Below are 72,089 nucleotides of genomic sequence, written 5' to 3'. Positions count from 1 at the left end.
TAGGAGGGGACTGTATCACCAATCAATGAGTGTAGTAGAGATATCAAACAATGTTACTTAATAATATTTAACAGTCAGTCTTAGTTGTCAAGTTACATATAAGCACAATATCAAATGCTCATATTTGACTGTTGTTACCTTATATGGGTCCCAAAAGAGGGAAGGGAAGTGGATATTTCCAGTGGTTCAACCAGCTGTCACTCAAAAACTCCTCAACCAATCAGGTTGATCCTCACTGGTTAAGCATACCCACCCTCAATAACCACTTGGTGTAATCTTGTGGTGAAAAATCTATTGTCTGGTCATTATAATGACCCATGTTTGTAGTCCTGGACCTCCTGAACATGTTGATGTATATTTGGGAGTAAACAGAGGGTCCAAATCAGCAGAAAGGTGAAAGGAAGGAGGAGTTCTGGAAACTCCCTGAATTATCTTGGGGCTGTTACATATGATATTTAATATATGTTAACAGCTAGTCTTTGTTCTCCACTTCCCCTCTATGATCTATATCTTCCTGTATGATAGTGTCCTGTCCATCATCACAAATAGCAAGTCCCATTCCCTGGGCAGGAGGAATGTTTTGAGATATACTCTGGACAAGATGACCATGTAGAGACATGGAATGATTTATATTGTTCTGCAGAAAATGGTTTAACAATAACCACTGGAACAATCTCTCACAAGCACAAACACAGTGTGCAAACTTGTTATATTTTTGCATTAGCATAGCCACAACTACCGGTGTCATTTTGTTGATACTTCCCTAGAGTTAACACCTATAGGAGTCACACAGACAGAGACACACAGAGGATTCAGAGATATCACAAGAAGCAGAGAATTAACGTATAGAGGGCTTGCAGTTGATGTACGACGCCTCCTGGCAGCCAAGTTGGAAGACCACCACATTAATTCTAGAATCAGAGACTTAATGTATAGTAGACCTACATAGAAAGAAAGACTTAGGTACTGTTAAAGATGTCAAAGGTCATCTATGCTGAGCCAGATATGAACAAGAATGTAAAATTTGACAGAGGTGAGATGGAGGAGAGGATTGTAGATATCTACATCAGTGCAGACACCCTGAGAGACGGTGAGACCAACACCAAGAGAGAAGAGACAGCAGACACTGCTCCTAATAATGGACCAGGAGCCCAGCACTCAGGTAACCCACACACACACACACACAAACACACACACACACACACACACACACACACACACACACACACACCCACACACACACACACACACACACACACACACACACACACACACACACACACACACACACACACACACACACACACACACACACAAACACACACACAAACACACACACACACAAACACACACACACACACACACACACACACACACACACACACACACACACACACACACACACACACACACACACACACACACACACACACACACACACACACACACACACACACACACACACACACACACACACAAATAACAACGTAAAAGTAGGTGTTTCTGGGGCTGCTGTGTGTTCTACTGGCTGGGATCATAGGCCTGTCTGTCTACTGTGAGTTTGTCTCCAAGTTCATTGCTTATCACCTAATTGTAAGAAGTGCTGGTTACTAAGCCTATTTACCAGGTGTTTTACTTAGTAACTATGTGTTTATACTTTATAGATAACAGAGTCATCAAAGATTTTGAGGATAAAAGGAATAACCTGTTCCAGAGTTTCTCCCTTTTTAAAATCAACGCAACTGAAGAGAGAGACCAGCTACAGACCAGATACAACAACCTGACTAGAGAGAGAGACCAGCTACAGACCAGATACAACAACCTGGCTGAAGAGAGAGGCCAGATACAGACCAGATACAACATCCTGACTAAAGAGGGAGACCAGCTACAGACCAGATACAACAACCTGACTAAAGAGAGAGACCAGATACAGACCAGATACAACATCCTGACTAAAGAGAGACCAGTGGAACAAGGAAGATTGACTAGAGGTCAAGGGTCAGGCTATTGTGGATAATAGAGTGTTTCGTAACAGTTAAACAGTTCATTTGGGAGGTATTTTATCTGTTACATGTGTCAAGTTTTGAAATCAGAGATAAACAAATACACATGGCATATAATTAGGCATGCCTCTCCATTCTTTTGAATTAAATTGAGTAAACTCTAAACATATTGCAGTGCTTGTTGGGATGACACTTCACTCTGAAGCCTGCAGCCTTGCTTGCTTGGCCAAAATGGCTGTTGGAGGGTCTAATTATCCCCTACCCCAGGGTTCCACAAATGGCAGCCCGCGGGACAAATTTGGTCCAAGGGTGATTTTATTTGGCCCCTATGTTTTCTGACAAAATAAAACGTAATTGTTAAAAGACTGTAAAAACACCAGCAAATCAGCTCCAAGTGATTTTTATTTTGGAAATCTGTTTCAAAGTGTTCCCACGCACAATAAAGAGATATATGTGGTTGTACACAAATGTAAGCAAGGTTTGAAATGAGTCAAATATTATATCTGTTTGGCCTTCCTACGGTATATTTGCAGTCTACAAATTTTAGTAATTTTGTTCCACACCCCTTCCCATCTGGCTAAGAAAAAAAATGGACCCGAATCTAGTGGCCCTCACCCTCGATAATTTTCACTCCCTCAGCTTTGGGATGCTTGTGTATACGGCAGAGGCACACGTGAACATGCAAATTGAGATCCAAGGAGAAGGGAGTGATTTGGAATTCAGCTGATGTCATATGTATTGTGCATCTGCATGTGTGTGTTTGATGGTATTTACTTACCGGAGTTTGCGGAGCCTCCCAAATGAGAGACTACGCCAGTCAGCTGGTAGTAACCATTCACTGACTGTACTGGCTTCTGCTTCTGTAAGAAAACACATGTGATCATAGAATTCTCATTTCCTCTACAGTCCACCACACTGTCTACAGTCTACTATAGTACTAGTCTACTACAGGTCTACTACATCGTGTACTCTTCATAACTATCTCAGTGTCCTGTCATAACTTATTTTTCACTGGTTTCACTCTCTCTATCTCTCTCTCTCTTCTCACCACTGAGCCTGTCAGCAACACTTTCCCTGGTTCCTGCTCATTTGAATCTGAGGGGTCAAATTTACATATCAAGAACTGTGAAAACGTGGTCACTTGTCTGAATTGCTCTGGTCTAAAACAGCTCCCATACATCACTAAAGATATCTGAGAAACATTTTAAATTGCAGCTTCCAGCTTCTCTGTCAGCAGGACCGTTTTGGGAGTGGGTGGTTTGTGTGGTGTTGGAGCAAGAATAGTGTTATGGTGCCATGACCTACCTGAACAGCAGAGGGCGCTGTCTTTGGCCGCTCCAGGTGGGCTGGAGACTTGGCTGGCGAGGGTCTGGGGGATGGACCCCTGGATGCTGGGGGCCTGGTTGGTGAGGGCCTGTGGGCTGGCACTGTGCAGGTGTGGCACCATGTCCCCACAGAGGGTGGAGAGCCTCAGCTCCGAAGGAAACAAAAGAGGAGCCTCCACAGGAAGACTGTGTTGAGATATACTCTGGACAAGATGACCATGTAGAGACATGGAATGATTTATATTGTTCTGCAGAAAATGGTTTAACAATAACCACTGTAACAATCTCTCACACTCACACACACACACACACACACACACACACGCGCGCACATGCACACACACAGTATGCAAACTTGTTCTATTTTGTTGTATTAGCATAGCCACAACTACCCGTGTCATTTTGTTGATACTTCCCTAGAGTTAACACCTACAGTAGTCACACAGACAGAGACACACAGATGACTCAGAGACAGAGATGTCACAAGAAGCAGAGACTTAACGTATTGAGGTCTTTCAGTTGACGTACGACACCTCCAGGTGACCATGTTGGAAGACCACCACATTAATTCTAGAAGCAGATACTTAATGTATAGTAGACCTACATAGAAAGAAAGACCCAGATATTGTTAAAGATGTCAAAGGTCATCTATGCTGAACCAGATATGAACAAGAAGTTCAAGTTTGACAGAGGTGAGATGGAGGAGAGGATTGTGGATATCTATGTCAGTGCAGACACCCTGAGAGACGGTGAGACCAGCACCAAGAGAGAAGAGACAGCAGACACTGCTCCTAATAATGGACCAGGACACCAGCACTCAAGTAACACACACACACACACACACACACACACACTCTCACCAAATAACAACGTAAACGTCTCTTGTTTGTTTCCACAGAGCCTGATAGATCAGGGAAGAGACCCTTCCTAGTTGCTGCAGTGTGTCTGGGGCTGCTGTGTGTTCAACTGGCTGGGATCATAGACCTGTCTGTCTACTGTGAGTTTGTGTCTAAATTCATTGATTATCACCTAGTTGTAAGACGTGCAGGTTATTAGGCCTATTTACCTGGTGTTTTACCTAGTAACTCTGTGTTTATACTGTGTAGATAACAGAGAAATCACAGATTCTGAGGATAAAAGGAACAACTTGTTCCAGAGTTTTTCCCTTTATAAAATCAACACAACTGAAGGAAGAGACCAGCTACAGACCAGATACAACAACCTGGCTGAAGAGAGAAAGACCAGCTACAGATCAGATACAACAACCTGACTAAAGAGAGAGACCAGTTATAGACAGTTACAACAATCTGACTAAAGAGAGAGACCAGTTATAGACAGTTACAACAACCTGACTAAAGAGAGAGACCAGTTATAGACAGTTACAACAATCTGACTAAAGAGAGAGACCAGTTATAGACAGTTACAACAACCTGACTAAAGAGAGAGACCAGTTATAGACAGTTACAACAACCTGACTGAAGAGAGAGACCAGTTACAGACCAGATACAACAACCTGACTAAAGAGAAAGACCAGCTACAGATCAGATACAACAACCTGACTAAAGAGAGAAAGACCAGCTACAGATCAGATACAACAACCTGACTAAAGAGAGAGACCAGTTATAGACAGTTACAACAATCTGACTAAAGAGAGAGACCAGTTATAGACAGTTACAACAACCTGACTAAAGAGAGAGACCAGTTATAGACAGTTACAACAACCTGACTGAAGAGAGAGACCAGTTACAGACCAGATACAACAACCTGATTAAAGAGAAAGACCAGCTACAGATCAGATACAACAACCTGACTAAAGAGAGAAAGACCAGCTACAGATCAGATACAACAACCTGACTAAAGAGAGAGACCAGTTATAGACAGTTACAACAATCTGACTAAAGAGAGAGACCAGTTATAGACAGTTACAACAACCTGACTAAAGAGAGAGACCAGTTATAGACAGTTACAACAATCTGACTAAAGAGAGAGACCAGTTATAGACAGTTACAACAACCTGACTAAAGAGAGAGACCAGTTATAGACAGTTACAACAACCTGACTGAAGAGAGAGACCAGTTACAGACCAGATACAACAACCTGACTAAAGAGAAAGACCAGCTACAGATCAGATACAACAACCTGACTAAAGAGAGAAAGACCAGCTACAGATCAGATACAACAACCTGACTAAAGAGAGAGACCAGTTATAGACAGTTACAACAATCTGACTAAAGAGAGAGACCAGTTATAGACAGTTACAACAACCTGACTAAAGAGAGAGACCAGTTATAGACAGTTACAACAACCTGACTGAAGAGAGAGACCAGTTACAGACCAGATACAACAACCTGATTAAAGAGAAAGACCAGCTACAGATCAGATACAACAACCTGACTAAAGAGAGAAAGACCAGCTACAGATCAGATACAACAACCTGACTAAAGAGAGAGACCAGTTATAGACAGTTACAACAATCTGACTAAAGAGAGAGACCAGTTATAGACAGTTACAACAACCTGACTAAAGAGAGAGACCAGTTATAGACAGTTACAACAACCTGACTGAAGAGAGAGACCAGTTACAGACCAGATACAACAACCTGACTGAAGAGAGAGACCAGTTACAGACCAGATAAAACAAAAAAGTCATTCTCTTCTGACTGAAGAGAGAGACCAGTTACAGACCAGATAGGTGAGATATAAACTGTGATACATTAGAAGTAAAATCAAAAGTCATTCTATGTATATCAATGGGTTTATGAGTATGAAGATACTGGGTATGTTTCTCAATGTGTAAACCTTTGCTCTACAACAGAGCAGCATTTTCAAAAGGTGGAGAAACTTGGAGAAAGGAGTCAGTCAAAAATACAGTAGATATTACCATTAGGAGTCAGTTAGAAAGGTAATCATACAGGAGATATTACCATTAGGAGACAGTTAGAAAGGTAATCATACAGTAGATATTTCCATTAGGTGTCAGTTAGAAAGGTAATCATACAGTAGATATTACCATTAGGTGTCAGTTAGAAAGGTAATCATACAGTAGATATTACCATTAGGAGTCAATTAAAAATACAGTAGATATTACCATTAGAAGTCAGTTAGAAAGGTAATCATACAGTAGATATTACCATTAGGAGTCAGTTAGAAAGGTAATCATACAGTAGATATTACCATTAGGAGTCAATTAAAAATACAGTAGATATTACCATTAGGGGTCAGTTAGAAAGGTAATCATACAGTAGATATTACCATTAGGAGTCAGTTAGAAAGGTAATCATACAGTAGATATTACCATTAGGAGTCAATTAAAAATACAGTAGATATTACCATTAGGGGTCAGTTAGAAAGGTAATCATACTGTAACGGTTTTCTTCGTCCTCCTCTGACGAGGAGCATGAAATGGCGGACCAATGCGCAGCGTTGTATTTGTTCAGGATGTTTATTTTACTGAACACTGAAAATACAAAATAACAACCTGAAATAAACGAAAACCGAAACAGTCCTGAAAGGTGCAGAAAATACTAAACAGAACATAGTCACCCACAAAACACAGGTGGGAAAAGGCTACCTAAGTACCATTCTCAATCAGAGACAATGAACGACACCTTTCCCTGATTGAGAACCATACCAGGCCAATCACATAAACACAACATAGAAAAAAGAACATAGACTACCCACCCCAACTCACGCCCTGACCAAACTAAAACAAAGACATAACAAAGGAACTAAGGTCAAAACGTGACAGCTCCTGACTGACGGGCGGCTCTGGCAGCTCAGGATAGCCGGGAGGACCTGGAGGGAGGAGACGGAGAGACAGCCTGGTGCGTGGGGCTGCCACAGGACCCACCAGGCTGGGGAGACCTACAGGAGGCCTGGTGCTTGGAGGATGATATGTTACTGTATAACCAGCCAGGACATGTTGCTGTATAACCAGACAGGACATGTTACTGTATAACCAGCCAGGACATGTTACTGTATAACCAGCCAGGACATGTAGTGTAGGGCAAAACACATTAAGTTCACCAATAAGGGTTTGGAAAACCCTGCTTTAAGGCACTGTATCCATAGTCAGAAAACATAGTTTAAAATGTGTGAGTCCATCTATACCAAGACAGATATGACCAATAAGGTTTGACAGAGTTGAGAAATCTGTCGGCATCTTAATCTGAAGATTTAAAGGGGAACTTTAAGGGGAACGTCCATAGTAAATCTCAACACCGTCCTCCTGCACTCTATCATCAGGCTGTCCTTTCCCCCAGTAACTAAACAACACAGAGAACCAGACAGTCGGACAATGTGGTAAAAACATCCTCCTCAATTATATACAGTCCTATGTTTTCTCAGCTTAAAAGACACACTCTGTAAGATGATCAGACGATTATCAAGACCATCAATACATTTTTTATTTTACTCTTTCAATTACATGTTCATGTGTCAATATTACCTGCTATCTATAATACATCTCTAGTTCTCATTGAATTACATTCATTATTTTTAAACATACATTTTGATGAATATGATTGGAAGCAATACATCATTGTTGTTTTGTATCTCCATATCACAAGGTAAAATGGTAAAATATCTCACCCTCAGTAAAAGAGTCAGTCAGACCAATCCAGACTCTCAGGTGGAGGTTGAAGACAAACTGTCACTTTGAATATATTTTAAAATACTTCCCAAATATAAGTGTACTGATGAAAATACTTGTTCAAACACTGTCAACCTCTCTCTCTCTCTCACCTCTCCCCTCCCTCTCTCCCCTCTCTCCTTCTCTCTCTCTTCTCTCTCACCTCTCTCCCCCTCCCCCTTACCTCTCTCCCCTCCCTCTCTCCTCTCTCCCCCTCCCTTCCTCTGTCCTCTCTCACTCTCCCCCCTCTCTCTCTCAACTGTTCCTCTATGCTGTTTATGATCACCAGGTCTGCCCCCCTCTCTCTCTCTCACTCTTTCTCTTCTCTCTCACCTCTCTCCCTCCTCCCTCTCTTTTCTCTCTCACCTCTCCCCTCGCTCCCTCTCTCTTCTCTCCCCTCCCTCCCTCTCTTCTTTCTCCCCTCCCTCGCTCTGTTCTCCCTCACTCCCTCTCTATATCTCTCTCTCTCTACCCCTCCCTCCCTCCTCCCTCCCTCCCTCCCTCCCTCCCTCCCTCCCTCCCTCCCTCTGTCTCTCTATTCTCTCACCTCTCCCCTCCTTCTCTCTCTCTATTCACTCTCTCTCTTCAGTCAGGTTGTTGTATCTGGTCTGTAGCTGGTCTCTCTCTTCAGTCAGGTTGTTGTATCTGGTCTGTAGCTGGTCTCTCTATTTATTCAGGTTGTTGTATCTGGTTTGTAACTGCTCTCTTTCGTTATTCAGGTTGTTGTATCTGGTCTGTAACTGGTCTCTCTATTTATTCAGGTTGTTGTATCTGGTCTGTAACTGGTCTCTCTCTTCAGTCAGGTTGTTGTAACTGGTCTGAAGCTGGTCTCTCTATTCAGTCAGGTTGTTGTAACTGGTCTGAAGCTGGTCTCTTACTTTAGTCAGGTTGTTGTATCTGGTCTCTAACTGGTCTCTCTCTTCAGTCAGGTTGTTGTAACTGGTCTGAAGCTTGTCTCTCTATTCAGTCAGGTTGCTGTAACTGGTCTGAAGCTGGTCTCTCTATTCAGTCAGGTTGTTGTAACTGGTCTGTAGCTGGTCTATCTATTCGGTCAGGTTGTTGTAACTGGTCTGAAGCTGGTCTCTCTATTCAGTCAGGTTGTTGTAACTGGTCTGTAGCTGGTCTGTCTATTCGGTCAGGTTGTTGTAACTGGTCTGAAGCTGGTCTCTCTATTCAGTCAGGTTCTTGTATCTGGTCTGTAGCTGGTCTCTCGCTTTAGTCAGGTTGCTGTAACTGGTCTGTAGCTGGTCTGTCTATTCAGTCAGGTTGTTGTAACTGGTCTGAAGCTGGTCTCTCTATTCAGTCAGGTTATTGTAACTGGTCTGTAGCTGGTCTGTCTATTCGGTCAGGTTGTTGTAACTGGTCTGTAGCTGGTCTCTCTATTCAGTCAAGTTGTTGTAACTGGTCTGAAGCTGGTCTCTCTATTCAGTCAGGTTGTTGTAACTGGTCTGAAGCTGGCCTCTCTATTCAGTCAGGATGTTGTAACTGGTCTGTAGCTGGCCTCTCTCTTTAGTCAGGATGTTGTAACTGGTCTGTAGCTGGTCTCTCTCTTTAGTCAGGTTGTTGTAACTGGTCTGTAGCTGGTTTCTCTCTTTAGTCAGGTTGTTGTAACTGGTCTGTAGCTGGTTTCTCTCTTTAGTCAGGATGTTGTAACTGGACTGTAGCTGGCCTCTCTCTTTAGTCAGGTTGTTGTAACTGGTCTGTAGCTGGTCTCTCTCTGTTGAGTCATGATCAACAGTGACTCCATCTGTATAAAGGAAAAGTTAATCAAACATGTAACTAAAACACCATTAATGAGTAATTATAATTAAGTAGGCAACTTAAGTCTCAGTGACAACATACTAAACTCACAGTAGACAGACAGGCCTATGATCCCAGCCAGTAGGAGAACACACAGCAGTGCAGCAACTCCAGAGGGTCTCTCCCACCACTGAACATGTACTGAATAACAAATGATTAAAGATCTTTGGTAATGTGTTTTACTGTAACATCCAGGATTGGGACAAATAAAGATATAGTACTACAGGGTAATCTCACCAGTTGTGTGTGTGTGTGTGTGTGTGTGTGTGTGTGTGTGTGTGTTGTGTGTGTGTGTGTGTGTGTGTGTGTGTGTGCGTGTGCGTGTGCGAGTGCGTTGTATCTGGTCTGTAGCTGGTCTCTCTCTGTATTCAGGTTGTTGTATCTGGTCTGTAGCTGGTCTCTCTCTTCAGTCAGGTTGTTGTATCTGGTCTGTAGCTGGTCTCTATTTATTCAGGTTGTTGTATCTGGTTTGTAACTGCTCTCTTTCTTTATTCAGGTTGTTGTATCTGGTCTGTAACTGGTCTCTCTATTTATTCAGGTTGTTGTATCTGGTCTGTAACTGGTCTCTCTCTTCAGTCAGGTTGTTGTAACTGGTCTGAAGCTTGTCTCTCTATTCAGTCAGGTTGCTGTAACTGGTCTGAAGCTGGTCTCTCTATTCAGTCAGGTTGTTGTAACTGGTCTGTAGCTGGTCTGTCTATTCGGTCAGGTTGTTGTAACTGGTCTGAAGCTGGTCTCTCTATTCAGTCAATTTGTTGTAACTGGTCTGTAGCTGGTCTGTCTATTCGGTCAGGTTGTTGTAACTGGTCTGAAGCTGGTCTGTCTATTCAGTCAAGTTGTTGTAACTGGTCTGAAGCTGGTCTCTCTATTCAGTCAGGTTGTTGTAACTGGTCTGAAGCTGGTCTCTCTATTCAGTCAGGATGTTGTAACTGGTTTGTAACTGCTCTCTTTCTTTATTTTGGTTGTTGTATCTGGTCTGTAACTGGTCTCTCTATTTATTCAGGTTGTTGTATCTGGTCTGTAACTGGTCTCTCTCTTCAGTCAGGTTGTTGTAACTGGTCTGAAGCTGGTCTCTCTATTCAGTCAGGTTGTTGTAACTGGTCTGAAGCTTGTCTCTCTCTTTAGTCAGGTTGCTGTAACTGGTCTGTAGCTGGTCTCTCTATTCAGTCAGGTTGTTGTAACTGGTCTGAAGCTGGTCTCTCACTTTAGTCAGGTTGTTGTATCTGGTCTCTAACTGGTCTCTCTCTTCAGTCAGGTTGTTGTAACTGGTCTGAAGCTTGTCTCTCTATTCAGTCAGGTTGCTGTAACTGGTCTGAAGCTGGTCTCTCTATTCAGTCAGGTTGTTGTAACTGGTCTGTAGCTGGTCTGTCTATTCGGTCAGGTTGTTGTAACTGGTCTGAAGCTGGTCTCTCTATTCAGTCAGGTTGTTGTAACTGGTCTGTAGCTGGTCTGTCTATTCAGTCAGGTTGTTGTATCTGGTCTCTAGCTGGTCTCTCGCTTTAGTCAGGTTGCTGTAACTGGTCTGAAGCTGGTCTCTCTATTCAGTCAGATTATTGTAACTGGTCTGTAGCTGGTCTGTCTATTCGGTCAGGTTGTTGTAACTGGTCTGAAGCTGGTCTCTTTATTCAGTCAGGTTGTTGTAACTGGTCTAAAGCTGGTCTCTCTATTCAGTCAGGATGTTGTAACTGGACTGTAGCTGGCCTCTCTCTTTAGTCAGGTTGTTGTAACTGGTCTGTAGCTGGTTTCTCTCTTTAGTCAGGATGTTGTAACTGGACTGTAGCTGGCCTCTCTCTTTAGTCAGGTTGTTGTAACTGGTCTGTAGCTGGTCTCTCTCTGTTGAGTCATGATCAACATTGACTCCATCTGTATAAAGGAAAAGTTAATCAAATATGTAACTAAAACACCATTAATGAGTAATTATAATTAAGTAGGCAACTGAAGTCTCAGTTACAACATACTAAACTCACAGTAGACAGACAGGCCTATGATCCCAGCCAGTAGGAGAACACACAGCAGTGCAGCAACTCCAGAGGGTCTCTCCCACCACTGAACATGTACTGAATAACAAATGATTAAAGATCTTTGGTAATGTGTTTTACTGTATCATCCAGGATTGGGACAAATAAAGATATAGTACTACAGGGTAATCTCACCTGTTGTGTGTGTGTGTGTGTGTGTGTGTGTGTGTGTGTGTGTGTGTGTGTGTGTGTGTGTGTGTGTGTGCGTGTGTGCGTGTGCGTGTGCGAGTGCGAGGGTGCTCAAATACAGTAACTTCTACTTCTAACCTATACGTCTGTACCTGTGTCTTCTCCCTGCACTGATTATTCTTTTGGGTCCCAACCCCTAATGTGTCTCTACCTTAATTAATGCTGTCATTGAATGGGCGGTATAAACCAAATATAAACTCATAATTGTGCATTCAAAATTGTATTTCAATGACCTGAATGATGAGGATGAAGATGTCACACCCTGATCTTTTTCACCTGTTCTTGTGATTGTCTCCACTCCCTCCAGGTGTCGCATATTTTCCCATGTGGATTAATCCCTGTGTTTCCTGTTTCTCTGTGCCAGTGTATTTATCCCTGTGTTTCCTGTCTCTCTGTGCCAGTGTATTTATCCCTGTGTTTCCTGTTTCTCTGTGCCAGTGTATTTACCCCTGTGTTTCCTGTTTCTCTGTGCCAGTGTATTTATCCCTGTGTTTCCTGTTTCTCTGTGCCAGTGTATTTATCCCTGTGTTTCCTGTCTCTCTGTGCCAGTGTATTTATCCCTGTGTTTCCTGTTTCTCTGTGCCAGTGTATTTATCCCTGTGTTTCCTGTCTCTCTGTGCCAGTGTATTTATCCCTGTGTTTCCTGTTTCTCTGTGCCAGTGTATTTACCCCTGTGTTTCCTGTTTCTCTGTGCCAGTGTATTTATCCCTGTGTTTCCTGTTTCTCTGTGCCAGTGTATTTATCCCTGTGTTTCCTGTCTCTCTGTGCCAGTGTATTTATCCCTGTGTTTCCTGTTTCTCTGTCCCAGCGTATTTATCCCTGTGTTTCCTGTCTCTCCGTGCCAGTGTATTTATCCCTGTGTTTCCTGTCTCTCTGTCCCAGTGTATTTATCCCTGTGTTTCCTGTCTCTCTGTCCCAGTGTATTTATCCCTGTGTTTCCTGTCTCTCTGTCCCAGTGTATTTATCCCTGTGTTTCCTGTCTCTCTGTCCCAGTGTATTTATCCCTGTGTTTCCTGTCTCTCTGTGCCAGTGTATTTATCCCTGTGTTTCCTGTCTCTCTGTCCCAGTGTATTTATCCCTGTGTTTTCTGTCTCTCTGTGCCAGTGTATTTATCCCTGTGTTTCCTGTCTCTCTGTGCCAGTGTATTTATCCCTGTGTTTCCTGTCTCTCTGTGCCAGTGTATTTATCCCTGTGTTTCCTGTTTCTCTGTCCCAGCGTATTTATCCCTGTGTTTCCTGTCTCTCTGTCCCAGTGTATTTATCCCTGTGTTTCCTGTCTCTCTGTGCCAGTGTATTTATCCCTGTGTTTCCTGTCTCTCTGTGCCAGTGTATTTATCCCTGTGTTTCCTGTTTCTCTGTGCCAGTGTATTTACACCTGTGTTTCCTGTTTCTCTGTGCCAGTGTATTTATCCCTGTGTTTCCTGTTTCTCTGTGCCAGTGTATTTATCCCTGTGTTTCCTGTTTCTCTGTGCCAGTGTATTTATCCCTGTGTTTCCTGTCTCTCTGTGCCAGTGTATGTATCACTGTGTTTCCTGTTTCTCTGTGCCAGTGTATTTATCCCTGTGTTTCCTGTCTCTCTGTCACAGTACGTCTTGTATGTTCAAGTCAACCAGCGTGTTTTTCCCCTGCCCTACTTTTCTATTCTCTTCTACTAGTCCTCCCAGTTTTGACCTTTGCCTGTTTTCTGGACTCCATTCCCACCTGCCTGACCATTCTGTCTGCCCTGACCTCGAGCCTGCCTGCCAGTCTGTACCTCTGGATCTCTGAACTGTTTTTGACCTTTTGCTTGTCCATGACTATTATCTTGCCTTCCCCCTTTGGATTGTTAATAAATATCTTGGGCTCGAACCATCTGCCTCCTGTGTCTGCATCTGGTTCTCCTTGTGCCCCTATTGAAGAAGGTGATTGAATTTAGAACAATAGTGTAGGAATTGCTATTTCTCTGTCCTGCACGCACACCCCAAAAATACACAGAATTCTCACAGATCAGATATGCCCCAACAAAAAAATGTTGATTAGATATTAATTTAAAATCTTCCAGTCCTCTAAATGTACAGTGCCTTGCGAAAGTATTCGCCCCCCTTGAACTTTGCGACCTTTTGCCACATTTCAGGCTTCAAACATAAAGATATAAAACTGTATTTTTTTGTGAAGAATCAACAAGTGGGACACAATCATGAAGTGGAATGACATTTATTGGATATTTCAAACTTTTTTAACAATTTAAAAAACTGAAAAATTGGGCGTGCAAAATTATTCAGCCCCCTTAAGTTAATACTTTGTAGCGCCACCTTTTGCTGCGATTACAGCTGTAAGTCGCTTGGGGTATGTCTCTATCAGTTTTGCACATCGAGAGACTGAAATGTTTTCCCATTCCTCCTTCTTGCAAAACAGCACGAGCTCAGTGAGGTTGGATGGAGAGCATTTGTGAACAGCAGTTTTCAGTTCTTTCCGCAGATTCTCGATTGGATTCAGGTCTGGACTTTGACTCGGCCATTCTAACACCTGGATATGTTTATTTTTGAACCATTCCATTGTAGATTTTGCTTTATGTTTTGGATCATTGTCTTGTTGGAAGACAAATCTCCGTCCCAGTCTCAGGTCTTTTGCAGACTCCATCAGCTTTTCTTCCAGAATGGTCCTGTATTTGGCTCCATCCATCTTCCCATCAATTTTAACCATCTTCCCTGTCCCTGCTGAAGAAAAGCAGGCCCAAACCATGATGCTGCCACCACCATGTTTGACAGTGGGGATGGTGTGATCAGGGTGATGAGCTGTGTTGCTTTTACGCCAAACATAACAATTTGCATTGTTGCCAAAAAGTTCAATTTTGGTTTCATCTGACCAGAGCACCTTCTTCCACATGTTTGGTGTGTCTACCAGGTGGCTTGTGGCAAACTTTAAACAACACTTTGTATGGATATCTTTAAGAAATGGCTTTCTTCTTGCCACTCTTCCATAAAGGCCAGATTTGTGCAATATACGACTGATTGTTGTCCTATGGACAGAGTCTCCCACCTCAGCTGTAGATCTCTGCAGTTCATCCAGAGTGATCATGGGCCTCTTGGCTGCATCTCTGATCAGTCTTCTCCTTGTATGAGCTGAAAGTTTAGAGGGACGGCCAGGTCTTGGTAGATTTGCAGTGGTCTGATACTCCTTCCATTTCAATATTATCGCTTGTACAGTGCTCCTTGGGATGTTTAAAGCTTGGGAAATGTTTTTGTATCCAAATCCTACTTTAAACTTCTTCACAACAGTATCTCGGACCTGCCTGGTGTGTTCCTTGTTCTTCATGATGCTCTCTGCGCTTTTAACGGACCTCTGAGACTATCACAGTGCAGGTGCATTTATTCGGAGACTTGATTACACACAGGTGGATTGTATTTATCATCATTAGTCATTTAGATCAACATTGGATCATTCAGAGATCCTCACTGAACTTCTGGAGAGAGTTTGCTGCACTGAAAGTAAAGGGGCTGAATAATTTTGCACGTCCAATTTTTCCGTTTTTGATTTGTTAAAAAAGTTTGAAATATCCAATACATGTCGTTCCACTTCATGATTGTGTCCCACTTGTTGTTGATTCTTCACTTTATGTTTGAAGCCTGAAATGTGGCAAAAGGTCGCAAAGTTCAAGGGGGCCGAATACTTTCGCAAGGCACTGTAATTATTGGCGGAGAGTCACGTCATTAGCGGAGAGTCAGGCGGCATTGGTTGGTCGGAGAGTCATGCGGAGAGTCATGGGGTGGCAGGTATCCTAGAGGTTAAAGCGTAGTAACCGAAAGGTTGCAAGATCAAATCGCTGAGCTGACAAGGTAAAATTATGTTGATCTGCCCCTGAACAAGGCAGTTAACCCACTGTTCCTATAGGCTGTCATTGAAAATAAGAATTTGTTCTTAACTGACTTGCCAAGTTCAATATAATAAAAATGATGCATTGAAGAGGAATAAGATTGAGTCACAATCCATGCCAGGCACACCTGTGAGGAACTCCATCTCCTGTACTTGATGAAAATACCTGTCTATTTGTGGAAGAATCACCCTGATTAACTCTTTAGTCATATCACAGTTTACCTACTTTATGGTTTTGCCCACACCTAGCGACCTGTAAATTATATGAGAAAAAATATACAATTTGATTTGGAATGGCAAGCCAGACAAAATTAAAAGGGCCTATTGTCTAAGCCCATGTTCATGAATGGCCTTTTCCCCTTTAATCAAATTAAAACCGCACATTTTCAGTTATTTGAAAACAAAATCATCTCCAAAATATCAATATCTTTTAAACATGAACATGAAAATGAGATTGTGAACTCACCTTTGAGAATGAGAATGATAAATTACAGCAGTTAATACATTCATTCAATACATTGGAATAGAAAAGAAGCCATCCACACATGATGAAATATTAGCAGGAGAATAGACTCTTCATAGCCCGGCTAATGTAGGCTGAAAATTCACCCAACTTGCACGACTTTACAATTGATCCCTAGTTTTGGTCTCAAGTAAGCATGGTGTGTGAAGAGCGTTTAAATAAAATAAGCATTGTTTGTGAAAAAAAACACCAGGAATATATAGACCGAGACCTATGAACACTTAAAAAACGAGAGTCAGGGTTAGTACTTTGTATATATAATTGGTTATCCTGACCTGGATGTCATCATAGGACACCACAATCGTTGGGGACGCAGAGCAGTACCATTCTGCTCATCTGATGAAGGTGCACGTGAATCAGTATCACCCATTATTTGCAGAGACAGATACTTGTATATTTTATTTAACTAGGCAAGTCATTTAAGAACAAATTCTTATTTGCAATGACGTCCTAGGAACAGTGGGTTAACTGCCTTGTTCAGGGACAGAACAACAGATTTTTACCTTGTCAGCTCAAGGATTTGATTCAACAACCTTCCGGTTACTGGCCCAACGCTCTAACCACTAGACTACATGCCGCCCCAACTGGGATGGATCCCGAGGCAAATGTGGCTGACTAGTGAACCTCCAGGTGTTCATCATTAATACTGTGTCCAAGACTGATGCATCCCGAAAAAACATTCAAGACAGAGTTAATGAGTACTTGAGGTCACTGAGAAAGTCTTGACATGGCCTGCTCTCCCTTATGTAAGGAATTAAGCATCTTTGCCATGATTACTATGTACTGTGGGCTATGTACTGTGGGCTACTATGTACTGTGGGCTATGTTTACTATGTACTGTGGGCCATGTTTACTATGCACTGTGGACTATGTTTACTATGTACTGTGGGCTATGTTTACTATGTACTGTGGGCTATGTTTACTATGTACTGTGGGCTATGTTTACTATGTACTGTGGGCTATGTTTACTATGTACTGTGGGCTATGTTTACTATGTACTGTGGGCCATGTTTACTATGTACTGTGGGCCATGTTTACTATGTACTGTGGGCTATGTTTACTATGTACTGTGGGCTATGTTTACTTGTCAGACTACACAGTAGATTATTAAACGTTTGCATTTTGAAATAGTAAAAAATAAAATAATAATCAATAACATGTTTCTACCACGGTGTGTTTCTGGTTGATGGCCAATATTAAGTACAGTCAAATGCATTTGTGAATTAAATCACTTTATTGTTTAATTAATTAAGGCTCCTTTCTCTTTTATGTGCTGGAGTTATTTTAAGAATAAAGTAGGCTAATGAAGGCAACAAATTGTTGCTTACTGAAACTCCCAATGTCATCCAAATGTTACAATAGGATTTGAAGCAAAAGTCTACCTGTGTATGGTCAACTATTTCAGCACCGTTTTGTGCTGCTCTGAGAAAAGCAAGACAACTTAATAAACATATACATTTTAAAAGTAATTCAAAAATATATTTATATTGTACCACTGTAGATGTTGCAGGCAGTCAGAGAAACTTCAATGTATTCAATGCTTAAGTACTATAAAACCAGATTTGCCCAACCCCTACAAATATATGAATTTATTATTATCCCTGCATTATCATTGTATAAAAGCCCATTAGATATTAATTTAGAATCCTCTAAATGTAATTAGATCTACTATTGTAATTTGTTGATCTGAATTAATCTGCAAGTATTTTCATTTTGAGTTTCCGGTAAACTCTTTGTTTCCTTTCATGTGTCCAACCAATTATTATTGGGTTATTCACCATGGCAACCAGTGAAATGTATTTCTGAGTTAGGTTGGCTTGTTTTCAGAATTCACAACGAAATGCCTCCAGCTGTCCATCACCACTGTAAATATAAAGAGTGGTTATAGAGGGTGAGCGTGTATGTGTGTGTTTGTGCGAGAGAGAATCGAAACACACACAGTAACGTGTGTAAATGAGTTCCGAGAGCAGATCTGTTATCCAACGATTAGTTTCATATTAAAAACGGTTAAATGTTTCTCAAAGATGCTCTCTGGTGGTCAAACTAGCTCTAACGAGCGTTAATGGCAACAATGTCTGACACTTAAATAATAAATAATGTGCCATAGAATTCTGCGGCAGCCCGCAAGTTTTTAAGAAAGAACCACTGGAGGAGTTGGCAAGACAGCTCTAAACAGACCTGGGACTCTAGCTAGTAGGAGTTGGCAAGACAGCACTAAACAGACCTGGGACTCTAGCTAGTAGGAGTTGACAAGACAGCACTAAACAGACCTGGGACTCTAGCTAGTAGGAGTTGGCAAGACAGCACTAAACAGACCTGGGACTCTAGCTAGTAGGACTTGACAAGACAGCACTAAACAGACCTGGGACTCTAGCTAGTAGGAGTTGGCAAGACAGCACTAAACAGACCTGGGACTCTAGCTAGTAGGAGTTGACAAGACAGCACTAAACAGACCTGGGACTCTAGCTAGTAGGAGTTGGCAAGACAGCACTAAACAGACCTGGGACTCTAGCTAGTAGGAGTTGACAAGACATCACTAAACAGACCTGGGACTCTAGCTAGTAGGATTTGACAAGACAGCACTAAACAGACCTGGGACTCTAGCTAGTAGGAGTTGGCAAGACAGCACTAAACAGACCTGGGACTCTAGCTAGTAGGAGTTGACAAGACAGCACTAAACAGACCTGGGACTCTAGCTAGTAGGAGTTGGCAAGACAGCACTAAACAGACCTGGGACTCTAGCTAGTAGGAGTTGACAAGACAGCACTAAACAGACCTGGGACTCTAGCTAGTAGGAGTTGGCAAGACAGCACTAAACAGACCTGGGACTCTAGCTAGTAGGAGTTGGCAAGACAGCACTAAACAGACCTGGGACTCTAGCTAGTAGGAGTTGGCAAGACAGCTCTAAACAGACCTGGGACTCTAGCTAGTAGGAGTTGGCAAGACAGCACTAAACAGACCTGGGACTCTAGCTAGTAGGAGTTGGCAAGACAGCACTAAACAGACCTGGGACTCTAGCTAGTAGGACTTGACAAGACAGCACTAAACAGACCTGGGACTCTAGCTAGTAGGAGTTGGCAAGACAGCACTAAACAGACCTGGGACTCTAGCTAGTAGGAGTTGACAAGACAGCACTAAACAGACCTGGGACTCTAGCTAGTAGGAGTTGGCAAGACAGCACTAAACAGACCTGGGACTCTAGCTAGTAGGAGTTGACAAGACATCACTAAACAGACCTGGGACTCTAGCTAGTAGGAGTTGACAAGACAGCACTAAACAGACCTGGGACTCTAGCTAGTAGGAGTTGACAAGACATCACTAAACAGACCTGGGACTCTAGCTAGTAGGAGTTGACAAGACAGCACTAAACAGACCTGGGACTCTAGCTAGTAGGAGTTGGCAAGACAGCACTAAACAGACCTGGGACTCTAGCTAGTAGGAGTTGACAAGACAGCACTAAACAGACCTGGGACTCTAGCTAGTAGGAGTTGACAAGACAGCACTAAACAGACCTGGGACTCTAGCTAGGGTTGGGTTAAGTTTAGGTAAGAATAATTGTTTAAGGGTTGGAGTGAGGTTAGAAAACAAAATTTATGCCAGCAACCTTTTGTTATGCCTTCCATTCAACACCAATTTATCACCTAGCAAGTGTGTTTAACACGCACTGGGCACTGTAAGCTCTGCCCACTGACCATTGAGCTATAATTGAACCAATCACATTCAGTATGTCCTTGAGACAGAGCTGCCCTCAGGGCAAGATTGAATACGGAAAACTGTCCCTAACCAATCTGGATTGTTGTTTGAGGTTTAAGCTAAATCTCTACCACCTGTTCACATTCTTTTAAACCAACACTTTGTCCATCTGCTGGTGAATAAGAGAAACAGCATTTAGCATTTAAATAAACCGATAACCAAACCAAAAACAACATGGAAGCTATCAAAAAACTATGAAGATGAAGGCACTTAAAATGACTTTATTGTGGTCGTACATATAATGAAACAACATACAAAAAATGAATGTAAAAAGAAACAAGAATACAATGGAGCATATTATCTACAATATTGTATGTATACTGCATAACTTTGCTCTTCAATAAAACATATTTGTTCATTGAACAATATATTTTAAAATGTTATAGATTGGGTTGCCAGGTGGTGGTGTCATACATGACCGATGACATCACAATGGTCTTAAAGCCAATTTGAACAATGGGTTAATGTGGAAATGTATCAGTCTTCATTGGTTATCGACATGGCTTGTTTCTGCTGGTGCAAAAAGGTATGAAATCAGGTCATTTAATCAATGAACAACTACTATAATTCTGGAGTAGTACGTTTCTCTTAAACCTAGTGGGAAGAATAAAAGTAGAATTACATTCTGATTGACGAATACGTAAAAAGTGTACATGAAATGTACATGAAGTTCTGCTATTGCAAATGTCACTCAATGTAACCTGTCTATACTGTGTTATTTGAGCTTTAGGATAGATACCTATGATTCTCCATTTAGGCCAACCTCTTCCTACTCTTATGACCCCCCTCTTCCATTGGCTGGGGATCTGGGAAAAAAGTATTTTTCCTTGTCAACAGAAAAAACGTCAGAAAGCAAATTCAGTTGATGTGGAGCAGAAGACAAGAAAGAAGAAGGAGAGGGGCACTTCATCCCCCTCTCCAATTCCATCTGACCGTTCTGAACGGAATGGCTCCGCTACCTCTGACCCCTCACCCTCTGACCAACTCTCCTCCCTCCATCCACCTCCCTCTCCTGTTAAATGTTCCTCTCAGCCTTGCTCTCCTGCTAAACAACCCTCTGTACCCCGGTCACCTGCCAAAAACCCTTCCCCAGTGAAATCCTCTCCAGTGGTGTCCCAGCCTAGTTCTTCCTCTCCTACCAACCCTCTGGACCGTCATGGAGACACCAGTCAGCAGGGCACAACAGTCAGGTAATCCAAACATAAAGTACAGTGCCATCCTAGAGTCTCTTTGGAGAGTTGGGTTTAGTGCTACCAGACCAGGGCCAGTGTTAATCAACAGTATGAGTGCTAATCTAGGATCAGGTCCTCTCTGTCCATAATAATCTGATTCATTGATCTATGATCTAAAATGCAAAACTGGTCCTAGATCAGACTCCTACTCTGAGACACTTGATAAACACAGTCCCAGAAAGTTATTTTCCTCAAACTGTAGTTTTAGCCTCTTCTGTCTACATCTAGTGGATAAAGAGAGTACTAACCTATTGACCTGGTCTACTTGGTACACTGCATGTATATGGACAGCAGTACTCAGCTGTGTTTATAGTACAATACAGTATTTAATAGAGAGACTGTGTAGAGTGATAATATCTGTGTTGGAGGCGTTAGACCTGTTTCTCTCCTTCCTCCAGACCTCTGTCCCTTCAGGAACACTCTAGTCCAATGCCCCAGAGACCAGTCTCAGCCACCAGAAGCATGACTCTTCCCAGGGCCAGCTCAGCCACCAGAAGCATGACTCTTCCCAGGGCCAGCTCAGCCACAAGAAGCATGACTCTTCCCAGGGCCAGCTCAGCCACAAGAAGCATGACTCTTCCCAGGGCCAGCTCAGCCACCAGAAGCATGACTTTTCCCAGGGCCAGCTCAGCCACCAGAAGCATGACTCTTCCCAGGGCCAGCTCAGCCACCAGAAGCATGACTCTTCCCAGGGCCAACTCAGCCACCAGAGGGTCAGAAGAGACCCAGGGGGCCAGAGGAGAATGGGGGGAACTGGTCAACATGGAACTCCTTGGGTAAACCACAACACACTGCAAATGCATTGAATATAAGTTCTTTATTGTTTAGAGATCAGTGTCTGATATACTATGGGGATAAGGCTTACTATCTAGCATGTCCGTTTTATTAGATATTTATAAACCCATGAATTATGTCAATCTTGGTCTAAAGGACATCCCCTGCCATTATCATCACTTTATAGAGATGTGAAGGTTATGATTAATCTCTATGTGTGTACTGATGACTGTTTCTTCTTCACAGGTTGCCTAACATTGGCAACACTTGCTTCCTTAACGCCACCCTGCAGTGCCTCCTGGTCCTGCCTTCCTTCTCAAAGGAAATCCTGCACCAGGAACAACTCTGGAGCTCCTCCCCCTTCTCCAACCTGCTCAGGTAAGGGAAGGCTCAAAAGCAGACACTCACCCCACACAGCCATTAATTGTGGTCATAAATTAAAGAAGGGACACTCTTTTCACGCCACTTCTACAGAAAGGGATTGTCGTAGCAGGTTAAGATAGCACTTTCACTAATCCTAACCCTTTTCCTAACCTTAACCACTTCATATTTTGCTGTGTATTGTATTTATGGTTTATTTTCCAGTTTCTTTTTGTTTTTGGAATCTTCATAACCAAGAGGAACAACAATGACACACTGATTATGATGTAGGCATTTTGTAGGCCAATTTGGAAAGTGTAGAATGACTACATGACCCATAATGCTCATTGACTGAACATTCCACCTTACCGTGGGAAATTTGGTCGTTTTTTTTAAATGCTCTGGAATTGAGAGCAGTATCCAAACCAAATATCTTAGGAGAATAAACAATACATTTTTGTTGTTTGGCTTCATTGTCCGTCCTCAAAGGTGAAATTGCATCAAATCGAATGAAACATTTCTAATGATGGGGTGCCACTAGATAAAACATATTTGTATATACTCATCTGCCTCTTCAGGCGTAAGCCAGTAGGTTGACAACATCCAGTCGGCTGCTAACTTACTCTCTGTCTCCCCTACAGGTGTCTGTCTGATGTGCACCGTTCGGGTCTACCTGACAGTGTGGCATACCAGGCCTCAAAAGCAGACCTCATGTGGAAGGTCAAGTACTCCTTGTCGGGATACGATTTGAAGTATCTGGGGGACACGCAACAGGTAAGTGAGGCACTACTCTCTTGTGTACGAGTGCTCTTCTTGCAATGGTTCATTTTCTCTTTTTAATTTGCTTTCATCTTGGTGTGTTTCTTTCTCTTCCTCATCATAGGACGCACACGAGTTACTTGTCAATATGCTGTGCCAGCTGAAGGAGGAGGGCATGATTCTGAAGACACTCGGGATGAACTACACCTGCCCTGTCTCCCAGCTGGAGTTCCAGCTTGTGTCGGTGCGCAAATGTACCAGGTAAGAGATCCCATTGGTTGTAATGTATCTACTGAGAACATGATCTTTCTATATATATATATATATATATACAGTATATATTAGTATTACAAAACACATGGCATAACAGAAACATTGTAGAGACCTGAAACAGAAACAGACTTGATGCATTCTTCTTCTCTTTGTCCTGCTTCTGAAGCTGTGGGCGCGAGTCGTCCACCAGAGAGGACTACAACCACCTCTCATTGGACATCAGCCCTGAGCGCACCTTGCTGAACAGCCTAGCACTCACTTTCAAAGTCAGCACTTAGGGCTCAGCCCTGCATGTAGAGACTAACACCCAGGGCAAGCTGCCCACTGCCTCAGAATACACTATCTTATTATTGTAGTGGTATCATTTATTATGTAATGCTTTTGTTTCTAACCAGAGTGAACAGGTTGAATTCACATGTGAGGGCTGTAAAGGCCTCCACGCCTCAAAGGTGGAGCAGTTCCACACACTGCCTCTGTGAGTTGTCCCTTTATAACCTCTCATAGTACTAGCAGTGTTTAATGTCCTGAGCCTTTAGGAGTAGTTACCTTCCTGAGCAGGTTGTAGGACTTAGAGGTGAGCACCACCAAACAAATTTCACTCATCTGTTATTTTGTTGACTGGTTTCATTGTCTGTCTGTTCATCTCTCTTCCTTTCTGTTTCTGGGCAGTGTGCTGGTTCTGCATCTGAAGAGGTTTGGAGGACCTGGGGGGTTGGAGAAGCTGGAGGCTCCTCTTTTGTTTCCTTCGGAGCTGAGGCTCTCCACCCTCTGTGGGGACATGGTGCCACACCTGCACAGTGCCAGCCCACAGGCCCTCACCAACCAGGCCCCCAGCATCCAGGGGTCCATCCCCCAGACCCTCGCCAGCCAAGTCTCCAGCCCACCTGGAGCGGCCAAAGACAGCGCCCTCTGCTGTTCAGGTAGGTCATGGCACCATAACACTATTCTTGCTCCAACACCACACAAACCACCCACTCCCAAAACGGTCCTGCTGACAGAGAAGCTGGAAGCTGCAATTTAAAATGTTTCTCAGATATCTTTAGTGATGTATGGGAGCTGTTTTAGACCAGAGCAATTCAGACAAGTGACCACGTTTTCACAGCTCTTGATATGTATATTTGACCCCTCAGATTCAAAGGAGCAGGAAAGAGGGAAAGTGTTGCTGACTGCCTCAGTGGTGAGAAGAGAGAGAGAGTGAAACCAGTGAAAAATAAGTTATGACAGGACACTGAGATAGTTATGAAGAGTACACGATGTAGTAGACCTGTAGTAGACTAGTACTATAGTAGACTGTAGACAGTGTGGTGGACTGTAGAGGAAATGAGAATTCTATGATCACATGTGTTTTCTTACAGAAGCAGAAGCCAGTACAGTCAGTGAATGGTTACTACCAGCTGACTGGCGTAGTCTCTCATTTGGGAGGCTCCGCAAACTCCGGTAAGTAAATACCATCAAACACACACATGCAGATGCACAATACATATGACATCAGCTGAATTCCAAATCACTCCCTTCTCCTTGGATCTCAATTTGCATGTTCACGTGTGCCTCTGCCGTATACACAAGCATCCCAAAGCTGAGGGAGTGAAAATTATCGAGGGTGAGGGCCAGGGATCATCAACTAGATTCGGGTCCATTTTTTTTCTTAGCCAGATGGGAAGGGGTGTGGAACAAAATTACTAAAATTTGTAGACTGCAAATATACCGTAGGAAGGCCAAACAGATATAATATTTGACTCATTTCAAACCTTGCTTACATTTGTGTACAACCACATATATCTCTTTATTGTGCGTGGGAACACTTTGAAACAGATTTCCAAAATAAAAATCACTTGGAGCTGATTTGCTGGTGTTTTTACAGTCTTTTAACAATTACGTTTTATTTTGTCAGAAAACATAGGGGCCAAATAAAATCACCCTTGGACCAAATTTGTCCCGCGGGCCGCCATTTGTGGAACCCTGGGGTAGGGGATAATTAGACCCTCCAACAGCCATTTTGGCCAAGCGAGCAAGGCTGCAGGCTTCAGAGTGAAGTGTCATCCCAACAAGCACTGCAATATGTTTAGAGTTTACTCAATTTAATTCAAAAGAATGGAGAGGCATGCCTAATTATATGCCATGTGTATTTGTTTATCTCTGATTTCAAAACTTGACACATGTAAAAGATAAAATACCTCCCAAATGAACTGTTTAACTGTTACGAAACACTCTATTATCCACAATAGCCTGACCCTTGACCTCTAGTCTGTCTTCCTTGTTCCACAGGGCACTACATTAGTGACATATTGCATGCCAGTGGAAACTGGTTCTGCTGTAACGACAGCCAGGTGTCAATGTCCAATGAAGCCACTGTGCTGAGGACCAGAGCCCGGAGTGCCTACATGCTCTTCTATATGTTCAGGTAATGTTTACTCTCACCATCTATATTCTTGTGTTGCTATTTATGTGTACGGTTCCTTTCACCCTACAGGGCAATAGAGCGGGAGGCCCCAGCACACAGGGCCTAACAGGGCCACCAGCATCAGCCCCAGCCTAAACAGGGGCAGCACCTGGACCAGCCTCCAAACACTCAGACCTGTCTCAACAGGGGTGGTACCAGGCCCAGCCTCAAAACCCCCAGCCCAGCCTCAACACTCACACACCTGCCTCGAAAGGGGTAGCACTTGGCCCAACATCAACAACCCCGAGCCCAGCCACAACAGGGGCAGCACTGGGCCCAACATCAACACACCCAGCCCAGCCTCAACATGGGAAGAACCACGCCCAGTCTCAACATGGGCAGAACAAGACCCAGCCCCAACACCCTCAGACTTGCCTCAATGATGTGATTGAGATGCTTAATATCAACGATGTTTACAATGACGCCACACCCTTACTGTACCATTGTGACCTGTCACTATTAAATGTGGTGTGACGTGACATACTGTCTTTTCTTATCTCACGTACACTCCTTTACGTATTTATTTGACATTGAAGCTACAACTTTTCATTTGGCTCTATACGCCAGCGTTTTGGATTGGAGATCAAATGTTTCATATGTGGTGACTGTACAGAATGTCACCTTTAATTTAATAAATGGTAAATAATGTTGAGTGAGAAAGTTACAGAGGATCATACCCCCAAGACATGCTAACCTCTCACCATTACCAATAATAGGGGAGGTTAGCATTTTATATCATATCCCCAAGACATGATAACCTCTCACCATTACCAATAATAGGGGAGGTTAGCATTTTATATCATACCCCCAAGACATGCTAACCTCTCACCATTACCAATAATAGGGATGTTAGCATTTTATATCATACCCCCAAGACATGCTAACCTCTCACCATTACCAATAATAGGGATGTTAGCATTTTATATCATACCCCCAAGACATGCTAACCTCTCACCATTACCAATAATAGGGGAGGTTAGCATGTTATATCATACCCCCAAGACATGCTAACCTCTCACCATTACCAATAATAGTGGAGGTTAGCATTTTATATCATACCCCCAAGACATGCTAACCTCCCACCATTACCAATAATAGGGGGGTTAGCATTTTTGGGGGGGTATGATATTTATACCTCTGTAACTTCCTCACTCATTTATTCACAATTCATTCATGATTGTCTTTAATCATGGTATTCTATTCTTATTTACAATAAAAATGACCCCAAAGTTACACAATACATTATTTACCATTAATTACTATTACATTTCCATTTTAGTCATTTAGCAGACTTACAATTAGAGCATTCATGTTTAACATACAGTGACTTAACACACACCCCTAGACTTCTTACACATGTTGTTGTGTTACAAACTTAATTTAAAATGCAGTAAATGTATTTTTTTCTCTCACTCAACTACACAAAATACCCCATAACGACAAAGTTAAAACATATTTTTAGAAATGTTTGCAAATGTATTGAAAATTAAATATAATATAGAATTTACATAAGTATTCACGTCCTAAGTCAATACTTTGTAAAAGTTTTCAATACTCCATATATTGATGGACCCTGGTCAAAAGTAGTGCACTATACAGGGAATATGGTGCCATTTGAGACGTGCCCTTAATGACATTATTCACATTCTATGTAGGTCTTATGTACTGCATCTGTCCTGAAAACACAGGCCACTTTTCATCCATGGATATAAGGTTGGGTTAGGGTTAAGGTAATGGTCAGTTTTGGGTTTGGTCTATCATCTGGTTGTAGTTGGATGCTGGTCAGAAAAGTCCCTCATGTTGGGTATAATACCTACTTTTTTAAGTGTGTGTCTCCCCCTACTGGCTGTTTTCTACAAGCTCTGTTTCTTCCTTCTATTACTGTGACCTTGACCCATAGAGATAGATAGAGAACTCATCTTTATTTGTTCCATTATAGCTCAATTCCATAGTGAAACCAAACCAGTTGACAAACTTGACTACTTTGAAATGGTGGAAGGATGGTGGAAACCCAGATTTTCTTCTCAGAGGACAGGAAGTAGAAACTGCAGTCAACGTATCCTCATTCCTCTTGACAATGCTGCTCTGTTGAAGAGCAAAGGTGAACATATTGAGAAAGTTAGCAAGTATCATTATACTCAAACCCATATATATACACACTATTGCTGTTGATTTTACTTCTAATTAACCACAGTTTATATCTCACCTATATCACAAAAAGCTTTGCCTGAGATGGCCTCTCAAGTCAGGTTGTTGTAACTGGTCTGTCTCTTTAGTCAGGTTGTTGTAACTGGTCTGTCTTTTTAGTCAGGGTGTGGTAACTGGTCTGTCTCTGTAGTCAGGTTGTTGTAACTGGTCTGTCTTTTTAGTCAGGGTGTGGTAACTGGTCTGTCTCTGTAGTCAGGTTGTTGTAAATGTTCTGTCTCTGTAGTCAGGTTGTTGTAACTGGTCTGTCTCTTTAGTCAGGTTGTTGTAACTGGTCTGTCTCTGTAGTCAGGTTGTTGTAACTGGTCTGTCTCTTTAGTCAGGGTGTTGTAACTGGTCTGTCTCTTTAGTCAGGTTGTTGTAACTGGTCTGTCTCTGTAGTCAGGTTGTTGTAACTGGTCTGTCTCTGTAGTCAGGTTGTTGTAACTGGTCTGTCTCTGTAGTCAGGGTGTGGTAACTGGTCTCTCTCTGTAGTCAGGGTGTTGTAACTGGTCTCTCTCTTTAGTCAGGTTGTTGTAACTGGTCTGTCTCTGTAGTCAGGGTGTTGTAACTGGTCTCTCTCTTTAGTCAGGTTGTTGTAACTGGTCTCTCTCTTTAGTCAGGTTGTTGTAACTGGTCTGTCTCTTTAGTCAGGAGTCATACTGGTTATATAAGAGAAAAATGCTTCCTTGATGGATCAGCTACTTGTTAAAACTCAGTTTCTTATTGCTACTGTAAGTGAGAGGCCTTTAAAAACAGACTGTGCAGTAGACAGCAATGTTCCCTCTAAACCGCGCATATGAGTGGCCGCTCACTTCCTCCAGGAGTGCTGCACAGAAGAAACGCCATGCTACACAGAGGTGGAAGAGATTGAACTTCACAGAGTTCAACCCTATTAGTTTGCACTATAAAGATCAATGTTTTTTTCTGTGATCGAATCTATATCCTATCAGCCCCTTTTCAATGCAACAAACCAAAACAAATATAACTTTGCAAGATTGAGTCTGTGATTTTGTTTAGGGCAGACCCAGAGCACAACGGAGTAGAATTTTATTGGAAGGGGATGCCCACCAGTGGTCGTTCAATCACACCAGAGTGAATGCGCATTTCACATCAGTTCAGATCACAGCGCAGAATCGCTCAAGTGCACATTTCTTGATTTTCTTTGCTAGTTGATGAGTTATTAGCCTGCTTCCAACTCACACCCTCAAACACATAGATCCCCTGAATGCAGCTCACTTTCCAGCCCCCTTTCCAGCTCACACTCTCAAACACTTACATCCCCTGAATGCAGCTCACTCTCCAGATCCCAATCACCTAAATTCTAATCACCTGTTCACTCACCTGTATGTAATTATCACACACTATTCAGTTCAGTTCTTTGCATCCTATCACTGTGAGGTATTGTTTGTTTTGTCAGTTCCACAATAAATGTTTGATTTGTTCGATAAAGTCCATTTATGTCCAAATACTTCCTTTTTGTTTGTGTGTTTAGTACACAATCCAAACTCACGAGGCGCGGGCAAGTCCAGGCGAAAGTTCAGATGAAAAGTCATATTACAGTTCGTAGAAACATGTCAAACGATGTATAGAATCAATCTTTAGGATGTTTTTAACATAAATCGTCAATAATGTTCCAACCGGAGAATTGCTTTGTAGAAATCCGATGTAAACGCAGGTCGCTCACGTGAGCGCACGTGATCAGCGTGTGTGATCAGCTCATGGCACTCTCGCAGAGCCCTCTATCCAAATCTATATATATGTATTTGGACATAAATGGACATCGTTTGACATGTTTTGGATAGATTTGGATATATGTGCATATATTAGGAACTGGGCCTGAGTAGCAGGTAGTTTACTCTGGGCACCCTATTCATCCAAGCTACTCAATACTGCCCCCCAGTCCCAAAGAAGTTAATATTTCACTACTCATTGATGATGAGCCCTCGAGGACAGAAAAATTGCGACCAAGGTGATGGTGAGAGCTTCGAAAGAGATATATTTTATCAGGTGCTTGACAGTCTCACAGCTAAGCTGCAGAGGTGTTTTTCAAAGAAGAATTGCGAGATCATGCAAGGGGTCCTGTTTGCCTTTGACCTTTGAGTCAGATTTAGAGGACATCAATCATGAGTTTCATCAAACCAAGCGGCTTCTTGATAGGAGAGAAAAAAGTGGAAGGGACAGACCGTCTACTTTCCTTGACTTTGTTGTGTTTCTAGAACCTTCTAAGGATGTCTTCCATGAGCTATTTCGATGCTGTAAGATTTCTGTTGTTACACCAGTCAGCAGTGCTTCCTGCGAGAGAAGCTTCTCAGCTTTACTGATTAAAACCCACCTCAGGACAACAATGGTTGAGGTTAAGTCACCTCGGAATTCTCAGTGTTGAGTCAAGGAGGGCAGGCTCCCCCAACACGGATGAGTTTGTGATACATTTTGCCAGTTCTCACCAGAAAAAAATCTGTGTCTTTGTTATTCTTATTATTAAAGTGATAATCATCGGTTAATAATTGGACTCACTTGTTTTTTAATAAGCATAAGCCTATGGCAAATCACATGACATGTTTCTAATAAAAAATAATGAAGAATAATTTTACAGAGTTCAGTATGTCTACATTCTCTCCTCTTAATCTAAACACAACAATTATTTGTCTTATTTTTTCTCTCTTCCTCATTCTCTTAATTTTCTTCTTCCTCCTCTGTCTCTCTCTGACACTAAGGCTCTATCTCAATTCGTCTTCCTAGATTCCTCTCCTCCTTTCTCTTCTCCTCCTTCTCAACCCTATTAGAGGAGAAGATCCAAGGTCCATCCCCTAGGATTGTATTGTCCAATGTGTTTTGAGACAGAGGGGAGGAGAGAAGATGTGAGGAGGAATCAAGTAAGGGTGCATTAAAAAAGAACCCGTAGGCAAGTCTGTAATACAACTATTTAATCTCTTTGGTATGTTCATCTCTCACTTTAACCAATAGGTGGAATCATCACTTAACCATTCAGCACTGTATCCAACCAACATAATAATCATAATCCACATGATCAACATAATAACTATGAGAGAGAGAGAGAGAGAGAGAGAGAGAGAGAGAGAGAGAGGTTATTGTTACACCTCTTTCTCACAGATCCAGTTATGATTTGTGCCACAATTGTCATCGTACCATGTCTGTACAGGATCAGCTTGTCTATAGTATATCTCAACACAGTCCTCCTGCCCAGGGAACAGACCACCATTATTAGGCTGTCCTTTCCCCCAGTACCTAAACAACACAGAACACAGAAAACCAGACAGTCAGACACTGGTGAAAACATCCTCCTCAATTATAGACACGGTCCTATGTTTTTACAGTTTTAAAGAAACACTCTGTAAGATGTAATCAAGAATGGAACATTAACAATGACATGTATTTTTTATATAATAACATTTTAATCTAAAAATATGACTTGATTTCTAAGATACATCTCTAGTTCTCATTGAATAACATTCATAAGTAGAAACATACATTTTGATGAATATGATTGGAAGCAAAATATCATTGTTGTTTTGTATCTCCATTTCACAGGGTAAAATGGTCAAATCTCTCACCCTGTGGTCAGTGTGGTGCCATCCACCCACTTCCAGATCCCCTCAGTAACAGAGTCATTTAGACCAATCCAGACTCTCAGGTGGAGGTTCAAGACAAATGTCTGTTGTTGAGAAAGATTAAGATAATGTCACCCTTAATATATTTATAAAACACTGCAAACATATTAGTGTACTGATGAAAAGTATACCTACTCTCTCTCTCTCTCTCTCTCTCTCTCTCTCTCTCTCTCTCTCTCTATCGCTCTCTCTTTCTCTCTCTCTCTCTCTGCTGTTTATGATCACGAGGTCTGCTCCTCTCCCCTTACAGTCCTGTCTGTTCTCTCTCTCACCTGTTCCTCTCTACTGTTTATGATCACGAGGTCTGCTCCTCTCCCCTTACAGTCCTCTCTGCTCTGCTTCCAGGTTTTCTCCTCAGTAGACAGGAAGTACAAACTGGAGTCAAAGTATCTCCATCCCTCCTGACAATGCTGCTCTGTTGAAGAGCAAAGGTGAACACATTGAGAAACTTAGTCAGTATCTCTATACTCAAAAACCCATTGATATGTAATTATTATAATTTATCACAGTTTATATCTCACCTATCACAAAAAGCTTTGCCTGAATATGGCCTTTCTCTGTAGTCAGGTTGTTGTATCTGGTCTGTAGCTGGTCTCTCTCTTTAGTCAGGTTGTTGTATCTGGTCTGTAACTGGTCTCTCTCTTCAGTCAGGTTGTTGTATCTGGTCTGTATCTGGTCTCTCTCTCTAGTCAGGTTGTTGTATCTGGTCTGTAACTGGTCTCTCTCTTCAGTCAGGTTGTTTTATCTGATCTGTAACTGGTCTCTCTCTTTATTCAGGTTGTTGTATCTGGTCTGTATCTGGTCTCTCTCTTTAGTCAGGTTGTTGTATCTGGTCTGTATCTGGTCTCTCTCTCTAGTCAGGTTGTTGTATCTGGTCTGTAGCTGGTCTCTCTCTTCAGTCAGGTTGTTGTATCTGATCTGTAGCTGGTCTCTCTCTTTAGTCAGGTTGTTGTATCTGGTCTGTAGCTGGTCTTTCTCTTTAGTCAGGTTATTGTATCTGGTCTGTAGCTGGTCTCTCTCTCTAGTCAGGTTGTTGTATCTGGTCTGTAGCTGGTCTCTCTCTTCAGTTGCGTTGATTTTAAAAAGGGAGAAACTCTGGAACAGGTTATTCCTTTTATCCTCAAAATCTTTGATGACTCTGTTATCTATAAAGTATAAACACATAGTTACTAAGTAAAACACCTGGTAAATAGGCTTAGTAACCAGCACTTCTTACAATTAGGTGATAAGCAATGAACTTGGAGACAAACTCACAGTAGACAGACAGGCCTATGATCCCAGCCAGTAGAACACACAGCAGCCCCAGAAACACTGCAGCAACTAGGAAGGGTCTCTTCACTGATCTATTAGGCTCTGTGGACACATACAAGAGACTTTAATGTTTTTTTTGTGTGTGTGTGTGTGTGTGTGTGTGTGTGTGTGTGTGTGTGTGTGTGTGTGTGTGTGTGTGTGTGTGTGTGTGTGTGTGTGTGTGTGTGTGTGTGTGTGTTGTGTGTGTGTGTGTGGGTGTGTGTGTGTGTGTGTTACCTGAGTGCTGGGCTCCTGGTCCATTATTAGGAGCAGTGTCTGCTGTCTCTTCTCTCTTGGTGTTGGTCTCACCGTCTCTCAGGGTGTCTGCACTGATGTAGATATCTACAATCCTCTCCTCCATCTCACCTCTGTCAAATTTGACATTCTTGTTCATATCTGGCTCAGCATAGATGACCTTTGACATCTTTAACAGTACCTAAGTATTTCTTTCTATGTAGGTCTACTATACATTAAGTCTCTGATTCTAGAATTAATGTGGTGGTCTTCCAACTTGGCTGCCAGGAGGCGTCGTACATCAACTGCAAGCCCTCTATACGTTAATTCTCTGCTTCTTGTGGTATCTCTGAATCCTCTGTGTGTCTCTGTCTGTGTGACTCCTATAGGTGTTAACTCTAGGGAAGTATCAACAAAATGACACCGGTAGTTGTGGCTATGCTAATGCAAAAATATAACAAGTTTGCACACTGTGTTTGTGCTTGTGAGAGATTGTTCCAGTGGTTATTGTTAAACCATTTTCTGCAGAACAATATAAATCATTCCATGTCTCTACATGGTCATCTTGTCCAGAGTATATCTCAAAACATTCCTCCTGCCCAGGGAATGGGACTTGCTATTTGTGATGATGGACAGGACACTATCATACCAGGAAGATATAGATCATAGAGGGGAAGTGGAGAACAAAGACTAGCTGTTAACATATATTACATATCATATGTAACAGCCCCAAGATAATTCAGGGAGTTTCCAGAACTCCTCCTTCCTTTCACCTTTCTGCTGATTTGGACCCTCTGTTTACTCCCAAATATACATCAACATGTTCAGGAGGTCCAGGACTACAAACATGGGTCATTATAATGACCAGACAATAGATTTTTCACCACAAGATTACACCAAGTGGTTATTGAGGGTGGGTATGCTTAACCAGTGAGGATCAACCTGATTGGTTGAGGAGTTTTTGAGTGACAGCTGGTTGAACCACTGGAAATATCCACTTCCCTTCCCTCTTTTGGGACCCATATAAGGTAACAACAGTCAAATATGAGCATTTGATATTGTGCTTATATGTAACTTGACAACAAAGACTGACTGTTAAATATTATTAAGTAACATTCTTTGATATCTCTACTACACTCATTGATTGGTGATACAGTCCCCTCCTTCCTATACAGTGTATGTAATGGTGGTTTGGTACTGTTGAGAATGTCATCACCAGGCCTGAATTGGAGCATGTAAATATCTGTAGAATATATTTTAATTGAATATTATGTAAATGCACAAAGTCAAATGTACTGAATTAATGTTGAATGAAGCTACAAGAAGCAAATTAAGACTTTTATTAAAATGATACCACAAAGAAATACAACAATAGGTGTGTGTGTGTGTGTGTGCGTTAGTGTACGTGCATGCATGTGTTCGAGCGCATGTCTGAATGAGGGTGTGTGATGGTGTGTGTGTGAGAGAGAGAGACAGACAGAGAGAATGAGAGAGAATGAAGGAGGAAGTTGTTTGCACTCTAGGCTACTGTATGTGTTACAGTATGTTGTCATGGTGATGTTAAAGCACTTTCTCACAAATCCAGTTGAGTTTGATGCCACATGACAAGTCATTCCACGCCTCCAGATGACTCTGATTGTTACGTATGTGAACACAGTCCTCCTCACCATATTCTGGTTTGCCATCACCATTATCAGGCTGATGTGGAGACCAGTACCTACGGGGTTAAAAACAGTCAGATATCATGGTTAATACCAGTACCTACAGGGTTAACAACAGTCAGACATCATGGTTAATACCAGTACCTACAGGGTTAAAAACAGTCAGATATCATGGTTAATACCAGTAGCTACAGGGTTAAAAACAGTCAGATATCATGGTTAATACCAGTACCTACAGGGTTAACAAAAGTCAGATATCATGGTTAATACCAGTACCTACAGGGTTAAAAACAGTCAGATATCATGGTTAATACCAGTACCTACAGGGTTAAAAACAGTCAGATATCATGGTTAATACCAGTAGCTACAGGGTTAAAAACAGTCAGATATCATGGTTAATACCAGTACCTACAGGGTTAACAAAAGTCAGATATCATGGTTATTACCAGTACCTACAGGGTTAACAACAGTCAGATATCATGGTTAATACCAGTACCTACGGGGTTAAAAACAGTCAGATATCATGGTTAATACCAGTACCTACAGGGTTAAAAACAGTCAGATATCATGGTTAATACCAGTACCTACGGGGTTAAAAACAGTCAGATATCATGGTTAATACCAGTACCTACGGGGTTAACAACAGTCAGATATCATGGTTAATACCAGTACCTACAGGGTTAATAACAGTCAGATATCATGGTTAATACCAGTACCTACAGGGTTAACAACAGTCAGATATCACAGTTAAAACATCACAATCCTAAATAATGTACAGAAATGTTTCAGCTTAAATTCAACTTTGTTGACTGCTGCGATTAATTACAATAATCTGTATAAATAAAGGCTGAATAAACTGAAAATTGGAGCCTTATTGTCAGAGTAGTTATCATCTCTAACTCTGTGGTCAGTGTTGGTCTATCAGTTGAGTATGGAGAACCTAGAGTATGAACAACACAGAGAATCAGTCCTTCTCCTTACACTGTGGTCAGTGTTATTATAACAGTAGTATATTACCTTGGGTTGGTCAGTGTTATTATAACAGTAGTATATTACCTTGGGGTGGTCAGTGTTATTAGAGCAGTAGTGTATTACCTTGGGTTGGTCAGTGTTATTAGAGCAGTAGTATATTACCTTGGGGTGGTCAGTGTTATTAGAGCAGTAGTGTATTACCTTGGGTTGGTCAGTGTTATTAGAGCAGTAGTATATTACCTTGGGTTGGTCAGTGTTATTATAACAGTAGTATATTACCTTGGGGTGGTCAGTGTTATTATAACAGTAGTATATTACCTTGGGTTGGTCAGTGTTATTATAACAGTAATATATTACCATGGGTTGGTCAGTGTTATTATAACAGTAATATATTACCTTGGGGTGGTCAGTGTTATTAGAGCAGTACTATATTACCTTGGGGTGGTCAGTGTTATTATAGCAGTAGTATATTACCTTGGGTTGATCAGTGTTATTATAACAGTAGTATATTACCTTGGGGTGGTCAGTGTTATTATAGCAGTAGTATATTACCTTGGGTTGGTCAGTGTTATTATAACAGTAGTATATTACCTTGGGTTGGTCAGTGTTATTATAACAGTAGTATATTACCTTGGGGTGGTCAGTGTTATTAGAGCAGTAGTATATTGCCTTGGGGTGGTCAGTGTTATTATAGCAGTAATATATTACCTTGGGTTGGTCAGTGGGGTGCCGTCCACCCATATCAAGTTCCCCTCAGTAACAGAGTCAGTCAGACCAATCCAGACTCCCTTGTTGAGGTTGAAGAGAAACTCCTGTTGTTGAAAAAGATAAATAAATATTCTCTCTCTCTCTCTCTCTCTCTCTCTCTCTCTCTCTCTCTCTCTCTCTCTCTCTCTCTCTCTCTCTCTCTCTCTCTCTCTCTCTCGCTCTCTCGCTCTCTCTCTCACCTGTTCCTTATCACTGTTTATGATCACCAGGTCTGCTCCTCTCTCCAGACAGTCCTCTCTGCTCTCCTTCCAGGTTTTAGTATCATCAGACAGGAAGTACCAACTGGAATCAAAATTCTGCCAGCCTTTGGGACAGGATACTTAAGTAAAAAAATTCAGCACACAATAAAGTGTGTGGGATTAATGAAAATGTACTATTGTATGTTTACTCACCGAGATTGGTAAGCCTCCCACTAAGAAAATCTCTCTCAGTCTGTAGCTGGTCTCTCTCTTTAATCAGAAGGCTATAACTGGCCTGTAGTTGGTCTCTCTCTTTAGTCAGGTTGTTGCAACTGGCCTGTAGCTGGTCTCCCTCTTTAGTCAGGTTGTTGTAACTGGACTGTAGCTGGTCTTTCTCTTCAGTCAGATTGCTGTAACTGGCCAGCAGCTGGTTTCTCTCTGTTGAGTTGTGATGATCAATGACTCCATCTGTAAAAGGGAAAAGTTTATCAAACATGTAACTAAAACACCATTGATGATTAAGTATAATTAAGTAGGCTCCTTAATTCTCAGTGACAACATACTAAACTTACAGTAGAGAGACAGGCCTATGATCGCAGCCAGTAGGAGAACACACAGCAGCCCCAGACACACTGCAGCAACTCCAGAGGGTCTCTTCCACCACTGAACATGTACTGAATCACAAATGATTAAAGATCTTTGGTAATGTGTTTTACTGTATCATCCAGGATTGAGACAAATAAAGCTAGAGTTCTACAGGGTTATCACACCTGTATTTGTTTGTGTGCTTATGTGTGTGTGTGTGTCCGTGCAATCTTACCTGAAGCAACAACTCCATCTCTTGTACTGGGCTTGAAGGCATTTACGTTGGCATATAATTGGCCATCAATGTCTGTGTTCTTCATTGTATCAGGCTCATCGTCTTCAAATCCATCTGAGATTTCATAAACTTCCTCTGACATCTTAACACACTGGTGGTCCAATACAGTACCTTCTACTTATCTCAGCTCCAATATACGTCTGTATCTATGTGTTCTCTCTGGACTGTCCTGCATCTGTGTGACTTATTATAGTGATACATGTTTTAAACAGTTAACCACAGTGAAGAGGAAACTGTCAAATCAACACCACACTGGTCATCACGTGACTTGCACCAGCCAATCTAAACATGTATGTTTCCCACAGCGCTCATCAGTATTAAACATGTGTTTCAACTGAAGTGATAATATAATACATGATATGACTCCCACCAGCCTTAGTGTGGTAATATAATACATGGTATGACTCCCACCAGCCTTGATAATATAATACATGATATGACTCCCACCAGCCTTAGTGTGATAATATAATACATGACATGACTCCCACCAGTCTTAGTGTGATAATATATTACATGATATGACTCCACCAGCCTTAGTGTGATAATATACTACATGATATGACTCCCACCAGCCTTAGTGTGATAATATAATACATTATATGACTCCCACCAGCCTTAGTGTGATAATATAATACATGATATGACTCCCACCAGTCTTAGTGTGATAATATAATACATTATATGACTCCCACCAGCCTTAGTGTGATAATATAATACATGATATGACTCCCACCAGTCTTAGTGTGATAATATAATACATGATATGACTCCCACCAGCCTTGATAATATAATACATGATATGACTCCCACCAGCCTTGATAATATAATACATTATATGACTCCCACCAGTCTTAGTTTGATAATATAATACATGGTATGACTCCCACCAGCCTTAGTGTGATAATATAATACATGATATGACTCCCATCAGCCTTAGTGTGATAATATAATACATGATATGACTCCCACCAGTCTTAGTGTGATAATATAATACATGATATGACTCCCACCAGCCTTAGTGTGATAATATAATACATGATATGACTCCCACCAGCCTTAGTGTGATAATATAATACATGATATGACTCCCACCAGTCTTAGTTTGATAATATAATACATGATATGACTCCCACCAGCCTTAGTGTGATAATATAATACATGATATGACTCCCATCAGCCTTAGTGTGATAATATAATACATGATATGACTCCCACCAGTCTTAGTGTGATAATATACTACATGATATGACTCCCACCAGCCTTAGTTTGATAATACAATACATTATTTTCAGTTAAGTCAGTTAAGAACAAATTTTTTTTTTCAATGACGGCCTAGGAACAGTTGTTTAACTGCCTGTTCAGGGGCAGAACGGCAGATTTGTACCTTGTCAGCTCGGGGACCTTTCGATTACTAGTCCAACGCTCTAACCACTAGGCTACCCTGCCGCCCCTCTTAGTTTTATAATATAATACATGATATGACTCCCACCAGTCTTGGTTTTATAATATAATATGATATATATGATGTATGTGTGACTCCATATATGATGTATGTGTGAATTCACAGGGTCACAATTTGGGATGTGTTAAAATAAATTTGTATCCTGTTAATTGACATATACACTACATATATCCTGACTGAGTTTACAGCACCCCCAGCCTTCAAATGGAGAGCAGATTATGGATCTCACTCTGTGACTGGTGGTGTGGGGGGTAGTTGCCCCTTGACGCTGATCTTAGGTCAGTTTTGCATTTCCACCACAAATGGTTATGGTTAGGATTGGGTGAGATAAACCTGATCCTAGATCTGAACCTAGGGGAATCTTCCTTCCGTGGTGTGACCGGCAACCATTGGCCATCTACAGTAGGGGTCTTTTTTTATCTATGCTGACTGTGAAGAGTTACTCAGAATGAAAAAGCAGAAGTTCTGACAATATCTCCGTAGTTTCAGTTTGGCAGATTTAATAGAATAGAAAGAAGAATTAAAACCCTTCACATGTATTATGACAAAAAGTTTATATATACACCCTGTCTTTTAGTACAACATAACATATACATACTGGTTACATCTTGGTGACAGAGAACTAGGTGGACTTAGTACTAACTACAGGTACAGCTGTAGTGTTGGTGACAGAGACCTGGGTTGATGTAGTACTAACTACAGGTACAGCTGTAGTGTTGGTGACAGAGACCTGGGTTGATGTAGTACTAACTACAGGTACAGCTGTAGAGTTGGTGACAGAGACCTGGGTGGATGTAGTACTAACTACAGGTACAGCTGTAGTTTTGGTGACAGATACCTGGGTGGATGTAGTACTAACTACAGGTAAAGCTGTAGTGTTGGTGACAGAGACCTGGGTGGATGTAGTACCAACTACAGGTACAGCTGTAGTGTTGGTGACAGAGACCTGGGTGGATGTAGTACTAACTACAGGTACAGCTGTAGAGTTGGTGACAGAGACCTGGGTGGATGTAATACTAACTACAGGTACAGCTTCACCACACTGTCTGTGTGGGTGGACCATTTCAGTTTGTCCATGATGTGTAAGCCGAGGAACTTTAAACTTTCCACCCTCTCCATTACTGTCCCGTCGATGTGGATAGGGGGCTGCTCCCTCTGCTGTTTCCTGAAGTCCACAATCATCTCCTTTGTTTTGTGGACATTGAGTGTGAGGATATTTTCCTGACACCACACTCCGAGGGCCCTCACCTCCTCCCTGTAGGCCGTCTCGTCGTTGTTGGTACTGGATGGCAGGAAGCTTGGCCCCGGTAATGTACTGGGCCTTTCGCACTACCCTCTGTAGTGCCTTGCGGTCGGAGGCCGAGCATTTGCCATTCCATGCAGTGATGCAACCCGTCAGGGTGATGACTAAAGTGACTTATTACACATTTTCAAATCTGACTTCTCTATGTGGCCGTGTATGGAAATGGTCTTTCTGGGCCAAGCGTCCCTTATACTGCAGTACCGAAACAAAACTGTATTAGCAATCGTAATCGTGCTTCTAGACCAGAACCCTGGTAACTTGGAGGAGACGCCTGGTAGCCCGTTCTGGGGAGTGGTTAAACCTGTCTCCTGTAGGGAGGGAGGGAGGGACGGAGAAGGGGGGAACACAGAGAGGGGAAAGATAGAGAGAGAGAGAGAGAGAGAGAGCTTAGTCAGACAACTGATGTAGCTGATAAGAACTGGTAGCTTAAACAACCAATTCCTTTCATATCAGGGTGAGAGGATATGAGAAAAGGAGGCCATTTTAGAGTTTTGAAACAAGACCCTTACCTTGCTTACAACGGAGAGACGCAGGAATGTGTTGTTCAAGTCTGTGGCTCCAGCAGTCTCGGCCTCGATGGTCAGGGTTATATCCGTTCCTGACAGATATGAAGAGAGAGACAAGATAAAGACCAGTTACAACAACCTAACTGAAGAGAGAGACAAGATACAGACCAGTTACAACAACCTGACTGAAGAGAGAGACCAATTACAGACCAGTTACAACAACCTGACTGAAGAGAGAGACAAGATACAGACCAGTTACAACAACCTGACTGAAGAGAGAGACCAGTTACAGACCAGTTACAACAACCTGACTAAAGAGAGAGACCAGCTACAGTCCAGTTACAACAACCTGACTAAAGATAGAGACCAGCTACAGACTGAGAGAGATTTTCTTAGTGGGAGGTCTACCAATCTCAGTGAGTAAACCTACAGTAACTTATTAACATTAATCCCTCACACCTTATCGTGTGTCTGTATTCTTTCATTAAGTATCCGCCATTCCTCATCATATCGCCATTCCTCATCTGTGGTGGAAGGTGGTCGTACTATAGCGGTGTTTGTCAGAACATGAGACAGCCCCAAAATTGCTCTTCTTACAAAAATGTCTGTGTGGTCTGAGCGGTTTGTCTTACAAACTAACATGAACACATTGTGGAAAGGAGAGATTCTGCAGAACTGTCCTAGCAGGTCGACCAGCTTCCTGATTGAATGTGATTGAATACTTAGAACAGTTTCGCCTGCAGTTCGTCACTGACAGAGATCAGAAAAGTACTGAGAGGACAAACACACAAGCACCTACACACACAGAGACACGCACACACACACAAACATATTTAAAGTCCCCCTTTAAATCTTCTGATTAAGATGCCGACAGAGGAAAGGATTGTGTGATGTTTTCTCTCCTCCTGTGGAATAGAGTAGAGCTGTAGAGTTGTATAATAGTTAATCTAGGTCGATGTCATGTGGAACAGTGGAATCAGTGCAGAGAGAGTTGTGTCATTAGATATAACCAGTATGTATGTATATGTTATGTTGTACTGAAAGACAGGGTGGAAATATGAACTTTTTGTCATAATACATGTGAAGGGTTTTTATTCTTCTTTCTGTTCTACTAAATCTGTCAAACTGGAACAATGGAGATGTTGTCAGAACTTCTGCTTTTTCATTCTGAGAAACTATTCACAGTCAGCATAGATAAAAAAAGACCCCTACTGTAGATGGCCAATGGTTGCCGGTCACACCACAGAGGGAAGTTTCCCCTAGGTTCAGATCTAGGATCAGGTTTCTCTCCCCCAATCCTAACCATAACCATGTGTGGTGGAAATTCAAAACCGACCTAAGATCAGCGTCTAGGGATAACTTCCCCCCACACCACCAGTCACGGAGTGAGAGCCATAATGTGCTCTCCATTTGAAGGCTGGGGGTGCTGTAAACTCAGTCAGGATATATGTAGTGTATATGTCAATTAACAGGATACAAATTTATTTTAGCAGATACAAAATTGTGACCCTGTGAATTCACAAATACATCATATAGCATGATATAGAGTCATTTAATGTATTATATGATCAAACTAAGGCTGGTGGGAGTCATATCATGTATTTTATTATCACACTAAGGCTGGTGGGAGTCATATCATGTATTATATTATAACTAAGGCTGGTGGGAGTCATATCATGTATTATATTATAACTAAGGCTGGTGGGAGTCATATCATGTATTATATTATCAAACTAAGGCTGGTGGGAGTCATATCATGTATTATATTATCACACTAAGACTGGTGGGAGTCATATCATGTATTATATTATCAAACTAAGGCTGGTGGGAGTCATATCATGTATTATCTTATCACACTAAGGCTGGTGGGAGTCATATCATGTATTATATTATCACACTAAGGCTGATGGGAGTCATATCATGTATTATATTATCACACTAAGGCTGGTGGGAGTCATATCATGTATTATATTATCAAACTAAGACTGGTGGGAGTCATATCATGTATTATATTATAAATAAGACTGGTGGAGTCATATCATGTATTATATTATCAAACTAAGACTGGTGGGAGTCATATCATGTTTTATATTATAACTAAGGATGGTGGGAGTCATATCATGTATTATATTATCACACTAAGGCTGGTGGGAGTCATATCATGTATTATATTATCACACTAAGGCTGGTGGGAGTCATATCATGTATTATATTATAACACTAAGACTGGTGGGAGTCATATCATGTATTATATTATCACACTAAGGCTGGTGGGAGTCATATCATGTATTATATTATCAAACTAAGGCTGGTGGGAGTCATATCATGTATTATATTATAACTAAGGCTGGTGGGAGTCATATCATGTATTATATTATCAAACTAAGGCTGGTGGGAGTCATATCATGTATTATATTATCACACTAAGGCTGGTGGGAGTCATATCATGTATTATATTATCACACTAAGTCTGGTGGGAGTCATATCATGTATTATATTATAACTAAGTCTGGTGGGAGTCATATCATGTATTATATTATCAAACTAAGGCTGGTGGGAGTCATATCATGTAGTATATTATCACACTAAGGCTGGTGGGAGTCATATCATGTATTATATTATAACTAAGGATGGTGGGAGTCATATCATGTATTATATTATCACACTAAGGCTGGTGGGAGTCATATCATGTATTATATTATCACACTAAGACTGGTGGGAGTCATATCATGTATTATATTATCACACTAAGGCTGGTGGGAGTCATATCATGTATTATATTATCACACTAAGGCTGGTGGGAGTCATATCATGTATTATATTATAACTAAGGATGGTGGGAGTCATATCATGTATTATATTATAACTAAGGATGGTGGGAGTCATATCATGTATTATATTATCAAACTAAGGCTGGTGGGAGTCATATCATGTATTATATTATCACACTAAGGCTGGTGGGAGTCATATCATGTATTATATTATCAAACTAAGACTGGTGGGAGTCATATCATGTATTATATTATCAAACTAAGACTGGTGGGAGTCATATCATGTTTTATATTATAACTAAGGATGGTGGGAGTCATATCATGTATTATATTATCACACTAAGACTGGTGGGAGTCATATCATATATTATATCATCACACTAAGACTGGTGGGAGTCATATCATGTATTATATTATAACTAAGTCTGGTGGGAGTCATATCATGTATTATATTATCACACTAAGACTGGTGGGAGTCATATCATGTATTATATTATCAAACTAAGGCTGGTGGGAGTCATATCATGTATTATATTATCACACTAAGGCTGGTGGGAGTCATATCATGTATTATATTATCACACTAAGGCTGGTGGGAGTCATATCATGTATTATATTATCACACTAAGGCTGGTGGGAGTCATATCATGTATTATATTATCACACCAAGGCTGGTGGGAGTCATATCATGTATTATATTACCACACTAAGGCTGGTGGGAGTCATATCATGTATTATATTATCACTTCAGTTGAAACACATGTTTAATACTGATGAGCGCTGTGGGAAACATACATGTTTAGATTGGCTTGTGCAAGTCATGTGATGACCAGTGTGGTGTTGATTTGACAGTTTCCTCTTCACTGTGGTTAACTGTTTAAAACATGTATCATTATAATAAGTCACACAGATGCTGGACAGTCCAGAGAGAACACATAGATACAGACGTATTTTGGAGCTGAGATAAGTAGAAGGTACTGTATTGGACCACCAGTGTGTTAAGATGTCCGAGGAAGTTTATGAAATCTCAGATGGATTTGAAGACGATGAGCCTGATACAATGAAGAACACAGACATTGATGGCCAATTATATGCCAATGTAAATGCCTTCAAGCCCAGTACAAGAGATGGAGTTGTTGCTTCAGGTAAGATTGCACGGACACACACACACACATAAGCACACAAACAAATACAGGTGTGATAACCCTGTAGAACTCTAGCTTTATTTGTCTCAATCCTGGATGATACAGTAAAACACATTACCAAAGATCTTTAATCATTTGTGATTCAGTACATGTTCAGTGGTGGAAGAGACCCTCTGGAGTTGCTGCAGTGTGTCTGGGGCTGCTGTGTGTTCTCCTACTGGCTGCGATCATAGGCCTGTCTGTCTACTGTAAGTTTAGTATGTTGTCACTGAGAATTAAGGAGCCTACTTAATTATACTTAATCATCAATGGTGTTTTAGTTACATGTTTGATAAACTTTTCCCTTTTACAGATGGAGTCATTGATCATCACAACTCAACAGAGAGAAACCAGCTGCTGGCCAGTTACAGCAATCTGACTGAAGAGAAAGACCAGCTACAGTCCAGTTACAACAACCTGACTAAAGAGGGAGACCAGCTACAGACCAGTTACAACAACCTGACTAAAGAGAGAGACCAACTACAGGCCAGTTATAGCCTTCTGATTAAAGAGAGAGACCAGCTACAGACTGAGAGAGATTTTCTTAGTGGGAGGTTTACCAATCTCGGTGAGTAAACATACAATAGTACATTTTCATTAATCCCACACACTTTATTGTGTGCTGAATTTTTTTACTTAAGTATCCTGTGTGGTAAATTGAAATAAATTCATGTTTTCATCTTGTAGAACAAACCTGTCCCAAAGGCTGGCAGAATTTTGATTCCAGTTGGTACTTCCTGTCTGATGATACTAAAACCTGGAAGGAGAGCAGAGAGGAGGACTGTCTGGAGAGAGGAGCAGACCTGGTGATCATAAACAGTGATAAGGAACAGGTGAGAGAGAGAGCGAGAGAGCGAGAGAGAGAGAGAGAGAGAGAGAGAGAGAGAGAGAGAGAGAGAGAGAGAGAGAGAGAGAGAATATTTATTTATCTTTTTCAACAACAGGAGTTTCTCTTCAACCTCAACAAGGGAGTCTGGATTGGTCTGACTGACTCTGTTACTGAGGGGAACTTGATATGGGTGGACGGCACCCCACTGACCACCCCAAGGTAATATACTACTGCTCTAATAACACTGACCAACCCAAGGTAATACACTACTGCTCTAATAACACTGACCAACCCAAGGTAATACACTACTGCTCTAATAACACTGACCAACCCAAGGTAATACACTACTGTTATAATAACACTGACCACCCCAAGGTAAAAACTACTGCTCTAATAACACTGACCAACCCAAGGTAATATACTACTGTTATAATAACACTGACCACCCCAAGGTAATATACTACTGCTCTAATAACACTGACCACCCCAAGGTAATATAGTACTGCTCTAATAACACTGACCAACCCCAAGGTAATATACTACTGTTATAATAACACTGACCAACCCAAGGTAATATATTACTGCTCTAATAACACTGACCAACCCAAGGTAATATATTACTGCTCTAATAACACTGACCACCCCAAGGTAATATATTACTGCTCTAATAACACTGACCAACCCAAGGTAATACACTACTGCTCTAATAACACTGACCACCCCAAGGTAATACACTACTGCTCTAATAACACTGACCACAGTGTAAGGAGTAGGACTGATTCTCTGTGTTGTTCATACTCTAGGTTCTCCATACTTAACTGATAGACCAACACTGACCACAGAGTTAGAGATGATAACTACTCTGACAATAAGGCTCAAATTTTCAGTTTATTCAGCCTTTATTTATACAGATTATTGTCATTGATGGCAGCAGTCAACAAAGTTGAATTTAAGCTGAAACATTTCTGTACATTATTTAGGATTGTGATGTTTTAACTGTGATATCTGACTGTTGTTAACCCTGTAGGTACTGGTATTAACCATGCTATCTGACTGTTTTTAACCCTGTAGGTACTGGTATTAACCATGATATCTGACTGTTGTTAACCCTGTAGGTACTGGTATTAACCATGATATCTGACTGTTATTAACCCTGTAGGTACTGGTATTAACCATGATATCTGACTGTTATTAACCCTGTAGGTACTGGTATTAACCATGATATCTGACTGCTTTTAACCCTGTAGGTACTGGTATTAACCATGATATCTGACTGCTGTTAACCCTGTAGGTACTGGTATTAACCATGATATCTGACTGTTGTTAACCCTGTAGGTACTGGTATTAACCATGATATCTCACTGTTGTTAACCCTGTAGGTACTGGTATTAACCATGATATCTGACTGTTGTTAACCCTGTAGGTACTGGTATTAACCATGATATCTGAATGTTTTTAACCCTGTAGGTACTGGTATTAACCATGATATCTGACTGTTTTTAACCCTGTAGGTACTGGTATTAACCATGATATCTGACTGTTGTTAACCCTGTAGGTACTGGTATTAACCATGATATCTCACTGTTGTTAACCCTGTAGGTTCTGGTATTAACCATGATATCTGACTTTTGTTAACCCTGTAGGTACTGGTATTAACCATGATATCTGACTGTTTTTAACCCTGTAGCTACTGGTATTAACCATGATATCTGACTGTTTTTAACCCTGTAGGTACTGGTATCAACCATGATGTCTGACTGTTGTTAACCCTGTAGGTCCTGGTATTAACCATGATGTCTGACTGTTGTTAACCCTGTAGGTACTGGTATTAACCATGATATCTGACTGTTTTTAACCCTGTAGGTACTGGTATTTACCGGGATATCTGACTGTTATTAACCCTGTAGATACTGGTAATAACCATGATATCTGACTGTTGTTAACCCTGTAGGTCCTGGTATTTACCATGATATCTGACTGTTTTTAACCCTGTAGGTACTGGTATTTTCTATGATATCTGACTGTTGTTAACCCTGTAGGTACTGGTATTAACCATGATATCTGACTATTTTTAACCCTGTAGGTACTGGTATTAACCATGCTATCTGACTGTTTTTAACCCTGTAGGTACTGGTATTAACCATGATATCTGACTGTTGTTAACCCTGTAGGTACTGGTATTAACCATGATATCTGACTGTTTTTAACCCCGTAGGTACTGGTCTCCACATCAGCCTGATAATGGTGATGGCAAACCAGAATATGGTGAGGAGGACTGTGTTCACATACGTAACAATCAGAGTCATCTGGAGGCGTGGAATGACTTGTCATGTGGCATCAAACTCAACTGGATTTGTGAGAAAGTGCTTTAACATCACCATGACAACATACTGTAACACATACAGTAGCCTAGAGTGCAAACAACTTCCTCCTTCATTCTCTCTCATTCTCTCTGTCTGTCTCTCTCTCTCACACACACACCATCACACACCCTCATTCAGACATGCGCTCGAACACATGCATGCACGTACACTAACGCACACACACACACACACACCTATTGTTGTATTTCTTTGTGGTATCATTTTAATAAAAGTCTTAATTTGCTTCTTGTAGCTTCATTCAACATTAATTCAGTACATTTGACTTTGTGCATTTACATAATATTCAATTAAAATATATTCTACAGATATTTACATGCTCCAATTCAGGCCTGGTGATGACATTCTCAACAGTACCAAACCACCATTACATACACTGTATAGGAAGGAGGGGACTGTATCACCAACCAATGAGTGTAGTAGAGATATCAAAGGATGTTACTTAATCATATTTGACAGTCAGTCTTTGTTGTCAAGTTACATATAAGCACAATATCAAATGCTCATATTTGACTGTTGTTACCTTATATGGGTCCCAAAAGAGGGAAGGGAAGTGGATATTTCCAGTGGTTCAACCAGCTGTCACTCAAAAACTCCTCAACCAATCAGGTTGATCCTCACTGGTTAAGCATACCCACCCTCAATATCCACTTGATGTAATCTTGTGGTGAAAAATCTATTGTCTGGTCATTATAATGACCCATGTTTGTAGTCCTGGACCTCCTGAACATGTTGATGTATATTTGGGAGTAAACAGAGGGTCCAAATCAGCAGAAAGGTGAAAGGAAGGAGGAGTTCTGGAAACTCCCTGAATTATCTTGGGGCTGTTACATATGATATGTAATATATGTTACCAGCTAGTCTTTGTTCTCCACTTCCCCTCTATGATCTATATCTTCCTGGTATGATAGTGTCCTGTCCATCATCACAAATAGCAAGTCCCGTTCCCTGGACAGGAGGACAGTGTTGAGATATACTCTGGACAAGATGACCATGTAGAGACATGGAATGATTTATATTGTTCTGCAGAAAATGGTTTAACAATAACCACTGTAACGATCTCTTACACTCACACATGCAAACAAGTAAGTAAACTTGTTATTTTTTATGTATTAGCATAGCCACAACTACCATTTCATCATTTTGATTCTTCCCTATAGTTAACGCAACATTGTTGAAAATGTCTGAGGCCATCTATACCAAGCCAGATTTGACCAATGTGGTTTGACAGAGGTGATATGGAGAAAAGTATTGTGGATATCTACATCAGTGCAGAGGCCCTGGGGGGAACGGTGAGATCGGCACTATGACACATCTGTCAGCTATGTGACAGTTACAACACCCTTACTGAGGAACGAGACCAACTACAGACAATCTAAGACAACCTGACTGAAGAGAGAGACCAGCTACAGACCCTTTACAACACCCGGACTAATGATAAAGACCAGCTACAGATCAGTTACAACACCCTGACTAAAGAGAGATACCAGCTACAGATCAGTTACAACACCCTGACTAAAGAGAGAGACCAGCTACAGATCAGTTACAACACCCTGACTAAAGAGAGAGACCAGCTACATACAAGTTACAACAACTTAACTAAAGAGAGAGACCAGCTACAGAGGAAGAGAGATGATTTTGAGAAGAGAAGTCATTGTAATCTCAAATAGTTGTCGCTGAGGCCGATTTTTGTACTTTTTATAGTCACTCAATGACTGCCATGTTTTTGGATGACGTAATGATCTCGTTTCTGCTCAAATCAAATCAAATTGTATTGGTCACATACACATATTTACCAGATGTCTAATGCTGTGCAGTGTGCCCCCGATAAATGCGTTGGGCAGACCGTACCACCCTCTGGAGAGCCTCGAGCCTCCCTGTACCCACTGAGCGCTAGTGAGCATGTGATGTTGGGCTGTGTAAACCGGATGCAGTGCGCGCTAACCAAGGTTGCCAGGTGCACGGTGTAGCCTCCGACACATTGGTGCGGCTGGCTTCCGGGTTGGATGCACGCTGTGTTAAGAAGCAGTGCGGCTGGTTGGGTTGTGTATCGGACGCATGACATTCAACCTTCGTCTCTCCCCAGCCCGTACGGGAGTTGTAGCGATGAGACAAGATAGTAGCTACTACAAGAATTGGATACCACGAAATTGGGGAGAAAAAGGGGTAAAAATTCACAAAAAAAACAAACAAAAAAAAACAAACATGCAGCTCCTAAAACTGGCAGCTCTCTGCCAACCTCACTGACTGTGTCAGTGGGACAAGAATCATCTGCATCAGCCTATACCAGGGCAATGGGACCCTCAACACTTCTAGGGCAGTAGGCCACAGGTCCAAGAATGTGACCAGGTTGGACTACAGCTTCACCTGCTGTTCAAAGTAGGTAGAGCTGGTGGTAGTGGACAGGTCAGGCAGCGTGGGTGTGTGTCTGGGCTTAGCGAAGGACTCTGTGGGGGTGGTTGTGAGCTCTACAGCCCAAGGCCTTGGTTTCTCAAAAGCATTTTTTGTCTAAGTCCATCGTTTCAACAATAGGATCCTATTGTTCTCAGATGAATCCCTTACCCTTAATATTATTTTGGGTAACCGGGCCCAGGTCTCTGTCACCAACACTACAGTTGTACCTGTAGTTAGTACTACATCCACCCAGGTCTCTGTCACCAACACTACAGCTGTACCTGTAGTTAGTACTACATCCACCCAGGTCTCTGTCACCAACACTACAGCTGTACCTGTAGTTAGTACTACATCCACCCAGGTCTCTGTCACCAACACTACAGTTGTACCTGTAGTTAGTACTACATCCACCCAGGTCTCTGTCACCAACACTACAGCTGTACCTGTAGTTAGTACTACATCCACCCAGGTCTCTGTCACCAACACTACAGCTGTACCTGTAGTTAGTACTACATCCACCCAGGTCTCTGTCACCAACACTACAGCTGTACCTGTAGTTAGTACTACATCCACCCAGGTCTCTGTCACCAACACTACAGCTGTACCTGTAGTTAGTACTACATCCACCCAGGTCTCTGTCACCAACACTACAGTTGTACCTGTAGTTAGTACTACGTCCACCAGAGGGCCACCTTTGACTCTGTCCCTCTATCTAATGATTTGTGTGATGCTTTCTCTCCTCCTGTGGAATAGAGTAGAGCTATAGAGTTGTATAATAGTTAATGTAGGTATGTATGTATGTAATATGATATAGAGTCATATAATGTATTCAATTATCAAACTAAGACTGGTGGAGTCATAGCATGTAGTATATTATCACACTAAGGCTGGTGGGAGTCATATCATGTATTATATTATCACACTAAGGCTGGTGGGAGTCATATCATGTATTATTTTAACAGACTTAGGCTGGTGTGAGTCATATCATGTAGTATATTATCAAACTAAGACTGGTGTGAGTCATATCATGTAGTATATTATCAAACTAAGACTGGTGTGAGTCATATCATGTAGTATATATTCAAACCTAGGCTGGTGGGAGTCATACCATGTATTATATTATCTAACTAAGGCTGGTGGGAGTCACGTGGTGGCCAGTGTTTCTAATCCACTGTGGTTGACTGATAAAGAGTTTCACTATCATACAGTATGTCAAGGTATGTTTATAATCGTTAAGGACTGGAGAGTCTTTCAGAAGAAAAATAAACTGAGTGGAGCAAAACAGGAAAACCTGGTTCAGTCTGCTTTCCACCAGACTCTGGGAGATTAATAAACCTTTCAACAGGACAATAATCTAAAACAGAAGACCAAATATACACTGGAGTTGCTTTCCAAGAAGACAGTCAATGTTCCTGAGTGGCCAAGTTACAGTTTTGACTTAAATCTACTTGAAAATCTATGGCAAGACCTGAAAATGGTTGTCTAGCAATGATCAAAAACCAATTTGACAAACTTAAAGAATTTTGAAAAGAATAATGGTCACGTTCCACAATCCAGGTGTGGAAAGCTCCTAGAGATTTACCAGGAAATACTCACAGCTGTTATCGCTGCCAAATGTGCTTCTACAAAGTATTGACTTAGGGATGTGAATACTTATGTAAAATCTATATTATATTTCATTTTCAATACATTTGCAAACATTTCTAAAAATATGGGGTATTTTGTACAAATATAAAAATATATTTACTGTATTTTAAATTTAGTCTGTAACACAACAACATTTCTGCAGTAGTCCAACCTGGTCCCACTTTCTGAAGGCATTGTATGTTAAGATGAATGCTCTAATTGTCAGTCTGCTAAATTACTAAAATGGAAATGTAATAGTAAATAATGTATTGTGTAACTTTGGAGTCATTTTTATTGTAAATAAGAATATCATTCTATGATTAAAGATAATCATGAATGAATTGTGAATAATGATGAGTGAGAAAGTTACAGAGGTATAAATATCATACCCCCCCCCCAAAAAAATGCTAACCTCCACTATCATTGGTAATGGTGAGAGGTTAGCATGTCTTGGGGGTATGATATAAAATGCTAACCTCCTCTATTATTGGTAATGGTGAGAGGTTAGCATGTCTTGGGGGTATGATATAAAATGCTAACCTCCACTATCATTGGTAATGGTGAGAGGTTAGCATGTCTTGGGGGTATGATATAAAATGCTAACCTCCAGTATTATTGGTAATGGTGAGAGGTTAGCATGTCTTGGGGGTATGATATAAAATGCTAACCTCCACTATCATTGGTAATGGTGAGAGGTTAGCATGTCTTGGGGGTATGATATAAAATGCTAACCTCCACTATTATTGGTAATGGTGAGAGGTTAGCATGTCTTGGGGGTATGATATAAAATGCTAACCTCCACTATTATTGGTAATGGTGAGAGGTTAGCATGTCTTGGGGGTATGATATAAAATGCTAACCTCCACTATTATTGGTAATGGTGAGAGGTTAGCATGTCTTGGGGGTATGATATAAAATGACAACCTCCACTATTATTGGTAATGGTGAGAGGCTAGCATGTCTTGGGGGTATGATATAAAATGACAACCTCCACTATTATTGGTAATGGTGAGAGGCTAGCATGTCTTGTGGGTATGATATAAAATGCTAACCTCCACTATTAATGGTAATGGTGAGAGGTTAGCATGTCTTGGGGGTATGATAATAAATGCTAACCTCCCCTATTAATGGTAATGGTGAGAGGTTAGCATGTCTTGGGGGTATGATCCTCTGTAACTTTCTCACTCAACATTATTTACCATTCATTAAATTAAAGGTGACATTCTGTACAGTCACCCCATATGAAACATTTGATCTCCAATCCAAAACGCTGGCGTATAGAGCCAAATGAAAAGTTGTAGCTTCACTGTACAAATAAATACGTAAGGGAGTGTACGTGAGAGATAAGAAAATACAGTATGTCACGTCACACAGCCTTTAATAGTGACAGGTCACAATGGTACAGTAAAGGTGTGGCGTCATTGTAAACATCGTTGATATTAAGCATCTCAATCACATCACGATAAAGGGAAGGAGTTCCCATAGGTTGTTTGGTGACCCGTTACTCTACTCACAGAACCAAGGTCACATCCGTAGCCCAGCATTTTCATGTCTGTATTTATTCAAATGGATACAACTGGAGAGTAACTTCAAAAGATACTCATAGCATCTCTGAATCTTTATGTGACATTCCTCCTCCAGACCTGATTGGGTGTTAGAAGGCTCCATTACAGCAGCTTCCCTTTGTCACGTTTCCTGTTAGGACCGGCCTGAATCCCAGACGATAAATCTTCCTGAGTTAAAGAGTTACAACGGTCAACAGAATCATCTTAAATGGGATTTTCTTACATTTGCTTGTCTTTATTAATATTGCAGGTCTTCCGGTGTGACCATGCTGAATAAGAGGTTAGACACCACAGTGTATTTCACAACAGGAGGATTTCAAACCAAACCAAATAGAAGGGATGTTGTACCCTCTAAATAATCACACTCTCTATCCACCACATCTACATGTGTACTACATTTAGTGTGTATACTTTATACGTTTATACATTAGGTGAAGTAGTCAAATCAAGGGCAGGTATTTATGACATAAGCTACTGAAAGAATGTTCATGCTAGTGTTGAAGAGCAGCATGATTGAAGTTGGGCCGAATGCTGCACCTGTTGAGGCAGGTCTGAGGGTGTTGGGGCTGGGTCTTGTTCTGCCCATGTTGAGGCTGGGCCTGGTTCTTCTCATATTGAGGCTGGGTTGGGGGTGTTGAAAATGGTCCAGATGCTGCCTTTGTTGAGGCTGGGCTGGGGGTTTTGAGGCTGGTCCAGGTGCTGCCCCTGTTTAGGCTGGGGCTGATGCTGGTGGCCCTGTTAGGCCCTGTGTGCTGGGGCCTCCCGCTCTATTGCCCTGTAGGGTGAAAGGAACCGTACACATAAATAGCAACACAAGAATATAGATGGCGAGAGTAAGCAGTACCTGAACATATAGAAGAGCATGTAGGCACTCCGGGCTCTGGTCCTCAGCACAGTGGCTACATTGGACATTGACACCTGGCTGTCATTACAGCAGAACCAATTTCCACTGGCATGCAATATGTCACTAATGTAGTGCCCTGTGAGACAAGGAAGACAAACTAGAGGTCAAAGGTCAGGCTATTGTGGGTAATAGAGTGTTTTGTAACAGTTAAACAGTTCATTTGGGAGGTAATTTTATCTGTTACATGTGTCAAGTTTTGAAATCAGAGATAAACAGATACACGTGGCACATAATTAGGCATGCCTCTCCATTCTTTTGAATTAAATTGAGCAAACTCTAAACATATTGCAGTGCTTGTTGGGATGACACTTCACTCTGAAGCCTGCAGCCTTGCTAGCTTGGCCGAAATGGCTGTTGGAGGGTCTAATTATCCCCTACACCAGGGTTCCCCAAATGGCGGCCCGCGGGACAAATTTGGCCCAAGGGTGATTTTATTTGGCCCCTATGTTTTCTGTCCAAATAAAACGTAATTGTTAAAAGACTGTAAAAACACCAGCAAATCAGCTACAAGTGATTTTCATTTTGGAAATCTGTTTCAAAGTATTCCCACGCACAATAAAGAGATATATGTGGTTGTACACAAATGTAAGCAAGGTTTGAAATTAGTCAAATATTATATCTGTTTGGCCTTCCTACGGTATATTTGCAGTCTACAAATTTTAGTAATTTTGTTCCACACCCCTTCCCATCTGGCTAAGAAAAAAAATGGACCCGAGGCTGAATCTAGTTGATGATCCCTGGCCCTCACCCTCGATAATTTTCACTCCCTCAGCTTTGGGATGCTTGTGTATACGGCAGAGGCACACGTGAACATGCAAATTGAGATCCAAGGAGAAGGGAGTGATTTGGAAATCAGCTGATGTCATATGTATTGTGCATCTGCATGTGTGTGTTTGATGGTATTTACTTACCGGAGTTTGCGGAGCCTCCCAAATGAGAGACTACGCCAGTCAGCTGGTAGTAACCATTCACTGACTGTACTGGCTTCTGCTTCTGTAAGAAAACACATGTGATCATAGGATTCTCATTTCCTCTACAGTCCACCACACTGTCTACAGTCTACTACAGTACTAGTCTACTACAGGTCTACTACACCGTGTACTCCTCATAACTATCTCAGTGTTCTGTCATAACTTATTTTTCACTGGTTTCACTCTCTCTATCTCTCTCTCTCTTCTCACCACTGAGGCTGTCAGCAGCACTTTCCCTGGTTCCTGCTCATTTGAATCTGAGGGATCAAATATACATATCAAGAGCTGTGAAAACGTGGTCACTTGTCTGAATTGCTCTGGACTAAAACAGCTCCCATACATCACTAAAGATGTCTGAGAAGCATTTTAAATTGCAGCTTCCAGATTCTCTGTCAGCAGGACCGTTTTGGGAGTGGGTGGTTTGTGTGGTGTTGGAGCAAGAATAGTGTTATGGTGCCATGACCTACCTGAACAGCAGAGGGTGCTGTCTTTTGCCGCTCCAGGTGGGCTGGAGACTTGGCTGGCGAGGGTCTGGGGGATGGACCCCTGGATGCTGGGGGCCTGGTTGGTGAGGGCCTGTGGGCTGGCACTGTGCAGGTGTGGCACCATGTCCCCACAGAGGGTGGAGAGCCTCAGCTCCGAAGGAAACAAAAGAGGAGCCTCCAGCTTCTCCAACCCCCCAGGTCCTCCAAACCTCTTCAGATGCAGAACCAGCACACTGCCCAGAAAGAGAGAGGAAGAGAGATGAACAGACAGACAATGAAACCAGTCAACAAAATAACAGATGAGTGAAATTTGTTTGGCGGTGCTCACCTCTAAGTCCTACAACCTGCTCAGGAAGGTAACTACTCCTAAAGGCTCAGGACATTAAACACTGCTAGTACTATGAGAGGTTATAAAGGGACAACTCACAGAGGCAGTGTGTGGAACTGCTCCACCTTTGAGGCGTGGAGGCCTTTACAGCCCTCACATGTGAATTCAACCTGTTCACTCTGGTTAGAAACAAAAGCATTACATAATGAATGATACCACTACAATAATAAGATAGCGTATTCTGAGGCAGTGGGCAGCTTGCCCTGGGTGTTAGTCTCTACATGCAGGGCTGAGCCCTAAGTGCTGACTTTGAAAGTGAGTGCTAGGCTGTTCAGCAAGGTGCGCTCAGGGCTGATGTCCAATGAGAGGTGGTTGTAGTCCTCTCTGGTAGACGACTCGCGCCCACAGCTTCAGAAGCAGGACAAAGAGAAGAAAAATTAATCAAGTCTGTTTCTGTTTCAGGTCTCTACAATGTTTCTGTTATGCCATGTGTTTTGTAATATTAATATATACTGTATATATATATATATATATATATATATATATAGAAAGATCATGTTCTCAGTACATACACTACAACCAATGGGATCTCTTACCTGGTACATGTGCGCACCGACACAAGCTGGAACTCCAGCTGGGAAACAGGGCAGGTATAGTTCATCCCGAGTGTCTTCAGAATCATGCCCTCCTCCTTCAGCTGGCACAGCATATTGACAAGTAACTCGTGTGCGTCCTATGATGAGGAAGAGAAAGAAACACACCAAGATAAAAGCAAATTAAAAAGAGAAAATGAACCATTGCAAGAAGAGCACTCGTACACAAGAGAGTAGTGCCTCAGTTACCTGTTGCGTGTCCCCCAGATACTTCAAATCGTATCCCGACAAGGAGTACTTGACCTTCCACATGAGGTCTGCTTTTGAGGCCTGGTTTGCCACACTGTCAGGTAGACCTGAACGGTGCACATCAGACAGACACCTGTAGGGGAGACAGAGAGTAAGTTAGCAGCTGACTGGATGGTGTCAACCTACTGGCTTACGCCTGAAGAGGCAGGTGAGTAAATGTTTTATCTAGTGGCACCCCATCATTAGAAATGTTTCATTCGATTTGATGCAATTTCACCTTTGAGGACGGACAATGAAGCCAAACAACAAAAATGTGTTGTTTATTCTCCTAAGATATTTGGTTTGGATACTGCTCTCAATTCCAGAGCATTTAAAAAAAACGACCAAATTTCCCACGGTAAGGTGGAATGTTCAGTCAATGAGCATTATGGGTCATGTAGTCATTCTACACTTTCCAAATTGGCCTAGAAAATGCCTACATCATAATCAGTGTGTCATTGTTGTTCCTCTTGGTTATGAAGATTCCAAAAACAAAAAGAAACTGGAAAATAAACCATAAATACAATACACAGCAAAATATGAAGTGGTTAAGGTTAGGAAAAGGGTTAGGATTAGTGAAAGTGCTATCTTAACCTGCTACGACAATCCCTTTCTGTAGAAGTGGCGTGAAAAGAGTGTCCCTTCTTTAATTTATGACCACAATTAATAGGTGTGTGTGGTGAGTGTCTGCTTTTGAGCCTTCCCTTACCTGAGCAGGTTGGAGAAGGGGGAGGAGCTCCAGAGTTGTTCCTGGTGCAGGATTTCCTTTGAGAAGGAAGGCAGGACCAGGAGGCACTGCAGGGTGGCGTTAAGGAAGCAAGTGTTGCCAATGTTAGGCAACCTGTGAAGAAGAAGCAGCCATCAGTAAACACATAGAGATTAATCATAACCTTCATATCTCTATAAAGTGATGATAATGGCAGGGGATAAGGGATACATTATATTTAACACAAAGAAGTGGATGTCCTTTAGACCGAGATTGACATAATTCATGGGTTTATAAATATCTAATAAAAAGGACATGCTAGATAGTAAGCCTTATCCCCATAGTATATCAGACACTGATCTCTAAACAATAAAGAACTTATATTCAATGCATTTGCAGTGTGTTGTGGTTTACCCAAGAAGTTCCATGTTGACCAGTTCCCCCCGTTCTCCTCTGGCCCCCTGTGTCTCTTCTGACCCTCTGGTGGCTGAGTTGGCCCTGGGAAGAGTCATGCTTCTGGTGGCTGAGCTGGCCCTGGGAAGAGTCATGCTTCTGGTGGCTGAGCTGGCCCTGGGAAAAGTCATGCTTCTGGTGGCTGAGCTGGCCCTGGGAAGAGTCATGCTTCTTGTGGCTGAGCTGGCCCTGGGAAGAGTCATGCTTCTGGTGGCTGAGCTGGCCCTGGGAAAAGTCATGCTTCTGGTGGCTGAGACTGGTCTCTGGGGCATTGGACTAGAGTGTTCCTGAAGAGACAGAGGTCTGGAGGAAGGAGAGAAACAGGTCTAACGCCTCCAACACAGAGATATTATCACTCTACACAGTCTCTCTATTAAATGCTGTACTGTACTATAAACACAGCTGAGTAGTTATGCATGTACTGCTGTCCATATAAATGCAGTGTACCAAGTAGACCAGGCCAATAGGTTAGTACTCTCTTTATCCACTAGATGTAGACAGAAGAGGCTAAAACTACAGTTTCAGGAAAATAACTTTCTGGGACTGTGTTTATCAAGTGTCTCATAGTAGGGGTCTGATCTAGGACCAGTTTTGCATTTTAGATCATAGATCAATTAATCAGATTATTATGGACAGAGAGGACCTGATCCTAGATCAGCACTCATACTGTTGATTAACACTGGCCCTTGTCTGGTAGCACTAAACCCAACTCTCCAAAGAGACTCTAGGATGGCACTGTACTTTATGTTTGGATTACCTGACTGTTGTGCCCTCCTGACTGGTGTCTCCATGACGGTCCAGAGGGTTGGTAGGAGAGGGAGAACTAGGGTGGGACACCACTGGAGAGGATTTCACTGGGGAAGGGTTTTTGGCAGGTGACCGGGGTACAGAGGGTTGTTTAGCAGGAGAGGGAGGTGGATGGAGGGAGGAGAGTTGGTCAGAGGGTGAGGGGTCAGAGGTAGCGGAGCCATTCCGTTCAGAACGGTCAGATGGAATTGGAGAGGGGGATGAAGTGCCCCTCTCCTTCTTCTTTCTTGTCTTCTGCTCCACATCAACTGAATTTGCTTTCTGACGTTTTTTCTGTTGACAAGAAAATGTGATAGTGCTAAATACTTTCCCCCCCAGATCCCCAGCCAATGGAAGAGGGGGGTCATAAGAGTAGGAAGAGGTTGGCCTAAATGGAGAATCATAGGTATCTATCCTAAACCTCAAATAACACAGTATAGATAGGTTACATTGAGTGACATTTGCAATAGCAGAACTTCATGTACATCTCATGTACACTTTTTACATATTCGTCAATCAGAATGTAATTTTACTTTTATTCTTCCCACTAGGTTTAAGAGAAAAATACTACTCCAGAATTATAGTAGTTGTTAATTGATTAAATGACCTGATTTCATACCTTTTTGCACCAGCAGAAACAAGCCATGTCGATAACCAATGAAGACTGATACATTTCCACATTAACCCATTGTTCAAATTGGCTTTAAGACCATTGTGATGTCATCGGTCATGTATGACACCACCACCTGGCAACCCAATCTATAACATTTTAAAATATATTGAACAATGAACAAATATGTTTTATTGAAGAGCAAAGTTATGCAGTATACATACAATATTGTAGATAATATGCTCCATTGTATTCTTGTTTCTTTTTACATTCATTTTTTGTATGTTGTTTCATTAAACTTACGACCACAATAAAGGCATTTTAAGTGCCTTCATCTTCATCTTCATAGTTTTTTGATAGCTTCCATGTTGTTTTTGGTTTGGTTATCGGTTTATTTAAATGCTAAATGCTTTTTCTCTTATTCACCAGCAGATGGACAAAGGGTTGGTTTAAAAGAATGTGAACAGGTGGTAGAGATTTAGCCTAAACCTCAAACAACAATCCAGGTTGGTTAAGGACAGTTTTCCGTATTCAATCTTGCCCTGAGGGCAGCTCTGTCTCAAGGACATAATGAATGTGATTGGTTCAATTAAAGCTCAATGGTCAGTGGGCAGAGCTTACAGTGCCCAGTGCGTGTTAAATACACTTGCTAGGTGATAAATTGGTGTTGAATGGAAGGCGCAACACAAGGTTGCTGGCATGAATTTTGTTTTCTGACCTCACTCCAACTCCTAAACAATTCTTCTTACCTAAACTTAACCCAACCCTAGCTAGAGTCCCAGGTCTGTTTAGTGCTGTCTTGCCAACTCCTACTAGCTAGAGTCCCAGGTCTGTTTAGTGCTGTCTTGTCAACTCCTACTAGCTAGAGTCCCAGGTCTGTTTAGTGCTGTCTTGTCAACTCCTACTAGCTAGAGTCCCAGGTCTGTTTAGTGCTGCCTTGTCAACTCCTACTAGCTAGAGTCCCGGGTCTGTTTAGTGCTGTCTTGCCAACTCCTACTAGCTAGAGTCCCAGGTCTGTTTAGTGCTGTCTTGTCAACTCCTACTAGCTAGAGTCCCAGGTCTGTTTAGTGCTGTCTTGCCAACTGCTACTAGCTAGAGTCCCAGGTCTGTTTAGTGCTGTCTTGTCAACTCCTACTAGCTAGAGTCCCAGGTCTGTTTAGTGCTGTCTTGCCAACTCCTACTAGCTAGAGTCCCAGGTCTGTTTAGTGCTGTCTTGCCAACTCCTACTAGCTAGAGTCCCAGGTCTGTTTAGTGCTGTCTTGCAAACTCCTACTAGCTAGAGTCCCAGGTCTGTTTAGTGATGTCTTGCCAACTCCTACTAGCTAGAGTCCCAGGTCTGTTTAGTGCTGTCTTGCAAACTCCTACTAGCTAGAGTCCCAGGTCTGTTTAGTGATGTCTTGCCAACTCCTACTAGCTAGAGTCCCAGGTCTGTTTAGTGCTGTCTTGCCAACTCCTCCAGTGGTTCTTTCTTAAAAAGTTGCATCATATTGCAGCACAACTTGCGGGCTGCCGCAGAATTCTATGGCACATTATTTATTATTTAAGTGTCAGACATTGTTGCCATTAACGCTCGTTAGAGCTAGTTTGACCACCAGAGAGCATCTTTGAGAAACATTTAACCGTTTTTAATATGAATCTAATCGTTGGATAACAGATCTGCTCTCGGAACTCATTTACACACGTTACTGTGTGTGTTTCGATTCTCTCTCGCACAAACACACACATACACGCTCACCCTCTATAACCACTCTTTATATTTATAGTGGTGATGGACAGCTGAAGGCATTTTGTTGTGAATTGTGAAAACAAGCCAACCTAACTCAGAAATACGTTTCACTCGTTGCCATGGTGAATAATCCAATAATAATTGGTTGGACACATGAAAGGAAACAAAGAGTTTACCGGAAACTCAAAATGAAAATACTTGCAGATTAATTCAGATCAACAATTTTCAATAGTAGATCTAATTACATTTAGAGGATTCTAAATTAATATCTAATGGGCTTTTATATAATGATAATGCAGGGATAATAATACATTCATATATTTGTAGGGGTTGGGCAAATCTGGTTTTAGAGTATTTAAGCATTGAATACATTGAAGTTTCTCTGACTGCCTGCAACATGTACAGTGGTACAATATAAATATATTTTTGAATTACCTTTTAAAAATGTACATGTTTATTAAGTTGTCTTGCTTTTCTCAGAGCAGCACAAAATGGTGCTGAAATAGTTGACCATACGCAGGTAGACTTTTGCTTCAAATCCTATTGTAACAATTGGATGACATTGGGAGTTTCAGTAAGCAACAATTTGTTGCCTTCATTAGCCTACTTTATTCTTAAAATAACTCCAGCACATATTTTTTACTATATCAAAATGCACACGTTTAATAAGCTACTGTGTAGTCTGACAAGTAAACATAGCCCACAGTACATAGTAAACATAGCCCACAGTACATAGTAAACATAGCCCACAGTACATAGTTAACATAGCCCACAGTACATAGTAAACATAGCCCACATTACATAGTAAACATAGCCCACAGTACATAGTAAACATAGCCCACAGTACATAGTAAACATAGCCCACAGTACATAGTAAACATAGCCCACAGTACATAGTAAACATAGCCCACAGTACATAGTAAACATAGCCCACAGTACATAGTAAACATAGCCAACAGTACATAGTAAACATAGCCCACAGTAGATAGTAAACATAGCCCACAGTACACAGTAAACATAGCCCACAGTACATAGTAAACATAGCCCACAGTACATAGTAAACATAGCCCACAGTACATAGTAAACATGGCCCACAGTACATAGTGAACATAGCCCACAGTACATAGTAAACATAGCCCACAGTACATAGTAAACATAGCCCACAGTACATAGTAAACATAGCACACAGTACATAGTAAACATGGCAAAGATGCTTCATTCCTTACATAAGGGAGAGCAGGCCATGTCAAGACTTTCTCAGTGACCTCAAGTACTAATTAACTCTGTCTTGAATGTTTTTTCGGGATGCATCAGTCTTGGTCACAGTATTAATGATGAACACCTGGAGGTTCACTGGTCAGCCACATTTGCCTCGGGATCCATCCCAGTTGGGGCGGCATGTAGTCTAGTGGTTAGAGCATTGAGCCAGTAACCGGAAGGTTGTTGAATCAAATCCCTGAGCTGACAAGGTAAAATTCTGTTGTTCTGCCCCTAAACAAGGCAGTTAACCCACTGTTCCTAGGACATCATTGTAAATACGAATTTGTTCTTAAATGACTTGCCTAGTTAAATAAAAAATACAAGTATCTGTCTCTGCAAATAATGAGTGATACTGATTCACGTGCACCTTCATCAGATGAGCAGAATGGTACTGCTCTGCGCCCCTATCGATTGTGGTGTCCTATAATAGAAATGGTAGATCAATTAAGAATGAAAAGTGACTCCAACACACACAATCTGCATAATGAAACGTGTTTTAAGAATGTAGCAAAACCAACCGCTTTCATGGGAACCATGTGTTTTATCGGTGTGTACCGTTGTCCAGCCCTTTGTCCACAGATCCCCACGGATGGTTGTCTGCATGGTTGTTTGCTCTGCAAAAACACATTCATGTTTTTAGTACACAAGTATCGATTGTATTACACAGTATGCCTACACATGGACAGACTATATAAAACATTTAAATAAGTAAATGCATTGAAACCATTTTTTTTAAAGTTTTGGTGATCCTCCCAGCTCTGGCTCATTTTCTCAAGTCCTCTGGTGGGTACAGTCCTAACCCTGGAACATATAGCACCATAGAATGGGTGGAGTTTGGGGCAGGTAGAAGTGTACTGGAAAGGTGTGACTTTCAGGTTACTATAGGCCATAAGTATACAGCAGATCGCCGAATGTCCTCACTTTGATTATGCTGTAAGAACATACTGTAACATCATGACCAGGATCTCTATTCATTTAAGTGAGCAGATTGGGGCTTTCAGGGGGAACAGACAATCTACTGGAGAAATTTCAAAAATACTGGTAGACTTTAGGATTTTTGTCATGTCATCCAGGTCAGGATAACCAATTATATATACAAAGTACTAACCCTGACTCTCGTTTTTTAAGTGTTCATAGGTCTCGGTCTATATATTCCTGGTGTTTTTTTTCACAAACAATGCTTATTTTATTTAAACGCTCTTCACACACCATGCTTACTTGAGACCAAAACTAGGGATCAATTGTAAAGTCGTTCAAGTTGGGGGAATTTTCAGCCTACATTAGCCGGGCTATGAAGAGTCTATTCTGCTGCTAATATTTCATCATGGGTGGATTGCTTCTTTTCTATTCCAATGTATTGAATGAATGTATTAACTGCTGTAATTTATCATTCTCATTCTCAAAGGTGAGTTCACAATCTCATTTTCATGTTCATGTTTAAAAAATATTGATATTTTGGAGATGATTTTGTTTTCAAATAACTGAAAATGTGCGGTTTTAATTTGATTAAAGGGGAAAAGGCCATTCATGAACATGGGCTTAGACAATAGGCCCTTTTAATTTTGTCTGGCTTGCCATTCCAAATCAAATGGAATATTTTTTCTCATATAATTTACAGGTCACTAGGTGTAGGCAAAACCATAAACAAGTAGTTAAACTGTGATATGACTAAAGAGTTAATCAGGGTGATTCTTCCACAAATAGACAGGTATTTTCATCAAGTACAGGAGATGGAGTTCCTCACAGGTGTGCCTGGCATGGATTGTGACTCAATCTCATTCCTCGTCAATGCATAATTTTTATTATATTGAACTTGGCAAGTCAGTTAAGAACACATTCTTATTTTCAATGACAGCCTAGGAACAGTGGGTTAACTGCCTTGTTCAGGGCAGATCAACAGAATTTTACCTTGTCAGCTCAGGGATTTGATCTTGCAACCTTTCGGTTACTAGTCCAACGCTCTAACCTCTAGGATGCCTGCCACCCCATGACTCTCTGCATGAATCTCCGACCAATGCCGCCTGACTCTCCGCCAATGACGTGACACTCCACCAATAATTACATTTAGAGGACTGGAAGATTCTAAATTAATATCTAAACAACATTTTTTGTTAGGGCAAATCTGATCTGTGAGAATTCGGTGTATTTTTGGGGTGTGCGTGTAGGACAGAGAAATAGCAATTCCTACACTATTGTTCTAAATTCAATCACCTTCTTCAATAGGGGCACAAGGAGAACCAGATGCAGACACAGGAGGCAGATGGTTCGAGCCCAAGATATTTATTAACAATCCAAAGGGGGAAGGCAAGATAATAGTCATGGACAAGCAAAAGGTCAAAACCAGTTCAGAGATCCAGAGGTACAGACTGGCAGGCAGGCTCGAGGTCAGGGCAGACAGAATGGTCAGGCAGGTGGGAATGGAGTCCAGAAGGAGGACTAGTAGAAGAGAATAGAAATGTAGGAGCAGGGGAAAAAACACGCTGGTTGACTTGAACATACAAGACGTACTGGCACCGAGAGACAGGAAACACAGGGATAAATACACTGGCACAGAGAAACAGGAAACACAGGGATAAATACACTGGCACAGAGAAACAGGAAACACAGGGATAAATACACTGGCACAGAGAAACAGGAAACACAGGGATAAATACACTGGCACAGAGAAACAGGAAACACAGGTGTAAATACACTGGCACAGAGTGTCACGTTCTGACCTCTATTTCTGTTGTTTTGTATTTATTTAGTATGGTCAGGGCGTGAGTTGGGTGGGCAGTCTATGTTTGTTTTTCTATGTTTTGGGGCATTTCTATGTTTTCGGCCTAGTATGGTTCTCAATCAGAGGCAGGTGTCATTAGTTGTCTCTGATTGAGAATCATACTTAGGTAGCCTGGGTTTCACTGTGTGTTTGTGGGTGATTGTTCCTGTCACTGTGTTTGTTGTCACAGGATAGGACTGTTTTGCGTTTTCACATTTCTTGTTTTTGTTAGTTTGTTCATGTGTAGTGATTTATTAAAACATGAATAACCACCACGCTGCGCTTTGGTCCGCTTCTCTTCCTCCTACAGACGAACGCCCTTACAGAATCACCCACCGCAACAGGACCAAGCGGCGTGGTAACGGGCAACAGCGGCACAAGGAGGAATGGACTTGGGATGATGTGTTGGACGGCAAGGGTTGCTACACATGGGAGGAGATCCTGGCGGGAAAGGATCGCCTTCCATGGGAACAGGTGGAGGCAGCGAGGAGAGCAGAGGCAGCCGGAGAGAGGAGCCGGCGATATGAGGGAACACGGTTGGCAAGGAAGCCCGGGAGTCAGCCCCAAAAATTTCTTGGGGGGGGGCTAACAGGGAGTATGGCTACGCCAGGTAGGAGACCTGAGCCAACTTCCTGTGGTTACCGGGGGGCTAGAGAGACCGGGCAGGCACCGTGTTATGCTGTGGAGCGCACGGTGTCCCCAGTGCGGGTGCACAGCCCGGTGCGGTACATTCCAGCTCCGCGTATCGGCCGGGCTAGAGTGGGCATCGAGCCAAGTGCCATGAAGCCGGCTCTACGCATCTGGTCTCCAGTGCGTCTCCTTGGGCCGGCTTACATGACACCAGCCTTGCGCACGGTGTCCCCGGTTCGCCTGCATAGCCCAGTGCGGGCTATTCCATCTCGCCGCACTGGCAGGGCGACCGGGACCATTCAACCGGGTAAGGTTGGGCAGGCTCGGTGCTCAAGAGCTCCAGTGCGCCTGCACGGCCCGGTCTATCCATCACCACCTCCACGCACCAGCCCTCCGGTGGCAGCTCCCCGTACCAGGCTGTCTCTCCGGCCCATCCTTGCAGGGGCTCTCTCCTCTCCAGCGCTGCCGGAGTCTCCCGCCTCTCCGGCGCTACCAGAGCCTTCCTCTTCTCCAGCGTTGCCGGAGCTTCCCGTCTGCCCAGCGCCAGCTGAGCTTCCCGTCTGCCCAGCGCCAGCTGAGCTTCCCGTCTGCCCAGCACCAGCTGAGCCTCCCGTCTGCCCGGCGCCGCCAACGCCGCCCGTCTGCCCGGCGCCGCCAACGCCGCCCGTCTGCCCGGCGCCGCCAACGCCGCCCGTCTGCCCAGCGCCGCCAGTGCCGCCCGTCTGCCAGGGGCCGCCAGTGCCGCCCGTCTGCCAGGGGCCGCCAGTGCCGCCCGTCAGCCAGGGGCCGCCAGTGCCGCCCGTCAGCCAGGGGCCGCCAGTGCCGCCAGTCAGCCAGGGGCCGCCAGTGCCGCCAGTCAGCCAGGGGCCGCCAGTGCCGCCAGTCAGCCAGGGGCCGCCAGTGCCGCCAGTCAGCCAGGGGCCGCCAGTGCCGCCAGTCAGCCAGGGGCCGCCAGTGCCGCCAGTCAGCCAGGGGCCGCCAGTAAGCCAGGGGCCGCCAGTGCCGTCAGTCAGCCAGGGGCCGCCCGAGCAGCTGCCCCTCTGTCCAGAGCAGCTGTCGCCCCTCTGTCCCGAGCAGCTGTCCCTCTGTCCCGAGCAGCTGTCCCTCTGTCCCGAGCAGCTGCCCCTCTGTCCCGAGCAGCTGCCGCCCCTCTGTCCCGAGCAGCTGCCGCCCCTCTGTCCCGAGCTGCTATCGCCCCTCTGTCCCGAGCTGCTATCGCCCCTCTGTCCCGAGCTGCTATCGCCCCTCTGTCCCGAGCAGTTGTCCCTCTGTCCCGAGCAGTTGTCCCTCTGTCCCGAGCAGCTGCTTCACCTCTGTCCCGAGCTGCCCCTCTGTCCCGAGCAGCCCCTCTGTCCAGTGGGGTCATTGAGAGGGGTGGTCATGGTGAGTAAGCCAGGGAGGCGGACAATAAGGCGGACTAAGACAATGGTGAAGTGGGGTCCGCGTCCCGCGCCAGAGCCGCCACCGCGGACAGACGCCCACCCAGACCCTCCCCTATAGGTCAAGGTTTTGCGGCCGGAGTCCGCACCTTTGGGGGGGGGTACTGTCACGTTCTGACCTCTATTTCTGTTGTTTTGTATTTATTTAGTATGGTCAGGGCGTGAGTTGGGTGGGCAGTCTATGTTTGTTTTTCTATGTTTTGGGGCATTTCTATGTTTTCGGCCTAGTATGGTTCTCAATCAGAGGCAGGTGTCATTAGTTGTCTCTGATTGAGAATCATACTTAGGTAGCCTGGGTTTCACTGTGTGTTTGTGGGTGATTGTTCCTGTCACTGTGTTTGTTGTCACAGGATAGGACTGTTTTGCGTTTTCACATTTCTTGTTTTTGTTAGTTTGTTCATGTGTAGTGATTTATTAAAACATGAATAACCACCACGCTGCGCTTTGGTCCGCTTCTCTTCCTCCTACAGACGAACGCCCTTACACAGAGAAACAGGAAACATAGGGATTAATCCACATGGGAAAATATGCGACACCTGGAGGGAGTGGAGACAATCACAAGAACAGGTGAAAAAGATCAGGGTGTGACATCTTCATCCTTATCATTCAGTTCATTGAAATACAATTTTGAATGCACAATTATGAGTTTATATTTGGTTTATACCGCCCATTCAATGACAGCATTAATTCAGGTAGAGACACATTAGGGGTTGGGACCCAAAATAATAATAAGTGCAGGGAGAAGACACAGGTACAGACGTATATAAGAGTTGAGGTTAGAAGTAGAAGTTACTGTATTTGAGCACACTCACACTCGCACACGCACACGCACACGCACACACACACACACACACACACACACACACACACACACACACACACAACAGGTGAGATTACCCTGTAGTACTATATCTTTATTTGTCCCAATCCTGGATGATACAGTAAAACACATTACCAAAGATCTTTAATCATTTGTGATTCAGTACATGTTCAGTGGTGGAAGAGACCCTCTGGAGTTGCTGCACTGCTGTGTGTTCTCCTACTGGCTGGGATCATAGGCCTGTCTGTCTATTGTGAGTGTAGAATGTTGTCACTGAGACTTCAGTTGCCTACTTAATTAGAATTACTCATTAATGGTGTTTTAGTTACATGTTTGATTAACTTTTCCTTTATACAGATGGAGTCACTGTTGATCATGACTCAACAGAGAGAGACCAGCTACAGACCAATTATAACAACCTGACTAAAGAGAGAGGCCAGCTACAGTCCAGTTACAACATCCTGACTAAAGAGAGAAACCAGTTACAGACCAGATACAACAACCTGAATAAATAGAGAGACCAGTTACAGACCAGATACAACAACCTGAATAAAGAAAGAGAGCAGTTACAGACCAGATACAACAACCTGAATAAAGAGAGAGACCAGTTACAGACCAGATACAACAACCTGACTAAAGAGAGAGACCAGATACAGACCAGATACAACAACCTGAATAAAGAGAGAGACCAGTTACAGACCAGATACAACAACCTGACTAAAGAGAGAGACCAGTTACAGACCAGATATAACAACCTGACTAAAGAGAGAGACCAGCTACAGACTATATACAACAACCTGACTGAATAGAGAGACCAGCTTCAGACCAGTTACAACAACCTGACCGAATAGACGGACCAGCTACAGACCAGTTACAACAACCTGACTAAAGAGAGAGACAAGCTTCAGACCAGTTACAACAACCTGACTGAATAGAGAGACCAGCTACAGACCAGTTACAACAACCTGACTAAAGAGAGAGACAAGCTTCAGACCAGTTACAACAACCTGACTGAATAGAGAGAACAGCTTCAGACCAGTTACAACAACCTGACCGAATAGACAGACCAGCTACAGACCAGTTACAACAACCTGACTGAATAGAGAGACCAGCTTCAGACCAGTTACAACAAACTGTCTGAATAGAGAGACCAGCTTCTGACCAGTTACAACAACCTGACTGAATAGACAGACCAGCTACAGACCAGTTACAGCAACCTGACTGAATAGAGAGACCAGCTTCAGACCAGTTACAACAACCTGACTGAAGAGAGATACCAGTTACAGACCAGATACAACAACCTGACTAAAGCGAGAGACCAGCTACAGACCAGATACAACAACCTGACTGAATAGAGAGACCAGCTTCAGACCAGTTACAACAACCTGACCGAATAGACAGACCAGCTACAGACCAGTTACAACAACCTGACTAAAGAGAGAGACAAGCTTCAGACCAGTTACAACAACCTGACTAAAGAGAGAGACCAGCTACAGACCAGTTACAACAACCTGACTAAAGAGAGAGACAAGCTTCAGACCAGTTACAACAACCTGACTAAAGAGAGAGACCAGCTAAGAGAAGAGAGAGGGAGCGAGGGGAGAGGTGAGAGAGAAAAGAGGGAGGAGGGAGAGAGGTGAGAGAGAAGAGAGAGAGTGAGAGAGAGAGAGGGGGGCAGACCTGGTGATCATAAACAGCATAGAGGAACAGTTGAGAGAGAGAGGGGGGAGAGTGAGAGAGGACAGAGGAAGGGAGGGGGAGAGAGGAGAGAGGGAGGGGAGAGAGGTAAGGGGGAGGGGGAGAGAGGTGAGAGAGAAGAGAGAGAGAAGGAGAGAGGGGAGAGGTGAGAGAGAGAGAGAGGTTGACAGTGTTTGAACAAGTATTTTCATCAGTACACTTATATTTGGGAAGTATTTTAAAATATATTCAAAGTGACAGTTTGTCTTCAACCTCCACCTGAGAGTCTGGATTGGTCTGACTGACTCTTTTACTGAGGGTGAGATATTTTACCATTTTACCTTGTGATATGGAGATACAAAACAACAATGATGTATTGCTTCCAATCATATTCATCAAAATGTGTGTTTAAAAATAATGAATGTCAATCAATGAGATCTATAGATGTATTATAGATAGCAGGTAATATTTATAAATGAAAATGTAATCAAAAGAGTAAAATAAAAAATGTATTGATGGTCCACTCTTACAGAGTGTGTCTGTAAAACTGAGAACACATAGGAGGACTATGTACATTATTGAGGAGGATGTTTGTACCACAGTGTCTGACTGTCTGGTTCTCTGTGTTGTTTAGGTACTGGAGGAAAGGACAGCCTGATGATAGAGTGCAGGAGGACTGTGTTGAGATTTACTATGGACAAGCTGACCCTGTACAGACATGGAATGATGACAATTGAGAAAGCGGTGTAACAATAACCTTATGTCTATCTGTCTCTCTCTCTCTCCATAGTTATTATGTTAATGGTTGGATAAAGTCCTGAATGGTTAAGTGATGATTCCACCTAGTGGTTAAAATGAGAGATGTACCCACCAAGGAGGTGAAATAATGGTATTACAGACTTGGGGGTATGATCCTCTGTAACTTTCTCACTCAACATTATTTACCATTCATTAAATTAAAGGTGACATTCTGTATAGTCACCACATATGAAACATTTGATCTCCAATCCAAAACGCTGGCATAGCCAAATGAAAAGTTGTAGCTTCACTGTCCAAATAAATACGTAAGGGAGTGTACGTGAGATAAGAAAAGACAGTATGTCACGTCACACAGCCTTTAATAGTGACAGGTCACAATGGTACAGTAAGGGTGTGGCGTCATTGTAAACATCGTTGATATTAAGCATCTCAATCACATCACGATAAAGGGAAGGAGTTCCCATAGGTTGTTTGGTGACCCGTTACTCTACTCACAGAACCAAGGTCACATCCGTAGCCCAGCATTTTCATGTCTGTATTTATTCAAATGGATACAACTGGAGAGTAACTTCAAAAGATACTCATAGCATCTCTGAATCTTTATGTGACATTCCTCCTCCAGACCTGATTGGGTGTTAGAAGGCTCCATTACAGCAGCTTCCCTTTGTCACGTTTCCTGTTAGGACCGGCCTGAATCCCAGACGATAAATCTTCCTGAGTTAAAGAGTTACAACGGTCAACAGAATCATCTTAAATGGGATTTTCTTACATTTGCTTGTCTTTATTAATATTGCAGGTCTTCCGGTGTGACCATGCTGAATAAGAGGTTAGACACCACAGTGTATTTCACAACAGGAGGATTTCAAACCAAACCAAATAGAAGGGATGTTGTACCCTCTAAATAATCACACTCTCTATCCACCACATCTACATGTGTACTACATTTAGTGTGTATACTTTATACGTTTATACATTAGGTGAAGTAGTCAAATCAAGGGCAGGTATTTATGACATAAGCTACTGAAAGAATGTTCATGCTAGTGTTGAAGAGCAGCATGATTGAAGTTGGGCCGAATGCTGCACCTGTTGAGGCAGGTCTGAGGGTGTTGGGGCTGGGTCTTGTTCTGCCCATGTTGAGGCTGGGCCTGG

At 42.3% G+C, this 72,089-nt stretch overlaps 2 protein-coding genes and 1 pseudogene across 2 annotated transcripts; 1 reads left to right on the top strand and 2 right to left on the bottom strand.

The window, feature by feature from the left end:
• Window positions 1–10,379: 10,379 nt before the first annotated feature.
• LOC139369392 (girdin-like) lies at window positions 10,380–13,754 on the bottom strand (annotated as a pseudogene).
• Window positions 13,755–34,826: 21,072 nt separating this feature from the next.
• Window positions 34,827–37,808, bottom strand: LOC139369391 (CD209 antigen-like protein C). Its single transcript, XM_071108670.1, has 7 exons — window positions 37,667–37,808; window positions 37,419–37,520; window positions 37,184–37,314; window positions 37,060–37,099; window positions 36,847–36,971; window positions 36,608–36,711; window positions 34,827–34,983 (listed from the first exon to the last, which is right to left on the bottom strand). The coding sequence occupies exons 1-7, from the start codon at window positions 37,806–37,808 to the stop codon at window positions 34,827–34,829; spliced, it is 801 nt and encodes a 266-aa protein (XP_070964771.1).
• A 6,963-nt stretch (window positions 37,809–44,771) lies between these two features.
• On the top strand, window positions 44,772–48,153 carry LOC139369390 (CD209 antigen-like protein C). The gene is made up of 7 exons (XM_071108668.1): window positions 44,772–44,913; window positions 45,060–45,161; window positions 45,266–45,312; window positions 45,397–45,520; window positions 45,658–45,785; window positions 45,897–46,000; window positions 47,997–48,153. The coding sequence occupies exons 1-7, from the start codon at window positions 44,772–44,774 to the stop codon at window positions 48,151–48,153; spliced, it is 804 nt and encodes a 267-aa protein (XP_070964769.1).
• Window positions 48,154–72,089: the final 23,936 nt, after the last annotated feature.

This window comes from Oncorhynchus clarkii, chromosome 17, assembly GCF_045791955.1.
Source record: "Oncorhynchus clarkii lewisi isolate Uvic-CL-2024 chromosome 17, UVic_Ocla_1.0, whole genome shotgun sequence".
NCBI classification, from domain to species: domain Eukaryota; kingdom Metazoa; phylum Chordata; class Actinopteri; order Salmoniformes; family Salmonidae; genus Oncorhynchus; species Oncorhynchus clarkii.
This window is presented reverse-complemented; position numbering and strand designations above follow the sequence as displayed.

Coding starts and splice junctions, on each gene's coding strand:
- LOC139369391 (XM_071108670.1), bottom strand. CDS start 37,808: ATGTCAGAGGAAGTTTATGAAATCTCAGATGGATTTGAAGACGATGAG. Junction 37,315..37,418: donor CATAGGCCTGTCTCTCTACT/GTAAGTTTAGTA, acceptor TCCCTTTTACAG/ATGGAGTCATTGATCATCAC. Junction 36,712..36,846: donor TAAACAGTGATAAGGAACAG/GTGAGAGAGAGA, acceptor TTTCAACAACAG/GAGTTTCTCTTCAACCTCAA.
- LOC139369390 (XM_071108668.1), top strand. CDS start 44,772: ATGTCCGAGGAAGTTTATGAAATCTCAGATGGATTTGAAGACGATGAG. Junction 44,914..45,059: donor AGATGGAGTTGTTGCTTCAG/GTAAGATTGCAC, acceptor TTTGTGATTCAG/TACATGTTCAGTGGTGGAAG. Junction 45,162..45,265: donor CATAGGCCTGTCTGTCTACT/GTAAGTTTAGTA, acceptor TCCCTTTTACAG/ATGGAGTCATTGATCATCAC.